The following is a 71534-nucleotide window of genomic DNA, read 5'->3' on the forward strand; positions in this document are numbered from 1 at the left end:
ACTACTGCTGTCTTTGTTACTCTGCTGCTGTTATTTCACTATCGCTCGTTTATAAAACTGTTACTACTGATAAACTCTTGCGAGCAAGTCTGTTTCCAGGTGCAGCTGAATTGACAACTTCGCTGTTAAGGCTTCCAAGTGTTCTTTGTCTCCCCTTGTGTCGAATCAATAAATTGGGTTATACTACCCGCGAAGACTGCTGCGATCCCCTATACTTGTGGGTCATCACTGCCGCCACGCCTCGTGTTGACGGGCGTCGCCGGCTCCTCCTTCACCTCCCGTTTGGGAACGGTGTACGGCGCCGACCGGTAAGACGAGGACGGCGTCGACCGCGCCGGTCCTGAGGAAGAAGAGTGCGAGGAGGACGAGTACGTCGTCCTCCTCGGCTGCCATTGAGGAGACGGCGGCGGCGACGACAGCATCTCTAGCCTTGGAGCGTCGTTGCGGATGCCGCGGATGACGTTGTCGAGGGTGCGCCCCGGAACGCCCAAGAACAGGGCGCGGCCGTCCTTGTTCCAGCTGTTGGGGCCGCCGACGAGGTTCTCGGTGCTGTGCATCTCGACGTCGTACTTCGCCTTGAAGTACGTGGCCCACCAGGCGTCGTTGTCCTTGGCCGCCCACGTTGGATCCAACCGCTCTGCGGGGGTGAGTTGAGCCCGCCGAGCCTTGATGGCGTCCCTCCATTGATCCGTGTCCGGCTTCGGCGGCGGCGGGATGCCAATGCCGTTCACGGCCATCTTCCAGCCGCCGCTGCTTGGCAGCCGCATGTCCGGCGGGACTGGATACCGGGCGTGGTACAACGCCCACGCCTGCGCCACGGTGAGGCTGCCGCGGCCGAAGCCGTTCGCCGCGGCGATCTTGCGGGAGGACGAGGTCGACATTTTTTGGAGCGGCGAGGAGAAGATCTGGGAGGCGGCGGCGACGATAAGGATTGTGATGAGTTGCGAGAACTGCAGGGCGTCTTAAAACAGCGGCGGCAGCGGGTGGTTGCACGCAATAACTCCGGCGCGGACGCCCACGCGGCCATGCACGACGAGACGCGTCCCTGCGTCGCCTGGGAAAACAGGGACGCCATTAACGTCGCTTGACTAAAGGTAGGCGACGGGGTTTTAGCCTTCCGTACCGCTGACGGGTCGGCCCCGCCACTCCTCGCCTCGCTTTTCGTTGTGTCCGGCGTGCCCGGTGCGTCCCCTGTGGGACGGGGACGGACTCGGGGCGCCGGACACCGTATGGGAGTGCGCCGGATAAAAATGGGCCTTGGGGACGCGGCTGGAACGGGTTTTTTGTCCGGCGCGCCCCAATTCTCTTTGGGAACGCTTTGGGGACGCGGCTCGAGATGCTCTCACACACCGGGACACAACACAGGCGGCGAAGCGAGCAGAAGAGGGAGCAGGGGCAGTACGGGCCGTGCCGCAGGCAACAGTGATCCGCCGCGCGCGACCGTGCTTCCTTCTCTCCCCTCGCCGTGCCCGTGCGTGCTAATTAACCCCGTCCTCCTCCTCTCCGTCTCTCTCCTCTTTACTGCACTGCAGCGAGCGCCGTCCCGTCCCGCAAAGTGTGCTGGTGACCCGACCACGCCAACCATCCTGCGCTCTGCTCCGAGCCACTGCCACTGCCACTGCCACTGCCACCTCCATGCCCCAGCCCCACCACCACCACCACCTCGCCACCTCCAGCTCCACGCCCCAACCCTAGCCAGCCCCAATGCCTCCTCGCCGCCTCCTCCTCCTCCTCCTGGCCCTCGCCTCCTGCTCCTGCCACATCGCCGCCGCCCCCGGGAACGCCACATCCCCGCCGCTCGCCTGCTCCGAGCCGTCGCGCGTCTGCACGGCATTCCTCGCCTTCCCAGCCTCCTCCTCCTCCGCCGCCAACGCCACCGTCCTCGCGTCCATGTTCGACGCCGCGCCGGGCGACCTCACGGCCGACGCCGCCGCCAGCCCGGGCTACGCCTTCGTGCGCAAGAACTGCTCCTGCCTCGCCTCCCGCACCTACCTCGCCAACACCACCTACACCCTCCCCTCCGCCGCGCCGCCCCCCAACGCCACCGCCAACGCCACCGCCGCCCAGGTGGCCGTCGCCGCGTACGCCGGCCTCGCCGTCCCGCCGCCGGGCGGGGCGGCCCAGCGCCCGCCGCGCGCCGGCGCCGTCGTGGCGCTCCACCTCATCTGCGGCTGCTCCTCCGGCCCCTGGAACTACCTCCTCAGCTACGTCGGCGCCCAGGGCGACACGGTGGAGTCTCTGTCGAGCCGGTTCGGGGCCAGCATGGACGCCATTGAGGCCGCCAACGGCATGGCCGGCCCTGACCCCGTCACCACGGGGAAGGTCTACTACATCCCGCTCAACTCAGGTGACCAAATCTTTACTGACAACTTGATCAAGCTACAAATCCGTGGTTCGGTTTACTTCCCTCAGCTTGTTGTGTAGTTGCAACTTGCAAGCATGCCTCTCTACTTAATTGATCACCACCAAGTACTGCTGATTCTTTGGACCGTGGGCCTGCGCTTGTGACAGAGGCTGCGAACCAATCACATCTCTATTATTGCAGCTGCACTGAATCGCCAGCTGTTTATGAACAAGTTCCATTGTTCGTGCCAAAATGTACATCTTGCTGGACATAGAGAGAAGTTAAAAATGAGCGTGCGCAGTTGATTTCCTTTTCTCGACGATTAGATCCAATCAAATGGGAAGGTGTAGGAACGCAGTCTGAAACTTGAATTGCAAATTATCCTGTTTTCACAAGTTTGTCAGATCTCGTGGTCGAGTTGATTGCTTTCAGATATAACATACTAAATGTACTACGTAAATTAGTATATATGTTCGAGGATTAGGTAGCATCTCTAGATGTGCAGTTAAGCCTAGTACCAGTGGGGCACCAGCGCCAGCAGATACACTAGTATCACATTTCTCCAGAACTTTAATGCTGAGCTGCTTGAATGAGGCATTGATGACAAAATTTTCTCCGATTTTGTTTTCATGTAACATAATTCGTGCGACAGAAACTTTTTTCTCATTTTTTTTTTTGTAATTCTTCTTTTTATGGCTGTGTGTATTCGTAATGCCGCTAGGGTAATACGTTGTTGCAGAGGCTGGGTGTAATTGGTATCTTCGAGATATTAATATATCTCCACAACTGTAATGCCGAGCTGCTTCAGTGAGGGAGAGGGTGAGGCATTGTTGGCCTTTCAGCCAGCAAACGCCTCTAATTGTTTCTCTTATTTTAGGGACTTACCTTCTTTACTGTCATGTCCATATAATTGTAGTATTGTCCTCTTGACATAATTACAGCCATATTTGGGGCCATCAACTTTCCTACTGCTCTTTTTGTATTTCACTCTACGAAAAAGTAGGGATGTAGGATCAGACTACCATGGAAACATAAAACTCTGCTATCACAACAACTGACATGTGCGGTATGCACATTTAGCGAAGAAAAAAAAAACTGTTTTCTACACATGTACCATTAAAAAAAATGTATGATGACAAACTTTTCTCTGATTTGTTTTCATGTAACAAAATTTGTGCGACATAAACTTTTTTCGGCATGTGATAGATATTTTTTTTGTTCAATAGAAACAAGTCTTACGAAAAGCTAGTATATCAGATTACAAATGTCAAGCAATTATCTGTTTCTCTTCTAAATTGTCATGAAGGTTTATTTTGAAAGGAAACATATCTGCTTTGATCTGTTTTAATGTAACTTTTGAATACCATGTGCAGTTCCTGGTCAGCCTTATGCTATGACATCTCCTGCCCCAATTCCCGCGGCAGCACCCACACAAAATACTTTGCCAGGTACATGCTGCAACCATGGCTGCAACTCACTTCCTAATGTTTGGAGTACGTTTTGTTTTCATATTTCTGCACTAATATTGGTATTCATGCCCAAGGATTATTTGAAATGCATGTGCCGTCATACTATTGATCTTTCCATTTCAAGTTTTGAGCATGTTATTCATGTCATTCTAAGGGTGTTGTAGTTCTGTTCTAGTATTAGTGGTGGGAATGTCAATTTTCTTAGCTTGTAGTAGGTCTAATCAACATGTTTCTTACTGTGATAACCTAACTGAGTATCGTGTGGCATACAACTGCAGAGATATCAGGTCATCATTCAGCAAAATTCCCTTATGGATGGGTTATTGGCAGCATGGGAGTTGCACTTGCTTTGATCGCTATTGCTCTCCTTGCAATTTTGATGTGCAAATCCTTCCAATACAATCACCAAGCTTCCAATAACCAGAGAAAGAGTCCAGATCAGCCTATGTCACATAACTTTCAACTTCTTAAGAGTGGTAGTTTTTGCTATGGTTCTGGAAGATACTTGTGCTGCCAATTTGGTAATGTGAAACAGTCAAGAAAGGGTGGTGAGGATCATTGTATCAATGTTCCAAAAGGTCAGCTCACCTTCTGTTAACCCTCCTCGGATCCTACATCATTATAACACTTGTGGAACATGGTTTTCACAAAGTTCATATCGCGTGTATATATGTTTTATATTTCCTGACATTAAATGGGAGAGCGGTTAAAATATTTACTACTATTGGACATATAGTAATGTGCAACTTAAGTTTATGATGGAGTTTTACAAATCTGAGGGACATTCTATTTCATCCGTGTCAGCATTTTATTTGCATTATTTGTTACATGTCCTACATAGGTTAAGGAAGCGTACAACTTTCATTCACAACCTATTCAGTCAACAGAGTTTGAGTAAAATAAGCATCTGCACACAGGTACTTTGTCTTAATCGGACCCATGAAAACTTGTTGAGATAGAAATTCACAACTAATATCATTCTAATGTGTTCACATAACAAGATGTTGCTAGCACAGGCTAATTCAGATTTCTTTATCTTCATTGTGATCCTGCTCAGATAATCTGTTCTGATTTGCAAGTCTTTCTCTATCGCAGGTATGGTAGTAGATGTGTTTGATAGAGAAAAGCCTATTGTGTTTACGTATGAAGAAATACTCGCATCGACCGATCTATTTTCTGATGCAAATCTGCTGGGTCATGGTACATATGGCACTGTTTACTATGGTGTTCTTCGAGATCAGGTCTGAGATCTAGAGCTGCAAGCTGATCATTTTTCTGGAATACTTGTTCTTTTACATACCTTGCCAATAACAATAGATGTTTACAGGAGGTCGCAATAAAAAGAATGACAACAACTAATACTAAAGAGTTCATAGTTGAGCTGAAAGTTCTTTGTAAGGTTCATCATGCCAGTCTGGTATGTCATTTTACAGTTTTCAACCTCTCACAAAAGCTCAGTTTAAATTATCTAAATCTCCAGTGTATTTGAACTTTAATTTGTGACTCGTGTTTTGTCAAAGGTAGAGTTGATTGGTTATGCAGCAAGTAAGGATGAGTTGTTCCTGGTTTATGAGTACTCTCAAAAAGGTTCACTGAAAAACCATCTTCATGATCCTCAGAGCAAAGGTATACTGTTATCTGGTTCTTGATTTATGGAAGGTTACTTAACCTTAGATTTTGTGACTTTTTGTAATGTATTTATAAATTTATTAATGTGTAACACCTATCTTTGCTGTTTAGCCCTAGAAACTTTCACATGTACTGGTTCTAGCACCTTTAATATTGTATTTTACCATCAAAGAACTCCAGAAAAAAAATGTATTTGACTATTTGTACAGTAACAAGTCCAAAGGTTTGATATAAAACTTCTGCACGCTTTCTGCTTGAGGAATTTTCACGTGATTTGCTAATTTGCTCTTTGGAGCCTTATTTATACCCTTTCCACGTGATTAACGTTATTGAGTGATTTGTTTTCATCTTCCAGGTCACACATCACTTTCTTGGATTTATAGGGTCCAAATTGCACTTGATGCTGCTAGAGGATTGGAGTACATTCATGAGCACACAAAGGATCATTATGTTCATAGAGACATCAAATCGAGCAACATCTTGCTCGATAGTTCTTTCAGAGCGAAGGTTATATGATATGAAATTGTTTATTTCACGTTTTTCCTGAATCAGTTATACCAGTATACAGACTGAGACAGGATTTTTTTTGTAGATTTCGGATTTTGGTCTTGCCAAACTGGCGGTAAGGTCGAATGATGCAGAGGCTTCTGTCACCAAAGTTGTGGGTACTTTCGGTTATTTGGCACCAGAGTAAGTGCATCTTGCCGGTCACCTGGTTCTGATTTAAGAGCAAACTTTTGGCTCTAGTTTTGGTATCTAAGCACTTTTTTTTTGTTCTTGTAGGTACCTGCGGGATGGTCTGGCAACTGCGAAATGTGATGTTTATGCCTTTGGCGTTGTACTTTTTGAGTTAATATCAGGAAAGGAGGCGATTACGAAGACTGGCGCGATCGGTGCAGGTTCAAACTCTGAAAGGCGTTCCTTGGCATCAGTTGTAAGTTTTCTAAGCTCTACACGAGCAACTGAATCTGATAAATTTGACAACTCATGGGTTTAGAATTATGCCGGCGTTCAACTTTTTAGTGTTTTTCCGTCGACTTTATTTGTATACATCAGTATGTTTTAGAGAGAATTGCTTATTTGGCCCTCTCTCAAATTTGGATGCCTTTTTTGGCCCTGGACAAGTTTGTTGTCCCTTTTTGACCTAATTTTTTTGGATGAGTTCCTTATTTGACCTTCTAGTGCAATTTTTAAACTAGTAGCTGTGTGAGAAGACGCTTTTGCCCCTGCTGCAATATGTTACAAATTTGCACTAAAAATGTTGTATATAATTGGTCAAACTTATTGGAATTGTTATAAAATCGAATATTTATCCATATAACTCTTTGAATTGAAAAACTGAGCTCAGATTTGAAAAAATCAATTTTTTTTTTGGATCAAGTCCGCCACACATGTATGTATAGCGCCCCTGGCAGGTACGGTAATCGTGGCCGGCAAATGTTCAAAATGGAAATGGTTAACGTGGCTAGCGCGGAAACAAGGCATCATACGCACAATATATTTTTCCGTTCCATTAATTAATCGACTCCTTGTTGATTACGTGATCAAGCTGGACCATCACCTGGTCTATCGGATACACGTGTCGTGCAAGGAGATGCACCTGTACGTGTGCTTCAACTCCTTGTTGGTTACGATTTTTTTTACTGTAACTAGGGCGGGCGTTAGCCAGCCTGAACATGTATTAAGTCAAGTTGCCTATGAGGCTTTTCAGCCTCTACAAGATGGGTTCAAATGAACCCGAGTATACGAGGGTTACAAGATAGGAGAAGAAAAAGGAAAAAACACAAGCGACATCACCGCCAGCTGCTAGCGCCGGCGAGGCGGAGGACGGGCGAAAAGATCGGGCGCCCTAGGGGAGGCCAGGCCCCATCCGAGCAGCCCAGCGCGAGAACCAGCCAGTCCCGTCGCCGCCAGCCGCCTGAGGGCTTCGCCCATAGACGTATGCCGGCGGCGGCGAGGGAAGGGCCGGCAGGGAGGGGGTAGCGGCGCGGTGGCTAGGGTTTCTGCCCGGGTCGCCTCAAGGGAGACGACACAGGGGCTCCTATTTATCTCTCGCTAAATGAAATGATGCCTTTTGTTGGTTACGATTTCACTCATAAACTTCGTCCAATCATAAGGGAGTAAATTCTGTTTCAAATACTTGTAAAGAATAATAAATTTTCAAGCCACACTTTTGTGGACACTTGTACTGTCACTCATGCGCACTAATTTTGTAAACTTGGCAGCATGTACGTACTTATTTTGTGAACTTGGCAGCATGCATGTGACCATCCCGTGTGGTCTATATGTCCACTGGTTATGATATTTGTATATTTGGGTACTTTTGAAACTTCTACATTATGTGTTATACATTCTACTTATATATAGTTTCACAGGAGGTTTTGTCAAAATTTTGTTTTTTTCAAATATGAGCTAAGTTTTTCAATGCAAACATTTATATGAACAATTATTTGATGGTATAATAATTCCAATAACTTATACCAATTATATTACAACATTTCTACTGCAATTTTGTCACATGTTGCAGCAGGGGCAAAATCGTCTTCTCACACAGCTACTAGTTCAAAAATTGTACTAGAGGGCCAAATAAGGAACTCATCCAAAGAAAATTAGATAAAAAAGGACAGCAAACTTGTCCAGGGCCAAAAAAGGCATCCAAATTTGAGAGAGGGCCAAATAAGGAATTCTCTCTATGTTTTACTTTTTTTACACTTGACTCCCAAAGGTTTGAGCAGCTTTGTTTTATGGGCAGATGTTGACCGCATTAAGGAATTGTCACAATCAAACATGTGTTGAGAGCTTGAAAGAGTGCATTGACCCTAATTTAATGGATCTATATCCTAATGACTGCATGTACCAGGTATGGCCACTTAACTCTTATCTTGCTAGAAATCAGCATTGCACTCTACATCACCTTTTGCTTCAGAGCTAAATCATCACTCTTCACGCTCTGAAATTCTCTTGTTATGAAGATGGCGATCCTAGCAAAACACTGCGTCGATGAAGATCCTGTTCTACGGCCGGACATGAAGCAGGCAGTGATCACCCTGTCGCAGATACTGCTTTCGTCCCTCGAATGGGAAGCGACGCTTGGTGGGAACGATCAAGTATTCAGTGGTCTGGTGGCCGGGAGGTGATCCTGTAAAAAACTGGCTGGCTTGTTGCTGTGTGCTCTTCGGTATTCTTCTTTCCTGGTCAGCTAGAGTATAATCTTGTCCCAAGTTTCACTAGTCCCTTGTCCAGTCGAGCAAGCTTTCCCTAGCATCATCGAGAGTATCGAGCAACGTGCCATATGTTCTTTGGTGGTTGTACAGTATGTAACTATCTATGTATACCGGAATGTGCCTTCTAATGCCAGTCTTGTGTTAGGGTGACTTCTTTTGGGCTCCTGCTTATGCATAAGCCGGCTTGTACGAAACGGTGGGGAGAAACTGTGGTGAGAAGAAGCTCCTAGAAACTGGTTTCTCCTATTCTTTTGGGCTTCTGAAAATTTAGCTTATTGATGTGTTGAGTTGTAAAATGTCTACAACGCCCCTAAATAACTTATGTGTAATATTTTGAGTTCTATGATATTTTTTCATTAAGCTGGAATAGTTATTATGTACCAAATTTTATACCAAACACTCCCATAAACTTGGATTCAAGCTAATTGCAAAGATCTCAAGCTAATGGGATTTTTTTTGAGCTAATTAAGGGGAGCTACTTTTCACAGTTGTGAGCACATCGTGCAGATGAGGAAGGAGTTGAGCGCCTCCTGTGAGTGCTTGGCCGCCGGTGTGGAGTCCTTGGGTCGTCGGCCAAGGTCTCCTGATGCGGATGGATCACGGCCGGAAGAAGGTAGGCCGCGACCGGTGGGGGCGGAGCGGCCAGCTCGTCCTCGACGCGGACGTGCGGGTTCAGTCGCCGGCGCGACTCGCTGCTTCGGCTGGAGATGGGGATGCGTGGAAACAGCAGGGGAGGAGGCGGGGAATTCCCTGCTGCTTCGGCGCGAGTCGCTGCTTCTTCGAAGAAGGCGGGCTGTGCCCTGCTGGAGCGGCGGAGCCGGCGACGGGTCCGGTGGCGGCGACGGGTCCTGCTGGAGCGGCGAAGCCGGCGACGGGTCCGGTGGCGGGGAATTCCCTGCTGCTTCGGCGCGAGTCGCTGCTTCTTCGAAGAAGGCGGGCTGTGCCCTGCTGGAGCGGCGGATCCTGGCTTCGCGGTAGAAAGAAGCCCTGGAGAAACTCTCCCATTCTTTTGGGCTTGAGCGGCCTGGAACCTACTCCCTCCGTTCTTTGTACTAAATCCGAGTCAATTAAAAAAGAACGAAGGGAGTATAAGCTGGGCTAGAAGCCCAAAAGAAGTCACCCTTAGTATGTTGTGATGGTTTGTTTTTTCCTGCTTTTACTGCCTATTTTTTTAGTACTGCTTGTCGTGCTTCGTGTTTAAACAAAAGGTCTTTCTTTGATGGGCGACGCTAGGCCTCGGTCACCTGATATTTGGCCAAAAATCGGTCGTACCAGAACCGTGGGATGCATCGTAAGAACGATTGAAACGTCGCTTTCCTTCCTGCCCACGACGTGTCGACATCGCTTTCCTATAGCTGTCCCCGCGCAGACGTCCCTATCCCGAGCTGTCTTCTCTCTATCCCCGATCAGTTCCGCTCTCTTACTTTTCCATGCTATAGGCAGTACTTTTTCCAATCGATGGTGTACATGGCCTGTGAAGCATGCGCATTGGCTGTTGTGCATTGTGTCGCATGGCCTAGTCCTCCTAGTCAGGCTTGGTGATTTATTGAATTATGTTCTGTTCAGACTAGTGAAGAGGTTTATAATAAAAAAATTACACCTGGTGTACAAAAATATTATACTATTACAACAAATTGTCACTATAAATTTCAAAAAAGTAATGCTACAAAAAATTCATAAGTAACATATTTTTTATGCAAATTGGTTTACAACAAAAATCACCAACTATCTCAATAACAACCACAAACGATTACAACAATAAAACCATGTGTTGGCACAAATAGAACAGGTTAATCAATTGTTCTCTTCATATTCATTTACAATAAAAATCACCAGTTATTTTAACAAAATTTTCTAATAATTACAACAAAAAATTTAGTTGGATACTGGCAATAATAAATACAACAAAAAAATGTTGTCCATTTACAACAATAGTCAGCAACAAATTCCAACAATTTCTTTAGCTATTTACAACAACGGTTAGCAATGAATGCTAGATAACTCCACAAAATCCAACATTAGCATCCTGAGTGCTAACCTCTCACTCGCATCTATTTTACGTGCACTAGTAGTAGTACACAACATCTAGCGGTAGCAGCCAAAATGAGCAATACGGAGAATGGTAATGTGAGTCCCATCACATAAGAAAGCTTTAATTGCATGGTGCCATGGTGGAAGAGAGCAGCCTAGCTATACCCGAACTGCTCGCGTGTCGCTCGAACGAGGCAAACATTTGGGAGCTGTGCAGCGATGCATGCAAGCTCACAGTGAGACAAGAAAAACAGGGGCGCAGGCGCAGTTCAATGAAAACGACATGTGGGCGCGCGAGCCAGAAGGACCGATCGCACGACCGAGATCGGTCGCCCGATGAGAAGCATTTTCCTTATTAGAAGCATCGCAAACAGCAAAAGGGCAGGCGAAGCAGATTAGAGCACCTCTTCATTAGATATTGTTCCTTCACCATACTACTTCTGCACAGATTATTATTATTCCCTGGCTAATATCCATCAATCAATTATTATCTCCACAGCCGAGGAGAACCCATGTGTGAGCAGCTCATTAACCCGATGTTTTGTAGCATCATCTACCAGAAACTTTCTTGGGTACTCAAGGGCATTGCACTTCACACACATGTGTTTATTGCTCAACTCGATTCTCTTCAAGCCCACAGCTCGTTCCATTACAAGCCTTACATAATCCATCACCTTTTTTTCCCCATTGAATCCATTCATCACCATCAACTTCAAGTTCGAGTGCTTAAAATTCTTCGATGGTTCCCACACCACGTTGGTCTTCTCGTCAGTGTCCTCGGACCCATTCACACATGAATGCCGAGATAACTTCCATGGAACCAAAAAAGAAACAACACAGTAAAAATTTGCATCAAACTCGATATTGTTATTGATAATGCAGGACATCGCAGGGACATCAGTACATATTGCAAAGAAACGTCTCTTATTTAAAAACTGGCATCAAGCTCGATGTTAGTATTTAAGGTTAGAAACTTGCCATGGTTTTTTTGGAGGAATTTGCAGGAACAAGATCGTTCGGAAAACAAATGAATACGGAGTAGGTTTCTAAGGTAGTTTTGGTTTTGAGCCGAAGCTGGCTTTACCAAATAATTGGCAAGCCCAAGACCTACGGCTGCTCTTTGGTTGGCATCCAATTTTTTGGCTGGCCCAGTCCGCACAGTACAACTTTTTCTAGCCATCATGTGCGTTCCACGGGCGGCTGATTCCCTCGCCAATAAATTTGTCATGCCACAGATTGCTAGGGCGCGCGAGGGTGTAAACCAAATAGGCCCCTAGAGTTCCTATGAAGTTATAGCTTAATATGTATGGATTTTGAAGAAAACCTAACATGGAGTAAGACCTAACCGGAAAAAACTTTGCTCCTTGGACGGGCATTCACTTTTAAAATTCCGGTGGATAATCCATACAGGTTAAAGAAAAGTTCTGCAAGATTCGACAATCATTCATATACAATTCATGTGAAGTTGGTGTGTACTACTTTTACTAGTTGTGGCAGATTGAGTGATGGAATTATTAGATCGGCTTGATCATAACGTTCATATAAGAACTCATATCCAGAGTAAAGAACTTAAGACTATCATGTGGATTAAAAGAGACAAAGTGACAAACTTACATGAAATTTCTGCAGGGAAGGTGCAGCTTCAAGGATAAATAGGGTCCAATTCAGATCACACTCAACAAAGATATTATAAAAACATACATCTCTCAGGTTGCTGAATATAGGGGTGCGCTGTCCTGGATGCTCCGGCCGAACCCAAATCTGCTTACGAAAGAAGTGAGAAATACATAGCAAGTATAACAGGAAGCATTGAATACATCAAAGTAAATACAGAGTGAATTGTGGAGGAACTTACCGTTTGGCAGCTAAAATTGAGACATAGAATTGACAGGTTGCTAGCTATCCCAGACATAAACTCGCCCAGGGCGACTGGCGTCTGCCAAGCCTTGGCACGAGAAGCAAGGACCACGTCATGAAGCTGAGGAACATAGCCGAACCTCACCGGGGGATTCTCCTTGAGGCAAGAGTGGCATTCTAATCGCCTCAGTTCAGGGACAGAGATCAGCTCGATCCGTGCGCAACGGAAGCCGATGAACTCAAGCGTGTGGAGCCGGGAGCAGGGGGCATCAATCTTGAGCACAGAGTACTTGACCAAATTACAGAACCTGAATGATAGGCGCTCGAGCCTATGGCTAGCGTTGATGAGGCTGGGGATATCAGAGTCTCCGAACGCGAGGCTGTTGAGTGTTAGTCCGGTGAGCCATTCAAAGGTAATGGGGTAAGTTCGGGAAAAGGACATAAGCTGTTGTCCAAACTCTGCTAGCTGGGGCTTGCTTGGACGATCGCAACTCGGGAATATCACGAACTCAAGGCATTTGGTTTTACCGCTGCTTGCGATGTCGTCGACGGCGCAACCAATGGAGCACAGCCAAGGGACTAAAAGGTAGAACACGAGGCGGAGTCTGTTAATGACAAGGTCCCGCGTGCAGTTGCAGGCGTGAGAAATCAACCTCGTAGCAGACTTGTACGGCCCCATAATCTGGCGGCGACTGGCAGTGCTATGGGAGCAGGTGACATTGATGTCAAGGCACGGGAGCTGATGAGGGAGGTGCCTCCATCGAGTTGAGAGCACGCTGGTGCGGACCAACATGCACAAATCAAGGTGTTCGAGGATTTTGAGGAGTACATCAGTCGGTAGTGCACTAATTCTATCTTCTTCGTCTTGGCTCTGCAAAATAAAACAACAGTGAAAGTAGTGTTGCCAAAGAATTGGAGAAATTAGCAAAAACCTAGAAACAACAAGGGATTGGACTAAGAGTAAACTTACAGTCGACGAATTAATGTTAGCAGGTGACTCCATCATTGGCACAACAGAGCATGAGATAGATTCAAAATCAATAATCTATATAGCGGCTGGCCTATTGTAGATCAGTCAATCAATAATAATAATGTAATACTGCGGCCGGCCTTGCTGTAGGCTGCTCGCTACTTATTGAGAACGATCGATATATCAATCAAGAACAACAAAGCGGCTGGTCTCTTTGTAGGTTACTAGCTATACTTATTAGGACCGATTGTTCTATATTAAGAATCTAATAAGAAGGCAGGCATCGCTACTTATCGTGAAGAGGAGGAAGCCTTGTCAAACCGTCTGGAATCCGGAATCCTCCTCCACCACGAAAACCATGTAGAACACGGACCACAGAAGAATCTTATACTCACCGAACCCCAATTTGGAAATTATTGTGCATGATTCAGATGGCTCATCTTCAGCAAGTCCAGGTTGAATCCTGTAATCACTGAGATGCACATGCACCAGAGTGGAGAAGGTGGGAGGGGTTGACTGCTCGAGATATCGGATCTGCAGGAGGAAGAATGGATCCAAATCTTTCTCTATGTGGTTGCAATTAGAAGAGGAACAATCGGTGCCAACGGCGGGGGCCGGCCGGAGGCAAGAAGATGAGTGATCCTCGGCAAGATCTATCCTAGCCTTGCGCCGCCCGTTTGGAAAAGCAAATAAAATCTGGCTACCGTCGCGGTGGGTGGGGGTACTGGTCTCTTGCAAGCCGAAACGGCTCTTCTAAACGGTGGGGTACTGGTCTTTTACGATCACTAGTACAAATGCCCGTGCGTTGCCACGGGTTTTCAAATTTTATTTGAGAATGCACATATATAATCGCACATTTCTTGAAATGGATGAACTTTTTTTTGGAATTGGTGAACCTTTGGAAATAGAACATTTCTGTAAAATAATGAACATTTTTTGAATGTTCGTGAATAATTGTTGAACAACATGAACATTTTTTTCTAATGCACCATTTATTTTTGTTACGAGAGAGCATTTTTTAGCATGCAACCTTTTTTCAAAATTAGTTAAATATTAAAATTTTGAAATTCACCGTAACTGGTAATTGAAAGCTTACTTTTAAAAATTTATTTATTTTAGACAGACAAACATAATGCATCAACTTAAATTGTGACTGGCCAAGGCGGTTCCTCGGGCGCGGCGGAAATCAAATGCAGGAGGCCTTGCCGCCGCAGCAAAGCAGAAGAGGAAGGCAGCCACCCCCTCCCCCGTAGAAACCCTTTGTCGCGCGATTCCTCTACCTCCTCATCTGCGCTGTTACCCTCTTCGACAGCGGCGGCCGCACCTGACGAATCTAGGTACATAATTTTGCCCCAGCCTTGGTTTTTAGGCGTGCGATTTTCGTTATTAAAACCTCCGTTGGGTTGCGTCTGTAATTCGTTGTAGTCGTGTGTTGTCGATGTCAAGACGTCTTCTCTGCCCCCACTTCAATGATGTACAAAAAAGAGGCAAAAGAGGAGGGAGACGAGGTAGAAGTGGTGCAGGAGGGAGGCCTCGGCTGCTGCTGCGTCGATCAATGTTGGTGCCGGTGGAGACGATGGTGACGGGAGTGTCCCTTCCTCTCCTGTTTGAATCATTGTCTGTCTGGAATCTATCATCTATGCTATGCTACCTAGTAGTGACTATGTTTTTATGTCAACATTATTGTTATTTCAAACTAATTGTGCTTTAATTTCGCATATCTATGATAAACACGGTTTAATTGTGATCGACAAAGAAACCACGATTTGCGGGAGAAATGTGTCACGGCAGAACAGACCCCACATAACTGTACCACAAGAAAAATGTCGATGCGGTGAACTCCATACACGTTTTGTGGTACGGTGGGATGGGGGTATGCTAGAGTTGCTGTTATGTCGAGGCACATTTCTTGCCCAAAAGTACCGATCCGGTGAAATCCATCCGCGTTTTGCGGTACGGCGGGATAGGGGGCCTGCTAGAGTTGCTCTTATGCATGCATATGAAAAGTGACAAGAGAACTAAGAACAGTGGTCGAACAAATGGGCTGATTTCTACCGGCCCGCGTGGGCGAGGCGAGTATATAACTCGCGAGAAGCGATACATAGGGGTTACCTAATGGTTGTTTCTGGGACAACATCTCTTTTACGAGTACTTGCTCTCACCCCTTCCCCTCACACTATTATCTTTTTGTCACTGGCTCACTCGTTCCCCTCACTCAACCCACACAGGGCTTTCCTATGACCTCAAACCTACACCAAGATGGCGGTGCTGACCAATCCAACCACGTTTCTCCTATGACCACCTCACATCCAAGCTCTTTCTCACAACACAGCCGCATCACTTCAATTACTTCACGATTCACACGGCAGCACCCGGGCACAGGAGACAGTGGTGTTGTAGGTGGATGCGGTGGGGCGGTCACAGCGAGGGCACTGAATCAGTGGCTGAAGATCACCATCCTCGGCGTCATGATAGGGGTGTTTCTGCCCTGGCACCCTGGGTCTCATCGAGCTCGTCATCCTCTGCTCCGCGACAAGTAATTAGGGTCAACCATCTGAATTTCCACCCACTTTAGATTGACATGGTAAAGATGCAAGTATTTCAGTGGCTGTTATTTTAAATTTGACATCACGGGCATTACACCCTGTGATATGAAATTGGCGGTTGGAGCAAAATACCTCTATTTTTCATTATGTTGTAGCGCATGTTCAACTGAGGTTCCTTGTTGCCATCTAAATTCATGGTACGTTCGTAACTCAGTGTTTTTTAAACCAGTATTGAAATACCAGTCTGATGTGCCTTGGATCTACATACAATATCACTGTTTTCGAAAAGACATTTATTTTTACAGTATTGCTAAAACTACTTGGTGTTTGGCTCTTCCAGTATTCAACAAAGTATTTAAGTCACTTTCTAAATGATAATTAGTCAGCTTAAAGTTGCAGCAAAATATCAACACAATTATATAATCAAGATGCCCTCAATGCAATTGAACTGATTGAAATTTAAAACCGCAAGCCTTTAGGTTGGCCAAAGGTAGCCGTTAGTTGTTAATCGATCAGCTAGCACATCATTCAGTACTCCGCCTGTCTACTATGTCCGAGCTCTACTCCCTGCACTCTTCCACTTCCATGGAAGCCAGCTGCCAACATATAGTCTTCGCTACCGCATATCACTGTCATAGCTAGTACAGGTTCCCTGCATATCACAGTGATAGGTTAAGTTCCTTATGTCAACTCATCTTGTCTTTCCATAACGTAGCAGGATCCTGCTATTTATTCATTGTGTTTTACTGTGTATGAAACATACAATTCCCCATGAAAGATTTTTTCTGCTGATTACTTAGATCAACAACAATAATTAAGTCTCCAATATGTACTAACTAATTTAGATGAAATGAAATAAGGAAAAAATTTCAGTTAGTATCCAATATCCCCTGAACATATACATGTCCATGCTTCGAAATAAGCACTAAAAAAATGTCTGAAATAAGAAACTGGATTGAGCACGAATGATATATATTACTGTAAAGAACAGCCTGAGCTTCCGTTACAATGACAAAAAAAATAACAGGAGGTCAACAATGCGTCTCATTACTATACAGAAGAACGGCCATCAATTCTTAATCACCACTTTGGTCAATAAATTGAAGACTTTGATGCACTCAACTTCTTCAGTTGTGAGAAAATGATATTGCAAGATCATCTCAACAGGATGTACTGCTCCAATATCTAGGCCCGCATTTCTCAACGAAATCACCTTTTTTTTTTGGCAGACTTGCTTCTGTGGTGACACTTTGCAAATTCTTTTGCTGGGAGGAACATATGCTTCAAGTGGTACATACTTTTTTATCATCAAGGTTGTCACTGGTCCGCATATGCTTTAAGTTCCACAACAGGGAAAAAGCGCCACAACTTGCTGGGAGGCATATGGATCTGTGGCTAGATTGTAATTAGTTTCATCTGGTCAGGCCATTTCTAGCACTACAGAACCTAATATGAACACAACTAATTTGATTTATCTCAATGTTTTATACATTGTTCAGTTAACTCGATCAAACAAAGATAACATGGAAGTATTGTTTTTCGTACTATCGCGTAACAAAACTATTAACATGTTGTTGCCACTCATTTTTTCTATATGCCATGACCCTATCATATACAAACCAGGAGCTCTTTCCATATTAACAATAAGTAATAGGGGCTGGAGGAAATACATAAGTTTCGATGGAGTCAAATGTTGTGATTATGGTGGTTGATGATGGTGATAACTAAGAGTACCGGTAGTGGCTAATTGATGTTGGAAGGAGGGGAAACGGTGATTAATGGTGATTAAGATCGTTAACTGAGGGAGGTACGAGAGGCACTACTGTGAGATTCTTTTTTAGACAGTAGTGATTACTCAGTTTGTGATGAGTTAGTTTTAACCTGTAAAATATCTATATGTTTGATACTCCTAAGATAGCAAGGCCAATGTCACTCTCAAAACACTTCGTTTCTACGTTAACATTTATTCAGTTTTCACAAGTAACATCAGTTTACTACAACAGAACATCAACTATAACTTAAGAAGAGGACAAAATGGACATACTTACTTACTTAGCATGGATATGGTAGGTTGCCTGGGGAATCATCCAAGGCAACCTTTGTGTAAGAAATTGGGAATAATGAAGATACAAGTATTAGCTAACAATGTCGTATTTAAAATTCTAACCCTGTATGAGTTATTGGATTAATCGGCAGCCAACACACCTAAAAAGCAACATTCCCTTTCAGATTAATAACCGAGAGATCTTGCTCAACATACTCCCCTAGATATATTGGTATAATTAGGAACATTGGTTGCTTCAGCAAAGTGGCCCAATTGTTTAAGCGTCGCATCAGTCGCAATGTGTGAGAATAGCTTTTTAGAAATATATAGAGTTGGTAAGTAAATAATTCGTTAGATCAAACATGATTCTGACAATTATCATGAGGTTATCAAACATATTATGAGAATTGAGAGTACATACTATTGACGAGACCCTCCACAGGGCTTTGATTCTCTTTAGCTACTTGGTCACTGCATTCCAGCTACTCGCCACCGGTAAGTCACTCCAGCTGTACAAATGGAACACATCAAAAATACTGAGAGTTGTATCCTTTTCATGTATTTTTGTATTTTGTTTTACATCCTTACACACAGTTGCTTTTAAAAGAAAAACTCGGATATTAGAGCTTGATTTATATGATGACGAGATCAACTATGTTATGAAAATCAGCACTTGTAAGTCAGAAAAAAAATATTGAAAATTGTACCATAATTAATATCCATAGCTGTGACCTTTACAACTAATATGAACAAGCATATCCTTCCATCAGCCCGAGTGTAGATCAATTCAGTATCCAGAAAAAATGGCAAGGCTAACCTGTATTACTTGTAGTACTGAAAATACTGAGACTTTGCATTACTTTAAGAACATGTATATCAGAAAATTTTACAACAAGCTGTAGAGAACTAAAACACTAACTCCTTCATCAAAGAGGTAAACACATCCTTTGACAAAGCCAAATCAAATCGCAGCCATTACAGAAATCGAACGAGGCTCTCCTACCGTCGAGGGAATACTTGGAGAGAAGCTTAAACCACAAGAAGCTTAAATCGCAGCCATCTTCAGCAACAACCTACAGAATAGTAAGAGGAACAAACTTCTGAAAATCGTATCACACAGAGTTTTCATATATAAACCACAAGAAACATCAATTTAGAAGAAGCTTGTGCATTGTATGTGTACCTCAATTGCATAAATCATTTTTGCACCCCAGGAATTGTCTGTTTCCATTTCGGTAAGATAATAGGCTCTGAGTTCAGTATGTGACACTGATAAATGGTGAGGTCTGATCCATGCAATCCATTCAGACTTCACATTCCACTAAAGGGATCATGTGAAATGACAACCTTGAAGTGGATGTTTGACGGGAGAGGGCCAACACTCCATATGTAACACCATTTAGGGTGAAGCCCCTTAGGGGTGGCTGGCTGAAACTCTTCTGGCATACTCTCCCTGTCGACAAGGCTGCGAGGTACCTCCACACCACCTGGTGTCAACCAGAATCACAATTCATTAGCAATAAAAATGGGTCAAACTAAGGCACCACAAATTCAACGCAATTGCGAAGGATTATATAAGAGCAGGTCGAACTTGAGTTTTTTTTGTTTACAAATTGTACACTCTGATCCTCTCGTGATATTCACCCTACAAAATAAGACCAGAAAAGCTTTATAACTAATATGAGCATTTTGTACTTGAAACAAAATGAAACCTAGCTAGCACAAGATGACAAGAAAAGGCTTATAGAAAACCATCACTAAGTATTTGAAATCTGAATAAGCGGAAGGATCATTAATTTGATCATTCTCTTCAGTTGAACCGGACAATATATGTATCAAAAAAAAGTGCTAAGCATGTATGATCACTCTTAACTCTTGAGGTTCAACGAGAGGGAGCACTGTGGAGGCGGCGGTGCGAGATACAGATAATCCATTCAGAATCTTATGGCGCAGAGGAAGAAGTTGCGCGACCCCAGATCCAACACCTTCTCGTCAGGGTTCAGCGCTGCAAGAGACGAAGAATCCATCATTAGCGATGAGCGATTGATACAGTGGACAGTTTCAGAAATCGAACGATGTTCTATTACCATCGTGGAATACTTGGAGAGATGCAGCTCGAACCATGCGGCCGCGTCGACGTTGTTCGCGTCGGCGGGGAGCGGCGACCTGCGTCCCTGGGCGATGGAGGCGGGGAGCGGCGGCCTGCGTCCCTTGGCGATGGAGGCGGGGAGCGGCGGCCTGCGTCCCAGGGCGATGGAGGCGGGGAGCGGCGGCCTGCGTCCCTGGGCGATGGAGGCGGCGACGGCGGCGCGCGCGATGTTGGCCATGGTGGCATCGGCGCCCAGCACGACGTGCACCGGCCAAGGCTCCGATCGGCCATCAAGTTCACCAGCAGCGCCGCCACCATCGCACGGGATTGGGGTCGCGTGGAGAAGGAGGAATCAGATCGTGTGGGGGGAGGCAGAGACGGCTAGGGTTGGACGGGATGGGGTCCGTGAAGGTAGAGAAGAGCGAGGGGGCGCGACCTACGCGATAGGTGGGCCTGGCCCATGTACGCGCATGCGGGCGAGCGGAAGGTCGACGAGCAGGACGACGAAGGATTTGACGTATTGGCAGAAAACGGAGGAAGTTCCTCCTTTTTAAGTAGTGTAGATGGTATTACTTACCATACCCGTTAAGTCATCGATAGGGTATGGGTATAGCTTTGTATTCGTAGGTATACCCAGACCTTACCCGTTTATTATGAAATTCTTATGTGACACGTTTACTTATGAGTTACTATAAGAGAATGGAAAACTGCTGGGCGTCCCTCGAGGGATCTGATTCCCCAGCCCCCGGGTCCCCAGCCGTCGGATCAACCATTTTGACGGTTAGATTTGCATGTAGGAAAAAAACACCTCCGGCAGCAAAAAATCACCCACGGCAGCAAATGACTGAAGCAAAAAACGGTTCGTCCATGAATCAAAAGAAAAAGTCTAAGCTCGCCGGAGTCTCGCCGGAGACCTCGTCGGAGACCCCGTAGCAAACATCTTACGCAGATGTAGCAAAATCGCATATAAATTGTAGCAAATTTTTTTATTCATATGTTGCAAATCCTCTAAGACATCAACGGAAACCTCGCCCTGCAGCTGGCAATAGAGCCGTTCGAGGTTGCAGAAACTCCGTCCGTCTAGGACAGCAACGCCAGAAGCCGCTAGTAGCAACACCCTGTGCCTATGGTAGCAAAAAATCCACCCTCCACCGATAGCAATCTCGTACACCTTAAATAGCAAAATCGGCCTTCGCAGGTAGCAACGCCGCATGCCTAAAGGCAGCAAACCTCCTAATGAAGCAGAGGAGCGCGAGATGGAGGCGACACTGGTAGCATCGGCGGCGACCGCCTGTAGCATTGACACCCTCGGCTGGTAGCACCAGTGAAAGCCACTAGTAGCATCCCAAATTGGGTTACATAGCAGCGTCGTCGACCGCCGGTAGCAAGGGTGCCCACGGCAGGCAGCACCTCCGCCGACGGGAGGCAGCAACGGCGCCCTCAGTAGGCAGCACCTACGCCCACGGCGCGCAGCAACGACGGCCATCAGTAGTGGCTGCAGGGGAGGAGGTCGGCGAAGAGGGCGACCACAGAGGAGGCGGAGCTTGACGTAGCGACGGAGCAGGCCATGGGGGCGAGCTCCCGTCGGTGAGACGTGCGAGCTCGCGGCGTCAAGGCGGCCGAGCTCCCGTCGGCGAGACGTGCGAGCTCGCAGCGTCAAGGCGGCCGAGCTCCCGGCATCACGGCGGTCGAGCTCCCGGCGTCGAGGCGGGCCGTGGGCGAGCTCCCGGGATCAAGGTGGCCGAGCTCCCGGCGTCGAGGCGGGCGAGCTGCTCCCGGCGTCAAGGCGGCCGAGCTCCCGGCGTCGAGGCAGCGAAGGAGCAGGAGAGGATCCTCTCCGGCGAGGCCACGCCAGCATCCACATCCACATATATGCGGCGGAAGAAAAGAAGGTGGAGGTTGGGGATCGGAAGAGATAAGAACGTGGGTGGGACCCATCACGTGCGGCCACGCAGAGGAAAAGGCAGGCGTGTGCAAGCCGTAGGATCGACCTCAGCGTGCGGCTAGGCACCAGGAGGCTGAGACGCGCCAAATCCCCCGGGGGAGATGAATCATTTTCCTTTTTTTAATTGTTATGTAATAAACTACTTGTTATCGAGTTAAGATAATTATTTTTTAATCGAATTTGTTATTGATAAATATAAAATTGCGAGTGACTTGTGTACAATTTAACCTACCCACCGGGTACCCAATGGGTACTGATACCCGCCGGGTATGGGTATGGATAAACTTTTATACCCATGGACACGGATATGGGTAGAAGTTTATACCCATCGACTATACAGGTATGGGTATGATATTTCTCTATCCTGCCCACACCCTGCCCATTGCCATCCTTGGGCTCTCCTACATCACCTAGCTAGGAGCCTCCACAAGGATTTAGAGTCCTGAGCCGTCCGTTTTGTTCGTCCAACGATCGAGATCAACCCTGTTTCTCCCGCATAGTCTCTAAATCGGTTTACTCCGTCAAATCATGATTAGTGGGCCGGCGAAACGTTTTCTGGGATGCTACTCCACAGATTAAGTTGGACGTCATGTGGTTTACTGGGCCGAATAAGTGAGAAGCCCTCAAAGAAGGCCCATAGTGGAGGTGTGTTCCTTCTCCTTTCGTCTTCCTCTTCCTCCCTGTCAACCTACATCGTTTTTTGTCCGTCCCCCTCCACCTTTGGCGACGCAGATCGGCCCCAAGGCAGCACAACCCTATCGCGATCAGCATGAGTCGACGACCGGAGGGTTGCGTTGGGTACTCTAGATAATCTGAGGAGGAGGAGGAGGAGGAGGATGCGCACGTTGACATCTCGGCGACCTCCCAACCGCACTAAAGTATATCCAGCATCACCTCCAGTAGTGCCTAGAGAGTAGCCCGCGAGGGTAGAGGAGTGGAAAGTAGAGATAGGGTGCAATACCCCGGGAGTAGCTGCTCCAAGGAGCACTAAATATATGGTGGCTGCTCGCCCGTTGGAGCTCATGATGGAGCAGGTGGTCTGTTCTCAGGAATTAATCCCTCCCTCTCGACCCGGTGGTGGAGTCACCTCGGAGGTGGCGGCCCTCCGTCGTGGCTGGCTGTTTCGATGGGTGGCCTGGGTTTGGTGAAGCTAGATGTTTGGTTAATGGCCCCTGGGAACCAAACGTTGGTTCCAATTGGTCTCCCTGTGGGAGGCGTTGCTTTGGCTACGAATCTGGATGCTAATCATCTTGTTGAGCAGGCACGAAGACCTTCAACGTGCCATCAATTCAGTTCCAAGTCATGAAATAAGGTGCTCATGTGCTTCCATCTATTTTTGTTTCTTGAATTGAAATACTATGAGTGACTTCAAGCTCTTCCAAAATGTTGGCAATCTTAATCTACAAGAATAGCCTATAGCTTTCCTAGGCCTCGTCCTCTGGCGCCGGTTGTGGTGGGGCGCTGACCTCTGGCGCCGCTAGCTGTTGCGGTGGGACGCTGATGTCTACGGGTGCTTCTATTCTTGTAGACAGTGTTGGGCCTCCAAGAGCAGAGGTTTGTAGAACAGCAGCAAGTTTCCCTTAAGTGGATCACCCAAGGTTTATCGAACTCAGGGAGGAAGAGGTCAAATATATCCCTCTCAAGCAACCCTGCAACCACAAAGCAAGAAGTCTCTTGTTTCCCCAACACACCTAATACACTTGTCAGATGTATAGGTGCACTAGTTCGGCGAAGAGATAGTGAAATACAAGTGGTATGAATATATATTAGCAGTAGTAACGGCACCAGAAAATAGCTTGATGCTACAACTGGCGTGTGGTTGATGGTGGTAATATTGCAGGCAGTACAGATGCAGTAAAACAGTAAACAAGCAGCGATGATTGCAGTATTTAGGAACAAGGCCTAGGGATTATACTTTCACTAGTGGATACTCTCAACATTGATCACATAACAGAATAGATAAATGCTATACTCTACACTCTCTTGTTGGATGATGAACACCACTAATTGTGTAGGATTACACGAACCCTCAATGCCGGAGTTAACAAGCTCCACAATATTCGATATTCATGTTTAAATAACCTTAGAGTGCATGATAGATCAACACAACTACACCAAGTATTAACATAGCATGCACACTGTCACCATCACACTATGAAGGAGGCATAGATCACATCAATACTATCATAGCAATAATTAACTTCATAATCTACAAGAGATTACAATCATAACCTACGCCAAGTACTACACGATGCACACACTGTCACCATTACACCGTGCAGGAGGAATAGAGTACTTTAATAACATCACTAGAGTAGCACATAGATGAATAGTGATACAAAACACATTGCAATCATAAAGGGATATAAATAAGCACTTCACTATGCAATCCATAACAGTGAATAAGTATTCTGTGAAATATAGCCTAAGAGACCCACACGGTGCACACACTGTCACCTTTACACACGTGGGACAAGGAGTCTCCGGAGATCACATAAGTAAAATCCACTTGACTAGCATAATGACATCTAGATTACAAGCATCATCATATGAATCTCAATCATGTAAGGCAGCTCATGAGATTATTGTATTGAAGTACATAGGGAGAGAGATTAACCACATAGCTACCGGTACAGCCCTTAGCCTCGATGGAGAACTACTCCCTCCTCATGGGAGACAGCAGCGGTGATGAAGATGGCGGTGGTGTCGATGGAGATGCCTTCCGGGGGCACTTCCCCGTCCCGGCGGCGTGCCGGAACAGAGACTCCTGTCCCCCAGATCTTGGCTTCGCGATGGCGGCGGCTCTGGAAGGTTTCTCGTACCGTGGCTTTTCCGTATCGATGTTTTAGGTCAGGGACCTTTATATAGGCGAAGAGGCGGAGTCGGAAGGTCGACGCGGCGGCGACACAATAGGGGGGCGCGGCCCACCCCCTGGCCGCGCCGGCCTATCATCTGGGGCCCACAGGACCCTCCTCTGGTGGCTCTCGGGTGTTCTGGAAGCTTCGTGGGATTCTAAGATGCTGGACGTTGATTTCGTCCAATTCCGAGAATATTTCCTTACCAGGATTTCTGAAACCAAAAACAGCAGAAAACAGGAACTGGCACTTCGGCATCTCGTCAATAGGTTAGTTCCGGAAAATGCATAAAATCATCATAAAGTGTGAACAAAACATGTAGGTATTGTCATAAAACAAGCATGGAACATAAGAAATTATCGATACGTCGGAGACGTATCAGGCGCTAACCTCTGGCGCCGCTGGCTGTTGTGGTGGGGCGCTGACCACCGACGCCGCTGACTGTTGTGGTGGGGCGCGGACCACCGGCGCCGCTGACAGTTGTGGAGGGACGCTGACCTGTGACACCGCAAGGTGCTTTCCTTTGCTTGTCGTCGACCTCGAGTAGGTGTTGATCCTAATTAGGGTCTTCGGCCATAGCAGTACCCAACCCTTTAGTGAGGCCAGCTTCAACAGGCTATCCTCATCGGTACCATGAGGTTGATTAGGAGGAAACAAAACCTCATAGCCCGGTAACACCCGATCCACTTCAACCCGGTAAACGTAATCATCCATATCTCGTGTGTGCTACTTCTTATCCAGAGAGCGAAGGATGGACCCCCCTCGGGACGTCTTTGAGTTTGTCGTTCACTTTCATCAGGAAGGTGCATGGCGTTGAGAGCGCCTGCGAGAACATGTGTACGGCGTTAGAGAGAGGGCAAGGATGACGAAACTAATATATTAACTTGATGTACACTAGCTTAATTACTGTGAGGGCGTTGAGCTCGGCTAATGTCGATGGGCCAACACATGCGGCGGCGGGCGTGCAAGTGACGGAGGGGCTGCTACCCGGCATGACCGGTGAATCCCTAGCACCTGCGACATTGCCGGCGGCCGGAGGAGTCTCCATTATAGCATCGGCATTGCCGGCGGCGCCATCGAGTTGCTGCCGCCGAAGCTAACCACTTGCATTTGCGGGGGGGGGGGGGGGGGGGGGGTTGTTTGCCACCCTCATACCACGCGACGACAACGTCGAAATCAGCTTGGATTGAAGCGACGATTTCAGCTGTGATATTAGGTACGAGTGAAGCTTTCAGTTGCGGTACCAGTTGCGGTACTAACCTAGCTTGGACTTGGGCTAGTAGTGAGTCCCTCATTTCCTCCGCCTCCCGCTGCTTCCTCTCATTGCGCTCATTTTTATCGGTCGCAGACGACAAGCCGTAGTGACCATGCTTGTAGCCTGTACCGGCGCCAGCCACACGGCCTCTATGCGGCCTTCTCGTAGTCGAATGCTCATTAACGACGTTTAGCGCCCGTACGAGAGGCTTGTCCCAGGCTACCCTGCCCGTTGACGCCTGGGACGAGGAGCCTTCGTCACATTGAGAAAGTCTTTGTCTTTCTTCTTTCTGCGGAAGAAACGTGAACCATTTAGAAATGTTGCTACTATTATTTGAACGATACTTGATCTAATTAAACCGGTAAATTGCTTACCAATTTTTTCTCCAACACCAGGACCTTCTTGTCGTTCATGAACCAAATTATGTCGGTTACCACCTTGGGGTCCGTGACAAGTTCCCCGGTTAGTTTCTTCTTATGGTAGCGGGGCCTGATGAATCTTCTTTCAAGCGGGTCCTTGTACTTGAGCCAAGGGTTCTCAATGCCGGCATTTATATACGCCTCGTCCTTCTTCGCCCAATAGGGCTCCTTTCCCTCGTACCCACGGCTCCCAAGGTTGTGGTTGCCAATGTTAAGCTTCCGCATTTCCTTCCCCCACACCTTGTGATTCTTGGTCGCTTGTAGATCTTCATTGGCCACAAAAGCATCAAAATCCGCTTGCGTAACATGCGGAAAGGCAGAGTGGACCTTTTCGAAACCTTTGCCGTCAGCAATCAGCTTCCGCACCATGTACTTATAGCTGCTGAGGTGTTTGGTGAACTTCAGGAGGGCTTGTGAGTTCACAATGTTTTTGCTTTCATGAGTGGAGGCGTAGTCGCCTAGGAACTTGTATCGTGAGTGCAACCTCGCAATGAGCTGGACTCGCAAATGCGCTTTGTTCTCAGCTCGGAGGTCCGTCTCGTTGAGATTGATGACCTCTCGAAGGATACATGTCAGTTGGTTGTCGTACCCCTTGGCAACATCCTTAGGCTCCACCGGCAAACCACTGGCGGGGTCCACCTCTAAGATTGTGTCTCTGCCGGTGGCGACCGTGTTTTGGCGCCTTGCCTTTCGCGGCCTCTTGGAGCCACTTGTCCCGGTGCCACTACTCCCGGCGGCGCCGCTAGAATCGTCGCCGCTTGTCTCGCCGCCACCCCCGGCGGCGCCGCTTGCCTCGCCGCCACTTGTTTCGCCGCCACCCCTGGCGGCGGCACTTGGCTCGTCGGCACTACCCCCAGCGGCATCCTCCATCTCATGGTCCTCGTCGCCGCCACCCCCAGCGGCCTCGGCATCCTCCTCAGTCCTAAAGAAGTACTTATTGTAGTGCACCTCTAACTGTTCTTGAGACGCCATGGTGGCGTGCACTAATAGAAGATGAAAAAGAGTTAGAATTCACGAAAAAATTCGGCATGACCTTTGCTAAAAATTGGTCATGCGGAGTGCTAGAATTGCCGAAACGGAAATGAATCAGCATTCCGGCACTCAATAGCAACTCAATCCCTGTAACAGAAATGCAAACATATATATAGCCATGAACACCATAACCATCACCATAAACCAGAGACAATAGAACTTGACCATTACAGTTGGGGAGCAGCTTCATTTTCATTTTCATTTCACCATAACCATCACCATAAACCATCAGTAATAGCACTTACAGTAGCATTTCACCATAACCATCACCATAAACCATCATTTTCATTTGCAACAACTTAGCATTATCATTTGCAACAACTTAACCAGAGACAACATTTGCAACAACACATGCATCATATATAACCGGAGACAACTTTTTTCATTTTCATTTGCAACATTTGCAACCAGAGACAACATTTCCAACCAGAGACAAATATATTTGCAACAGCACATCAAATATAACCAGCAACAACTTAGCATTACTGCTAGCATTTTTCATTTTAGCATTCAAAAAATTAAACCACTTTATCAACTAAACCAGAGAACCAATTTTAGCATTCAAATGAACTATTTCATGAACTAAACCTTTCCAACTTAGCATTAATGCTAGCATTTTCATAGCATAGCAGTAGCTAGCAACTTAGCATTACTCCTTATTTACCTAAACAAATGAAATATTTGCAACTTAGCATTTTAAATCCCTGGCTCCTACTGAGAACATGTGTAGTACAATAATTAGGCAACCTGAGAACTAATTCACTTTATTATTTTGCTTTCATGTAGATTTAACTGGTCGAGGCATATAAAATACACCAATTTTAATATTTCATCTCAATTCAGAGACGGAAAATCATCTTTAGTAGCAACAGCATTGCATTCCAATTTTTTATGTACCCCTGGATCAGTAGCATGCATTTTCCTTGCACAGTAGCTACTGCTAGCAAATTAACAAATTAAGTAAACCCCTGGATCAGTAACATGCACAAGGAAAGCTGACAAGTGAAAAATGAACTAAATGAACTAAATTTAAAACCAGATACCAAATTCATTTTCTTTTATTTTTTAAAATCAGAGAACACTTGTTCTTTTTATGAACTAAATGAACCTAGCTACTGCAAGTTTATATGGAAAAACCAGTTTAGCTACTGCAACTAAATCAATTTTCATTTTAGCTACTGCAAGTAAACCAATTTTCATTTTAGCTACTGCAACTAAACCTTTTTAGCTATTGCAACAAAACTAATTTAGCTCAATGAACTAGAGAATTGCTAACATCATTTCATCATTTCATTTAACCTTGCTACTGCATTTTCATTACAGTCGCAGATTCGTTTTATCATTTCATTTAACCTCTACTGCATTCATTTTGAACCAAACCTCTATTTCATTTTCTTTTTTTGGCAGTAGGTAATGATGCATTTTCATTTTGGACCAAATTTATTTACAACCAGTGAGCATGAGCATTTTGAACCAAACAACTGAGCATTTTGAACCAAATCTCTATTCATTTTCTTTTTTCCTACTGCAACATGCAACTAAATCAACAAGCTAGCAATAATGAACTAAAATCATTTAATACACATGTATATAGGTTATCATTCTTGCAATGTTAACCACATCAGTGAGATAGATTTAGGGTATTAAACACGAATTAATTTTTCTGGCCAAAGATAATCATCCATGATATACTGATGCCATTCTTTAACAATGATAGGCTCAAAACCTAGCAATTAGCCGGAGACGAGGAAGAACCCTAGCAGGAGGGGAGAGGGAAGGGGGAGGGAAGGGGAGAGGGAAGGGGAGAGGGAAGCTCACTGTGGTTGGCGACTTCTTCTCCAACGGCGGCACCGATGTCCCCTGGTACGCGTGCCGGCCAACTTCTTCTCCAATGGCGCGCGGCTCCTCTTTCTCCACGGGTCTTCCGCGGCGGCGTACGGGGCAGGTGGTGGGGGCTGGTGGAGGGGATGGTGGAGGACGGTGGCGGGGCAGAACGGCGGCGCTCGAGAGGGGAGTTGGGGCGGCGCTCGAACTCTGGCCGGCGGCGCTCGATAGGCAGAGAGGGGGTCGATTGGGATGTGGCTGTGGGGAGAAGGAAGGGAGAAAACGGTTAAGTCCTAATTACAGCTGTGCCAGGCTTATTGCCGGCGCACCAGGTCCCTGGTTTGCCGGGGACAAGTATACCCCCGGCGAATCAAGGATGTGGTGCGCCGGCAATAAGCCTGGAACAGCTGTAACCTGGGACATGGGTTTAGCAGTATGCAATAAGGATGTGGGACATGTTTATTTATTTATTTATATTCTCTTTATTGTATGTTTCTTTTCTTTTACCCCAAATGCTATACTATTTTATTTTTCTTATCATTTAAAGATAATAACAAAGCAATATGCATGAGTTATGTAAAAACATGAAGATATGAGTTATATATACATACACAAAATATTAATTAGTTATACATAAAATATTGGCCATGACCATATGAGTTATGTATTGCACAAAATATGAGTTATACATTGCAAATAAAGTTTTACATCATCGATCAAGAAGAGTGTTTCACTTTCTTCTTGCTTTTCTTGCTCGTCGTTGAATAATTTAGCCCCTTGTCGTGACTTCTTCTTTTGAATGGTCGACCTGACCTCGGTAGTGTGGTCCTGCTTCTTCTTGTGGTGTATGTTGTGTCTTCTTCCTCGGATTATTCCATCATTGGGTCTCCAACCTGTCTTTCGAAGTCTTCCTCGTTGGCGACTCCATCCATTCTGACGATGGTCCTCTTGCCTCTCCTCACGATAACACGGCTAGGCCTGGATGGGTCGGTTATGAAGAAGCATTTGTGCACGTGTTCTGCCAGTACCCATGGCTCATTCTGCGCGGTGGCGTTCGTGGACTTTGATTTGTTGGCTTCGGGTGGAAACATGGTGGTGATATACCGGTCTTCTTTTCTGATGTTCTTAGCACATCTGATACAGAACATCGACACTTTCTCCCCAGCGTAGCTAAGCTCCCAGATTTCCTCGATCCTTCTGTAGTATCTAGTCTTTACCTCAACCGTCCAGGAATCCATCGTTACCCCTGAGTTCTGGTAAACACTGTTCTTGCCTTTTTCTTCCGTGTAGAATGTGTACCCGTTGATATCGTACGCTTGGTAAGTCATGATGGTGGGGGATTAGCATCAATGTGGTCTTTGAACCAGCGCGCGAAAAAGGAGTTGTGCTCTCTGAATATTTCTGCTTCCGTCATCATCGGCTTGCCACTGTTCTCTATCATGGTTTTGTGCTCTTTCAACCAAGGATCGATCAAGTCAATGTATTTTAGCGCTACTAAGTTGGCCCAGTCAAAGTCAGAATTCCGACCAGACATGTGCACGTGTAGTTCCTTCCTTCCATTTTGTGGCCTACCTCCTCGAACCTGCAGAGGTGCTTGTTTTGAGGCAAATCAACAGGGTCCTCGATGTATAGATAATTCATGTAGAAAGAGATGCACTCTTCAGTGAGCCAGCCCTGGACGATGCTTCCATCCGGATGTGACCTGTTATGAATGTATCCTTTAATGACCTCATTCATTCTTTCAAACGGCATCATGTTGTGTAGGAATGCCGACCCTAGATTGGTGATATCATCCATGATATGGACCAACAGATGGACCATCACGTCAAAGAATGCAGGCGGGAAGTACATCTCAAGCTCACATAGGATCACCACGATCTCTTCCTGGAGCCTTGCGAGTTTCTTCACGCTTATCGACTTCCGAGTTATGACGTCGAAGAAGTTACAGAGCCCAGTCAGCGTTGCACGGACATGGTCATCCATTATACCTCGGATTGCAACCAGAATAATATGCATCATCATCACGTGAAAGACATGAGACTTCATGCCGCTGAAATTTCGTTTCTTGGGGTCCATGTATCTGCTTATTAGCCCGGAGTAACCGAAGGGCACTCTGACTCCTAGAAGGCAATTGAAAAACTGATCGACCTCAGCCGGACTAAAAGTGAAGCAAGAGGGGGGCAGTAATAGTCTGGCTGCTTAATCCTTTTGCGCTTCTGACCGCCGTCCGTCTCCACCTCCGATTGTCCGTCTTGGGTCGACGGGATCTGAAGCTCTTCCCTAATGCCCAAAACTTTCAGGTCGTGTCTTGCTTTCGGCCCATCTTTGGTCTTGTCCGGCATGTTGAGAAGAGTGCCAAGCAAGCTCTCGCACACGTTCTTTGTGATATGCATGACATCAAGGCAGTGATGTGTATCGAGAATTTTCCAGTACGACAAGTCCCAAAACACGGACATCCTTTTCCATACACCAATGAGCGGTGTCGTTGCATTTTTCTTCTTCTCTCCAGGCTCATGATGAATCTTTCCCGGCGCAGGGCACTCCTTCCAACCTTTCAGTAATGTATCGATCTCTTCGCCGCTCTTCTTACGTGGAGGTCCTCGGGGTTCATTTTTACCATCGAAAAGATCTCCACGCTTTCTCCACGGGTCAGTCTTGTGTAGCCACCTTCGATGCCCCATGTAAACGGTTTTCGAAGAGCCGGGATCCTTACCAAGCTGCAAAAACACCGTCTCTTCCATGCACCTGACACATGCCTTGTGTCCATGGCACATCTGGCACAAAATATAACCGTATCCGAGGTAGTCCTGCACCGTCGTGATCAACGCGGCTCTCAAAGGGAAATATTCTTCCTCAACAGCTTCCCATGTATCTACCCCTTCCTTCGCCCACAATGTTTCAAGCTCCTCCTTTAATAGTTCGAGATACATGTTGATATCGTTTCTGGTTGTGTCGGCCCTTGAATTAGCATACTTATCTGTATGTACTTTCTCTTCATGCACAACGAAGGGCGGGAGGTTGTAGATCCATACAACCACGGGTCATGTGCTATGTGTGTTGCTCTGGTTTCCGAACAGATTGAATCCGTCCGTGCTCGCACCCAACCTGATGTTTCTGGGATCTGCCCCAAAACTTCCGAATTCATTGTCTAATGCTTTCCACTGGCTTGCATCAGAAGGGTGTGTCAGCACTGGGTGCTCAATCCGCTCTACATCATTCAACACTGCCTCCTTTCTTTCAGCGTGTCAGCGCATGAGTTTTGCTTCCTTGCGGTCCGCGTAGAACCGTTGCAGCGGGGGGGGGGGGGGAGCGGGAAGTACCACATAACTTTCCGAGGAGCTTTCTTCTTCCCTTTCTTGTACCGTCCAGCGTCACACACAGGACATTTGGTCTTGTCCAGGTGCTCCTTGCGATACATGATACAGTCGTTGATGCAGGCGTGATACTTTTCGTGGGGTAAGTCGAGAGGGCACGTGATTCTCTTGGCCTCGGCTAGACTACCAGGACACGTGTTCCCGGCAGGAAGGAGATCTTTCACGTATTCCAGAATGTCGTCGACGCTTGTGTCCGTCCATCCGTGTTTCGCCTTCATATGCAACACATCGAGCGCTACTCTCAAGCGGGACTCCTCCAACCCGCGACCTGAGTCGTACAACAGAGTATTCGAGTCGATCTGCCGTCAACTCCACCGCCTCACGCTGTTGGCGGGCCCGCTGCTCGAGTGCCTCCCACCGCTGCCAACGATCTCCACACCAAAGCTCTGCTCACGCCGCCACCGCCCAAAATGGGCGGCGGCGGCGATGTCGAACTGCGAATCCGGTGGTGGAGGTGGTGGTGGAGGAGACGGCGGTGGAGGGAACTGGCCATCGCCGGGGCGGTTCATCATTGCGCACTGGTGGTGGAGGAGACGGCGGTGGAGCGACGAGAGCTGTGCTTGTGGCGAAGAAAGGGGTGCCGGCGACTGTGGTGGCTGCCATTGAGCCGGAAGGGCCTTTTATAGACGTCAGTGTCGGGAAGAAAGCGCGAGAAGAGGCAGGAAAAAAGCGCGGGAACACGTGGTGGCGTGCGAACGTCGACGATGCGTGGAGGCTGCGCAGCACCGACGAGACGTCTCGTCTGCCCCTCCGTCGCCATTAAGGCCAAGCTGCGACGCTTAGGTCGTGTGTCACTGCGCGTGAATAACTTACGTCGCGAGGTATGCGATGGTTAGGTTAAAATTTAATGTGCCACTGACGGGTCGGTCCGCCACTCTGCCTCGATTTTCGTTGCGTCCGGCGTGTCCGGAGCGTCCCTGTGGACGACTCGGGACAGAGAATATTTTTTTATCCGGCTGCGTGGGGAGCCGACTGCTTGTTTGGACTGCCGTTCAACATGGTTGCTACCGCGGTGCCGTTGCCGTCATGGCGTGATGGAGTCATTGACACGACGGCACATATAGGTTCATAGTCAATATACTAGATCAACTTTTATGGTAACATTTCAGTGAAGCAAACACTGAACATGTCTGGCCGTAGCAAGCAGCAGCAGCCGCTCCTCCTCTCCCCGGCCCTCGCCGCCGGCAGCGGCATGGGGAGACGCAGGTACCTCACCTTCCTAGCCATCGCCATGGCCTTGGTCGCCTCGTACCACCTCCTCCAGGCACCCACCCCGCCGTCGCGCTACCACGCGCTCTTCCTCACCCTCGGCTCCAACAGCAGCGCCTCCGCGCACCTCCGCGCGCTCACCCTCCGCCCGCACGTCGCCGGCACCGAGGCCAACGCCGCCGCCGCCGAGTACGTCCGCGCCGCGCTCGCCTCCCTCTCCTTCCCCACCCGCGTCACGCCCTACTCCGTCCTCCTCTCCTACCCCGCCCACCGCTCCCTCTCCCTCTCCGCGGGGCCCGGCCTCCCCAACAACGTCTTCCCCCTGGTCCAGGAGACCTACCCCGGCGACCCCTACGCCGCGGCCGCCGCGGAGGTCATCCCCACCTACTTCGCCTACTCCGGCTCCGGCTCCGTCGCCGCCGAGGTCGTGTACGCCAACTACGGGGAGAAGAGCGACTACGCCTACCTCGCCTCCCAGGGCGTGGACGTCGCCGGGAAGGTCGTGCTCGCGCGCTATGGGGACATCCACTGCGAGGACATGGTGCGGAACGCCCGCGCCGCCGGCGCCGCTGCGGCGCTCATCTACACCGACGCCAAGGACTTCGGCGGCCCCGGGGCGAAGGGGAAGCGGAAGTGGTTCCCCGACACGCGCTGGCTGCCGCCGAGCGGGGTGCAGGTGGGGACTCTCTACTACGGTAACGGCGACCCCACCACGCCGATGTGGCCGTCGTGCGCGGCGGGGGAGGACTGCGAGCGTCTGAGCATGGACGAGCTGGACGGGAGCGAGGCGATGCCCGGCATCCCCGCGCTGCCGATCTCGGGAAGGGACGGCGAGACAATCCAGAAGGCGATGGGCGGCGGCGTGGCTCCGCCGGAGTGGCAGGGCGCCGAGGGCGCGCCCGTGTACCGGATCGGCCCCGGCCCAGCCGTGCTAAACCTCACCTACATCGTGAGTGTTCCTAGAGTCATGGACAATTTTTTTTTGTTGAGAAAGCACTACTGATTATTACTCTTGTGGCCTGCAGGGAAATGAGACCTTAGCGACCATCGAAAATGTCTTTGCTGTAATCGAAGGAAGAGAAGAGCCTGACAGGTATCTCCCATAGATTTCGAGAGTCAACTTGAATTAATCAACTATGGCAGTCAACCGAAAATCGACCTATAGGAGCAAGCATGGGATTCGCCTTGTCATATAACTAAGCCAAAGCCAACAATTTAAATCTATCTCTGTGTTTTTTTGCAGATATGTGATCATAGGCAACCATCGTGATGCGTGGACATTTGGGGCAGTTGATCCCAACAGTGGAACCGCAGCTATGCTCGAGGTAATCTACTGCGCTTCTCATAGGTGTTCTGAATGCAAGACATTTTTGATAAATGAGGATAATGTCGGTACCTTAATTTTGTTTATAGATTGCGGAGAGGCTGTCCAAGCTAGAAAAGAAAGGGTGGAGGCCAAGGCGAACAATCATCGTGTGCAGCTGGGATGCAGAGGAGTTTGCTCTGGTATGTTCTTGCTGGCATGCTCTCAAATTCTCGCTTACTCGCGGAAGTGCTAAAATGTAGGAACTTCCAATGTCACAGATAGGATCTACGGAATGGGCCGAGGAGAACATGGATATCCTTGGTTCAAGAGCTATTGCTTACCTAAATGTGGACATATCAGTGTTTGGGCCTGGAGGTCTTATGCCCCGTGCAACCCCTCAGCTAGATGAATTGATCAAAGAAGCGAGCAAAATGGTATTTAAGCTCTACACCTATTTTTTCTTCTTCTGTAAACTGGGCCCAATCTATAAATGGCTCCATGCAATTGCATAACCACAATGCCATTTTCAAATTCATAAGCAGCGCCATTATAATAAGTATATACTGGAGACATGTCTATATATATTCCAAATTTATTTATTTATTCTTTTTTCTCTTTTGAAGGTACCAGATCCCGATGATCCATCTCACACATTGTATGACGCTCTGATTCGCAATGACCCTCCGGTGTGTACAATGATTGAATGGTCTAATAGTTATAATTCTGCCATTATCCAAATAAGTGACCATTAGAACTTCGCTTCATTTGTTTTGAAAAGACTTGTCCATTCAGTTTTTAATGTACTGAAGTGATAAGCTCCTACTTTCAGATTACAAGAGTGGCCGGTGCGGGAACGGATTTTGCAGCTTTTGTCCAGTATATTGGAATCCCTTCACTTGACATGTCATATGGACTATGTAAGAGAATATTCTTCATGGCACATAAATCTCATTAACTTCCCTCCTTTTTATGTCATTGTTCTGGTTCAGCAGGCTACAAAGCTATATTCAGTTTGTGTTATTATTATATACTTCTAGATCTGCTCTAAATATGGTTGCTCTTGCAGTTTCTGAGTATCCTGTTTACCACTCGCTGTACGATGATTATGTTTGGATGGAGCGTTTTGGAGATCCTTTGTTCCACAGACATGTTGCATGTACTGAACCAGCCATCTATCAAATTCAAAAAGTATAATCTTGTTGCATCAGAGCGCTGACTAATCCATTTTACTGTGTAATCGTGCAGTGGCAAGCGTTTGGGGTCTGATTGCTTTGAGACTTGCGGATGATGAGATCATACCCTTCAACTATGTCTCTTACGCGTCCGAACTAGTGGTATGGTATCTTTTGTTTTGGCAACTGAGATATGCAACTTTTAGAAGAGCAGGGTAAAACCCTGAATTTATTTTTATTAAGGAAGCTGAAACAGAATCTTGATATAAAGTTCTCTTTTTATTGATCGGTAAATATGTTGGTAAAAATTATCAGCACGCTGGTAGAATTAGCTCCAAAAACTACTTGACATATAGACTATGTGCCTTCTTGTCTATTGTAGGAGAGCTCAAAAGTTGTGGAAGACGGATGCCCTGGATGCCCCGTCAGTTTCACTCCCCTACACAAGTCAATCAAGCAGCTTGAGAAGGCAGCCACGAAAATTCTCACAGAAAAGAAGGTAACACGGTAACACCAATCAGTTCCACCGAAAACATTTTCTTGGCAGGAATTCCACTGAAAGCATAGTTGCATGAGCGTGTAGCTTTCAGCTTTCCATCTAAAACATCACAACTTGCTTCGTGATAGGTGTTGCAATCACAAAAGTGGGACCTAAACACTAGGGAACGCACACTAAAAGCCAGGGAGATCAACGATCGGCTGATGATGGCAGAGCGAGCCTTCACCAACCGAGAAGGGCTCGCCGGGAGGCCGTGGTACAAACACATGGTGAGTATCAGACCTGGAGGCTTTCACACCTGTCTGAAGGCGACCACAGTGACAAAATATGTGCTGTTTTGACAGATTTACGCATCGTCGGACCAGGACGACTGGGGCACCAAAGCGTTCCCTGGCATTGTCTCGGCCATCGCCAACGCGAACAAGCTCAACACGTCCGAATCTTGGCGGCTCTTGCAGCATGAGATTTACAGGGGTGCAAGGGCCGTTTCCAAGGCCTCAGCGGTTCTAGATGGTAGGCTTACATGATACACAGGCTAAAACATCACCACATGAACTTCGCTTTTTGCAAGTCTATGTAGTTCAGACTCAGGAGATGTACTCCAGTGCAATTACCGAGGGACAAAGATCCACACTGGCTCATGGTTGATGAATCACAACCCCTTGTTGATTCTGTTGAGAGTATAAAAAAATACCAATAAAGTTGTTTATGAGTTGTGTAGTTATCCTTCCCTTTAGCCGTCGGAGTATAATACAGCAGCACAGTCGTATCTGCTTAAAAAATGTCTTAATGATGCCATGAATCTGGCAGTTTATTGGCCATGGATACCCTGATTCGGTAGCATCACCCTCCACGCAAGAACATCTTCTGGTCGCGTTTTACTTTCTTTTTTGAGTGAATCTCGCAGCTGGTTTGTTGGCTGCTACAAGGTCATTGTCTGCGTAGAAATAGAATATGCATGTGATCCCCACGGAAATAGAAGAATAGATGAAGAAACAGGATGCACGCGAAAGATTCCCTGAGGGCGATGTCTGCAGTTTGATTCAATAACCGTGGATCGTGTCCCGTTTTTAATCTGTACATACGTGATCTGATTGGATTGTGCATACACAAATATACAGAAGGTTCCATGTAAGCTGATCGACACAATTAATCTCCACCTAGAGTACAAGTGAGCCATCCTTGACCCAACGGAGCGGGCATCTTCAGCGGCGCGACGCAAACGAATGCTGAGCGACCGTTTTTGTCCGCCGTGATCGAAAATCCGTATGGGCCCGCCTTCAACGGGACGACGCAAAGTGACCGGACCGTCCGCGACGACGCAAACCTGGTCCAAATATGCGCCTCGGATAAGTCGGACGCCGAAAGTGTCCGCTCGCGTCTGGCGGATGTTTCGTCGGGCCCGCCTGGCAGCGACTGTGCGTCGATGCGTCTTCTCAGTTGCGCCAGCGACTGGCGCCACTGCGTCGCTTCGGCAGTCTGCACCACGTTAATGATGATACCTCGGCTGCCGAGCGGCCACCTCCCACCTCCGCCAATGAAACTAATGGCGACGCCATGCGTCCCACAGCCGTCTCCTACCTCCGGTCTATATAAAGAGGACGCGCGTTCTTCTTCCTCATCCACTCCTCCAAGCAAACCCTAGACGCCACAAGCTCCGCCGTAGCGCCACCTAGCTCTTCCTGCGACACAGCCAGGCCCGCGAGACCGCGGCCCTGGGTGCCTGTAATGTCCCAGGTTTAGAGACGATCGAGGGGTAGATTTTAGAAAGGGATGTGCATTGCATTGTAATTTACGGGGAAATTTCGCGCTTTTAAAACAAAACTGCATCGAAGGGGGACAGGTTTCTCTCTCGACACCTTACAGGGTTAGGGTTTCGAGAGTGCGATGAACTTGTTCCTACTTAACTAAATTAGGGTTTTGAGAAGAGAGAAGTGATAATTGCATTTGAATCTTAAGTTGTATGATTGAATTACAAGTTAAGTGATATGTTTGAATTCAAACCAAATTTGAATTTGAATTTCAAATTCAAACATTAAATGATCATCACATAATTCAAATATAAGATAATTTAATAAACAAATATCATTAATCAAGATTATAAGTAATACAACAATTATGTAAAGCTCATTAAGGAAAATGGGAGCTTTATTGATAATCACACATAATACAATGTCATTTACAATATCCAGAATAGATATATGATAAATTACAACACATTACACAAATTGGGAAAAATAGAAAAGAATATAAAAAGAAAAGTACAAGGATAGATTCTATCCTAAATACTACAAGATCATTTTCATTTGATCTTGGACTTGATCATCTTCTGGATCATCTTGATCATCTCACTTATACCCTGCACACAAGCACAACAAAGCAAAGAATTATGCCAAGTGGCATTGCCACTTGGCAGGTTAAAAGAAAATAGAACTTGAGCAGATATGGATCAGCTCTGCCGAGCTGATCATCTCACAGCCAAGGATCAAGCCAGATACCAAGTACTGGTACACACACACAACCTAGTAGCTCACAAGGCACTGTGCATGCACAACAGCAACACACACACAGGGAGAGTCACCAAGTAGTGACAGGCACTGCTGTCGACCAAGAGAGCCATGAGAGGTTCATATATAACCTTTTCCACCGCCAGAACTCCAGCAGTTCATCAGCAGCAATTCACCAGGGTAAGTTCACCAAGAACACAAGAACAGGAAGAACAGCCACTGCTGTTCAACCTGCTCAAATAGCCACATAAATTAATCAAGCACCACCAGCTTGCAAGGAGGAGCAGGGCAAGCAAATCAAGTAGCACAGAAGCAATCCTCTACACCAACACCAAATCTAGGAGCTGGAGTGAGGTATAAACAAGAAATCATGGGTAAACATCTGTTTTGCTCATAAATAAGCATGTGCACAACATATACACAAGCCAGAGGGTGTGATTACCCTGTGTGCATCATCATTTGGTGATCAAACCATTTGATGCTGGCAAAAAAGGGAATTAAGCCAGAAGAAATCATCCCAGGGAAGAAATGGTCAAACCCATTGTGTTAACACTGAGGTAAACCAAAGAATCCAGCAAGGGAAAGATTCACAGCTAGCCTACCCAACTCACCTAGCACTACATGGTTTGCTAACCATCAGACAAATAGGCAACTTGTGCCTATTCTAGTTTGTCAACAGCAAAGAGCACTGGAAATCCAACAAGGATTGCCCAGTGATACATCCACAAAGCCACAACAAGCCACAGAAAGGAGGAGCTACCCATGACAGCATCAAAGGGCTGCCAGGGCCACCTCAACCCATAACCAACACCTTAAGCCACCACATCATCACCCAGTAGGGTTCAGTAGTGGGCTAGGGTACCCAACCAGTGGTTGGCATCCATCTAGCCCTAATAAATTCATTGAAATGATCATCACTGCAAGCAGTTCACATCATTTATCCATCTAATAAAGCAAGCTAATACAGATAAATGAACTACACAAGTAATCAAAGCACCAGAGTCTTGCAGATGATCCAATGGATCATTGCAAGCATCAATTGATGCTTGAACAAGCACCATCACACACCAGGCCAAGCCTGTGTGATGCACACACAACACACAGAGAGCAACAGTGAGGCACAGACATGAAACAACATCTCTCACAAGCAATTGATGATCATATGATCATCAGAGCTTGCTAGCACTGGTTACAGATGGCTATAACCAAGCATATTAACAGTAATTAGCCAGCTACTGAAGAATTACAACCAAGCTATAACTGAATAAATAGATACAGAATTAATGACTTCATGATTGTATCCAGAAGCACATCAAAGGCATGATGTACCACTGGATCAAGTTACACAAGAAGAGCACACATCACTCATCACTGGATAGTGCTGTTAAGCCAACAACAATGCTCAATTGAGCATGTTCATGAAATTAAGCACAAGATATAGCACACCAGGGCACTGGCACTTGCCAAAGGCAAGGATCATGCATCAGGATCAAGCCAGAGACAAGTGGATGTATCCACAGGAGAGGCAGGAGCAAGATAGCAGCAGCAGTAACAATTAAAAATTGAGCACAACACCACAGTAAGCTCATGAGCTAGGGCTCATGAATTACAACAGCAACTGATAAAGAAGAACAGCACAGCGCAGAAGCTAGGAATAATGGCAGCAGCATACACAGAGCAGCATCACAGCAGCAGCACACTCGCATCCATGGCTAGCACAGCAGTAAGAGCGCAGCAGCAGCACAACAACACAGCACAGCAGCATATGCGCATGCTAGCAAGGCGCATCAGCACGGCAGGCATCTCTACGAGGAGGGGCAGGCCAGTGACCAAGCTAGACGAAGAGGAGAAGGAGGAGAAGAGGTAGAGCAGGTAGAAAAGAGAAGGAGAAGCACATACCAGGGAGGAGGTAGCCGACGGGGTCATGGCGGCCAAGGCGGCGCGCGCCGGAGCACGGTGGCACCAGGCCCGGCCAAGCCAAGCCTGGCGACCACCACCGCACCCTAGCGCTGCACCACGCGCAGGGGAGGCGCCTGGAGGAAGGGCCACGGCCTCTCCAACGCGCGGCGGTGGCGGACGCCAACGACCTGGCGCACTGGAGCGACGATGGCGAGCGAACGGCGACGCCCGTGACAGATCGGCGCGGACCATCTGGTTCGCCGTCGAACGGCGACCCAGATCCACTGCATCTCGTCGCCGGCGACGGCCTGAGGCGGCGGAAATAAATCGGCGATGGCGGAGGCGATTTCGGTCGCAGGAGCCGAAGGGGATTAGGGTTCGAGAGCGAGGGAGGACGACGAAGCGACTGGGTCGGTTGGACCGAGCCCACTGGGCTGGTCCAACCTAACCAGCTCGGTCGCATGACAGGTGGGCCCGAGGGGTATTTTGGACATTTCCAAAATACCCATTTAAATGAGAATTTCCAAGAATTTTATAAAATAAAATACAGCCCTAAAAAAATAAGTAAAAATATGAAAATTAATCAGCATAAAATTCTCTATCTAAATAAAATATCAAAGAGAATTGTTGAAAACAATTAAGAATAAGTCCTAATTTGAGGATTTAAATAATGATTTAAATCACACATATTATTTTCAATAATGAAAATAAGTCCATTAATACAATTGGACTTTAAAAACACCTTGACAATATTTCAAGGTTGTATTTACCCTAAATCAAGTATCTCTAAGATGTTCTTAGTATTTAACCTCTCACATGAAATTACAACGACATCGGAAGGGGGGAAATAAAACCTAAAACTGGAATCATGCATAATTGCTTCTTTAACCATTGCCCTTATCGGACAATGATGCTATTTTTCAGAAACAGAGGACAAGGGTCAGTCCACACCTTCCAACTGCAAAACTTTGCAGTGTTCAGGCAAGTTCATCACTTGCTCATGTCATTTGAGTATCTTTATCAAATTACTTGCAAAGTACTATGGTTATCACTATTGCATAAAAACCAAAACCACTATTTTCATAACTATGAATATGACTATGTGGTGGGCAATGGAACCATGGATTGTGTTGATATGGTGGAGGTTCCATTGCAAGGGTTTATATCCATCTAGGATTAAACAACAAATGTCGCCAGTGATTCTTGTGCCGTAATACCCGTGTTAACCATAAGATCCGGAGTGGGACGGAGTAGTCAAAAGTGTTTCCACCTCTCGTTCATCAACGGATGCGCTTTACCGTAGACACTTGTATCTGTCAGGGCAAGCGGTTGGCTGGGGAAGCCTTAAGTCCCCACGGCATAGTCCGTAGACACTTGTCGCTCGAAGTGCAAGCGGTTGGCTGGGGAAGCCTTAAGTCCCCACGGTATTGCGATCTATGATGGGTTGCAGCTACCGGCGAAGGAGTTTGGTTCGATCCCAAACTGTCGTCGTGGTCGGGGTCCACCCGTGAGTGGGAATAATGGGACCAGCGAGGACCCAGGGTCGGGGCATGCAACAAAGGGTGGGTGTTCGAGGTAGCGGAGGAACATGATTGGCTAGACCTTATACCGGGCCTCACACCGAAGGAAGTGTGGACGGGAAAGCTGCCCGGTTGGCACCAAGGTTAAGATCTCTTATGGGTAAAGCAACACACCTCTGCAGAGTGTAAAGAACTGTGACCTGTCACTCCCTGTTCCGGGATAAGGAACTGCGAACGCGGCCGGAAAGGAGCTCCATGAAGTTCTAGTAAACCGGTGAAGGTTGACGGACATAGCTCTTTGGTATAAAAGCAATCTCTTGAAGAAATGTTTATCAAAACTTGCATTGGTATTAGACTTTCTGGTCTAATATCGTAGCTAGTGCATTAAACACCTCTTATCTATAATGAACTTGTTGAGTACGCTCGTACTCATACCACTCTTAAATCCCATGCTTAGATTGTCTAAATCGTCTGGAGGAGGACTACGACAACAATGAAGGAGCCGAGATCATCGGCTATGAAGAACCAGACCTCTCTGGAGGTATATAAGGCGTAGATTACCTCATCGTCTACGGATCCGGGGAGGCTTCCGGAGGAGATCAAGCCTAGAGACATCCAGTAGTAGTAGTAACCGAGCAGCCCGAACTCTTAGTATTTAGCTGCTCGAGGAAATAAATGTATAACTTAATGAGACTCTTATATTGTAAGCTAAGTTGGGTTCGCCTCGAACCCAGGAGTATTCCTCTTAGGACCCAAGAGGAGCTCCAAGACGACATGTGTATGATATTTGTAATAATAAATGGATAAGTTATGGACCTGCTATGTTCTGTTGTACTACTTTGAGGGATGTAATATTTGCGGAATGGTACTTCGTGAATGTTATATCAACGACTGGCATACTACAACATGCAGTGGTATGCAGGGTCACCACAGTTGGTATCAGAGCAAAAGCTTTGACCTTAGGTTGGAACCTAGTAAATGGGACCAAACGTTAGGAGTCAAATAGGATTAGTAAAGAATTCTCTAAAAATATGGTGTATATTCAATTGAGAATACAACAGTCATATCTTTTAGTGCGATAATTCTTTATTATCTCTATTATGATGCATTATTACTAATCTTATAATCTTTCTATTTCTACAGCCAACATGGCAAGTTCACGTCCCGGACGAAACGTGAAAGTGATGGATTCCACACTGACTGAATATGAAGGAGGACTTGCAGATATTCTACGAGCCATGTTACTTGAATTTGGGTGCGATCCCCAGATCCAAGTAAAGAAATACATGTACTATGATGGTACTGTATTGGCCAAGTGTAGGGTAGGACTGCGACTTCCCGAATCTCTGGGAATGAGCATAGTAATGCCAGCAGGGGAAGCCAGAACTATCAATACAGCCTACCACATAGCCATTATGAGAGCCATCACAGATATTCGGGAGCATAAGACGAAAGAGCTTATGGGTTCCGAATTTACCCACATTCCTCATATGCAGGAGGAAGAAGATCCCATGCTTAACCACTACAAATATGCAAAACGCAAACCTATAGCAGCTGCAAAATACATGGACAATAGTCGTAACTTCATATCATTACTCTTTCAGTTGAACCATCATCTGACGGGAGCAATTGATACGATGCTAGAGGAGTTTACTGAACCCAAGGAGGAGATTAGGGGGAAAGAACCTATGGAGAATGTGGTGCACACACCAGCTTACTCAGCTGGTGACTACATTAGTCTTGACCCTCTTGAGCGTGAAACTACACCTGTTACACCTGGGAACTATCTGGGAAGTTCCTATGGGGGATATGAGGGCGGAGAGGAATCCGGAAACAATCAGCGTTCCGAGACTCCTATAGAAAATTCCACGGGTTGGCGTTGGGGATCTGATACTGGAACTCATAGTACTTCTGTGTATTATGATGGGGAGATGAATGAAGACGCCACAACCCAGAACCAGAGTTATCCTAGTGATACGTCTCCGACGTATCCATAATTTCTGTCGTTCCATGCTTGTTTTATGACAATACTTACATGTTTTGCTTGCACTTTACGATGATTTCATGCGTTTTCCGGAACTAACCTATTAACAAGATGCCACAGTGCCAGTTCCTGTTTTCTGCTGTTTTTGGTTCCAGAAAGGCTGTTCGGGCAATATTCTCGGAATTGGACGAAATCAACGCCAAACCTCCTATTTTTCCCGGAAGGCTCCAGAACACCGAAGAAGAGTCGGAGAGGGGCCAGAGGGCCACCACACCCTAAGGCGGCGCGGCCAAGCCTGGGCCCGCGCCAGCCTAGGGTGAGGCGCCCCCAGGTGCCCCCCTGCGCCGCCTCTTCGCCTATAAAATCCCTTTCGACCTAAAAACAGCGTACCAATTGACGAAACTCCAGAAAGACTCCAAGGGCGCCGCCACCGTCGCGAAACTCCAATTCGGGGGACAGAACTCTGTTCCGGTACCCTGCCGGGACGGGGAAGTGCCCCCGGAAGCCATCTCCAACAACCTACTTGGAGCTTATAGAATGTTATAATAATTATAGAAAATCAAGAGCGGGTGAAGTAATGAGTTCTATGATAGAAAAAGTGAATACAATTGCTAAAATCTTGCTTAAACACCATGATATAAACTGTTGCTCTCAACAGGATACTAAACATCTTAAATTTCAATGTGGCTTTAGTGAGGAATTTTTAATTAAGAACTATAATCGGAATTGCTATATTCATTATGGGTTCGAAGAGGTAGAACAATTTGTCGTATTTATGGGAGCTTCTGAGATCGAATCCTTCATGGTTGAGAATTATGAAACTTGCGTTGTTTGTAAGGACCTTAAAGATTATGTCTCTTCCATCCTTAATTGTTGCATAGAATGCTTCAGTGATAATCCTTATATCATTGATTATAAAGAGAGACTCATTAATGCACAAGAATGCACTCACAATTTGCAGGAACCTGTGGAAGAAGAAATTGATGAACCTGAAAGCTCATTGGATGAAAAAGAGGAGGAAATTGATGAACTTGAAAGCTCATTGGATGAAAAAGAAGAGGAGAGCGATGAACAAAAGGAGGAAGAATGGATTAGCTACCCATGCCAACCTTCTAATGAGAGTAACTCTTCATCTCTTACACTATTTGATTGTCCTCCATGCTTACCGGAAGAGGTTGAATGTTATGTTCCTGTGGATTCTCTTGAAATAGTCCCTATGAGTAAAACTTGTGAAAATAATTATGCTACTGTTATTTATGATAATCCATGCTACTTTGATAAATCTTATGATAATGCTTTGTTTGTGTCTGATGTCGAAATGCATGGTACTAAAGAATTTTGCTTAGCAAATGTTTATGATAAAGCTCTAGATGATGGTCCTATGTTACTTGATACTATTAATTGTACTACTAATGAAAATGGGATTGGAGAGTCCTTGACTTATTCTATGAGTCCCATATCTCTTGAGATTGATCAACTACCTTGTTATATTATTAATAAAAGTAAGTTTGAAAGTTTTAATTCCACTATTCTTGAACTTGATAAAAATTATGTGTTTGGAAATCATGAGAAGCATGCTGCATGTGATAGTTATATTGTTGAGTTTGTTCATGAAGCTACTGAAAATTATTATGAGAGAGGAAAATATGGTAGTAGAAATTTTCATGGTACTAATACACCTCTCTATATGCTAAAATTGTTGAAGTTACACTTGTTCTATCTTCTTATGCTTGTCACTTTGTTCTTCATGAATTTATTTGTGTACAAGATTCCTTTGCATAGGAAGCATGTTAGACTTAAATGTGTTTTGAATTTGCCTCTTGATGCTCTCTTTTGCTTCAAATACTATTTCTTGCGAGTGCATCATTAAAACTGCTGAGCCCATCTTAATGGCTATAAAGAAAGCAACTTCTTGGGAGATAACCCATGTGTTATTTTGCTACAGTACTTTGTTTTATATTTGTGTCTTGGAAGTTGTTTACTACTGTAGCAACCTCTCCTTATCTTAGTTTTGTGTTTTGTTGTGCCAAGTGAAGCCTCTAATCGAAGGTTGATACTAGATTTGGATTTCTGCGCAGAAACAGATTTCTATCTGTCACGAATCTGGGCTGTTTTCCCTGTAGGTAACTCAGAAAAATATGCCAATTTACATGCGTGTTCCTCAGATATGTACGCAACTTTAGTTAGTTTTGAGTTTTCTGATTTGAGCAACAGAAGTATTTATTTAAAATTCATCTTTACTGGCTGTTCTGTTTTGGCAGATTCTGTCTCTGTTTTTTGCATTGTCTCTTGTGGACTTTAAGCGAGCTTTTCTAGACATAGAGAGCTGTAGCTAATGTTTTATTGAGTTCTTGCAATGTGCCACTACAGGACCAAGGTGGATTCAAATTTTTTTTTGAGTACTAACCCCTCTAATGAAGTTTATGAGAAGTTTGTTGTGAAGGAAGTTTTCAAGGGTCAAGAGAGGAGGATGATATATGATCAAGAAGAGTGAAAAGTCTAAGCTTGGGGATGCCCCCGTGGTTCATCCCTGCATATTTTAAGAAGATTCAAGCGTCTAAGCTTGGGCATCCCCTTCTTCATCAACTTATCAGGTTCCTCCCCTGAAACTATATTTTTATTCGGTCACATCATATGTGCTTTACTTGGAGCGTCTGTGTGATTTTATTTTTGTTTGTGTTTGAATAAATTCGGATCCTAGCAATCCTTGTTTGGGAGAGAGACACGCTCCGCTTTTTCATATGAACACTTGTTCTTCGTTTTATTTTTAATGTTCAATGATAAAAGTTGGAAGCTACAACACTTATGGTTATTTGGTTGGAAAAAGAAAATGTCTCATATGTCTTGGATAATTTGACACTTGACAATTGTTTTGAGCTCTCAAATAGATTAAGTTTTTTTTCATGTGGTTTAAACCTATTAGTGGAGAACTACCGTAAAGCTTGTTGAAATTGGTTTGCATAATTGATCTCTCTTAAGGTCTAGATATTTTCTGGTAAAGTGTTTGAGCAACAAGGAAGACAGTGTAGAGTATTATAATGCTTGCGATATGTTCTTATGTAAGTTTTGCTGTACCGGTTCATACTTGTGTTTGCTTCAAACAACCTTGCTAGCCTAAGCCTTGTATCGAGAGGGAATACTTCTCATGCATCCAAAATCCTTGAGCCAACCACTATACCATTTGTGTCCACCATACCTACCTACTATGTGGTATTTCCTGCCATTCCAAAGTAAATTGCTTGAGTGCTACCTTTAAACAATTCAAAATGCTTCTCAATTTGTGTCAATGTTTTATAGCTCATGAGGAAGTATGTGGTGTTTATCTTTCATTCTTGTTGGGCAACTTTCACCAATGGACTAGTGGCTTCATCCGCTTATCCAATAATTTTGCAAAAAGAGCTGGCAATGGGATTCCCAATCCCAAATTAATTAAACTAAATAGACACTCCTCCATGGTATGTGATTGTTGGACGGCACCCGAAGGATTCGGTTAGCCATGGCTTGTGTAAGCAAAGGTTGGGGGGAGTGTCATCATAATAAAACTAAAATAAAAAGGCACTCCTTCATGGTATGAGATTGTTGGCAGGCACCCGAGGATTCGGTTAGCCATGGTTTGTGAAAGAAAGGTTGGAAGGAGTGCCACCCAAAAATAAAATAAAATGGGAGCCGCTCTTTGAAGGTTTGTCTGGCAAGGGGGTTAGAGTGCCCACTACCATTCGTTGACAACAACAAACACCTCTCAAAATTTTACTTTTATGCACTCTTTATGTTTTCAAAACCAAAGCTCTAGCACAAATATAGCAATCAATGCTTCCCTCTGCGAAGGGCCATTCTTTTACTTTATGTTGAGTCAGTTTACCTACTTCCTTCCACCTTAGAAGCAAACACTTGTGTTAACTGTGCATTGATTCTTACATACTTGCTTATTTGCATTCATCATATTACTTTATGTTGACAATTATCCATGAGATATGCATGTTGAAAGTTGAAAGCAACTGCTGAAACTTATATCTTCCTTTGTGTTGCTTCGATACCTTTACTTTGAATTTATTGCTTTATGAGTTAACTCTTGTGCAAGACTTTTGATGCTTGTCTTGAAAGTACTATTCATGAAAAGTTTTGCTATATGTTATCTACTTGTTAGCAACTATAGATCATTGCCTTGAGTCACTTCATTCATTTCATATGCTTTGTAATAGTATGATCAAGGTTATGTAAGTAGCATGTCACTACAGAAATTATTCTTTTTATCGTTTACCTGCTCGGGACGAGCAGGAACTAAGCTTGGGGATGCTGATACGTCTCCGACGTATCCATAATTTCTGTCGTTCCATGCTTGTTTTATGACAATACTTACATGTTTTGCTTGCACTTTATGATGATTTCATGCGTTTTCCGGAACTAACCTATTAACAAGATGCCACAGTGCCAGTTCCTGTTTTCTGCTGTTTTTGGTTCCAGAAAGGCTGTTCGGGCAATATTCTCGAAATTGGACGAAATCAACGCCAAACCTCCTATTTTTCCCGGAAGGCTCCAGAACACCGAAGAAGAGTCGGAGAGGGGCCAGAGGGCCACCACACCCTAAGGCGGCGCGGCCAAGCCTGGGCCCGCGCCAGCCTAGGGTGAGGCGCCCCCAGGTGCCACCCTGCGCCGCCTCTTCGCCTATAAAATCCCTTTCGACCTAAAAACACCGTACCAATTGATGAAACTCCAGAAAGACTCCAGGGGCGCCGCCACCGTCGCGAAACTCCAATTCGGGGGACAGAACTCTGTTCCGGCACCCTGCCGGGACGGGGAAGTGCCCCCGAAAGCCATCTCCATCGACGCCACCGCCTCCATCATGCTCCGTGAGTAGTTCCCCCATGGACTACGGGTTCTAGCAGTAGCTATGTCGGTATACTCTCCCCCATGTACTTCAATACAATGGTCTCATGAGCTGCCTTACATGATTGAGATTCATCTGATGTAATCGGTGTTGTGTTTGTTGGGATCCGATGGATGATACATTATGATTAGTCTATCTATAAAGTTTGTGAAGTTATTGTTGCTGCAATCTTGTTATGCTTAATGCTTGTCACTAGGGCCCGAGTAGCATGATCTTAGATTTGAGCTCTATATTGTTGCTTAGATTGTATCTACAAGTTGTATGCACATGTCACTGTCCGGAACCAATGGCCCCGAAGTGACAGAAATCGGGACAACCGGAGGGGATGGTAGTGATGTGAGGATCACATGTTTTCACGGAGTGTTAATGCTTTGCTCCGGTACTCTATTAAAAGGAGTACCTTAATATCCAGTAGTTTCCCTTGAGGCCCAGCTGCCACCGGCTGGTAGGACAAAAGATGTTGTGCAAGTTTCTCATTGCGAGCACGTACGACTATAATTGGAAAACATGCCTACATAATTAATAATCTGGATGTTCTTTCTTAATGCTTTGATTCCTATCAATTGCCCAACTGTAATTTGTTCACCCAACACTTGTTACTTGTTATTGGAGAGTTACCACTAGTGTAGATCGCTGGGAACCCCGGTCCATCTCTCATCATCATATACTTGTTCTACATGTCATTGGAAGTAGTATCAACTATCTTCTGGTGCCATTGCTCTCATACTGCTATTACTGCTGCTGTGTTACTATTACTACTGCTCTCATATCACTGCTACTTTCACATCACCCCTGTTACTAGTGCTTTTCCAGGTGCAGCTGAATTGACAACTCAGTTGTTAAGGCTTATAAGTATTCTTTACCTCCCCTTGTGTCGAATCAATAAATTTGGGTTTTACTTCCCTCGAAGACTATCGCGATCCCCTATACTTGTGGGTCATCACCTAGTAATGAAGGAGTTGATGGAGGGTATCCGACACAGGTTGAGTCGGGTACGAGTGTTGGAAACACATATGGTGGAGCTACAGGGGAGTACACCCGATGGGTGGACTATGATGCACTTAACGATCAGTTTGTGAACACTGATTTCTCCCTAGGATCATCATCTGATTCGGACTACCAGCCGACGGGGAGACCTTATGTTCCAGGGTCTATCAGGAGGACGACACATTCGACCGGATGGAAGCCTGGGATGTACCGGGAGTGAAGATCGATTAGAGTCCACCAAGGGATGCGAGGCTATAATACACAAGTACCACGTGTATTATAGTATGTAATATTTGTATAAATTTGTACATATACTTTAATAAGTGAGTTTGCATACTCACATCGACTTGAGTATTGTAATAAGACCACTTAAGTATGTATATACATGGTATATGTTTTGTATGATTTAGATTTGCTTCTTGATTTCCATTGCGTGACTAGTTTTGTGCACAAAGTTGAGCTCAGAAAACTTGCGCATGGAGTAATTATGAGTATCATCTTGTGTTGCAGAACTAGGGGGTTATGTCGGGAGCGTTAGGAGAGGAGACCGAAGCGCAGTGCATGGAGCGCGAGGCAAAGCAAAAGGAAGAGGCTGAGGGAGCAGCCAGAGATCAGTTTCCACCACCACCACCACCCATGACGCAGCAGAATTTCGTCCAGTACATGCAGCTGGTAGAGGAGAGACAGCGTGTAACACTGGAGCAGCAAAACAAATTCTTCCAAGAATTGCTGCAACAAAACAGGGTAGAGAGACCCGAGAATCCGAGAGTCACTCTAGCAGACTTCCAGAACACCAAGCCTATATCTTTCGCATACGCGCCCGAGCCAATGGACGCGGAAGATTGGCTTATGGATACTGAGCGAAAGCTCAATACCGTTGGATGTAACGACCAAGAGAAGGTTCGTTATGCTACCCACCTGCTGTGTGGACCTGCCGCATCCTGGTGGGATAATATCGTAGCCATTTATCCTGCTGGAAAGGTATTTACCTGGGAGGAGTTCACAAGGAAGTTCAGGGAATCCAATGTCCCTGAAAGTATTGTGGAACTGAAGCGTCGAGAATTCGAAAGTCTCGAGCAGAAGGACAAGGCCATCCTGACTTATGTCAGGGAATTCTCAAAACTGTCCCGGTATGCGGTTGAAGAAGTCAACACCGAGGACAAGAAGAAGAAGAGGTTTCTGAGGGGGTTAAGTCCCCAGTTCAAAGTACAGCTCCGTATGATGAGGGCAACAGAGTTCCAAGAGTTGGTGGATGCAACCATCACTCTGGAATATGATTTCAAGCAACTGCAAGAGGAAAAGAGGAAGAAGGCCAAGTTTGAGCCTAAGAGGTTTGTTAGTAACAAGCCCAATACCAGCTTGAGTTTCAAGCCCAGATACAACAACAACAACAACAACAACACCAACAGTAACTACTACGGTAGTAGGAGGAACCAAGCTTTCCAGACTGCCAATCCAATGGTCTGTCGAAGCTGTGGACTTCCAGGGCATTTTGCCAAGGACTGTAGAAAGCCAAGGATAATATGCTTTGGTTGTCGTCAAGAGGGGCACATGCTGAAGGACTGCCCCAAGAAAAATAGTGGAGGAGGTCAGTCAGGAGGAGGAGGAAATCGAGGAGGAAACACCGGAGGGAACTGGAAGAATAAGAAGCCCTTCGGCAAGCTGAACTGCACCAGTCTGGAGGAGGTGGTCAACTCCGATCAGGCGGTGATAGGTACGCTCCAGATACTCACTCATCCTGGCAAAGTACTTTTTGATACTGGTGCAACTACCTCATTCATTTCTCAACAATTCATCATCAAACATGGGATTAGTTGCACTAAGCTAGACACACCCATAACCATACTTTCTGCGGGGGGAACGATAGTAGTAACCCATGCCAAACAAAAACAAGTCATCATGATCAATAAGTGCGCGTTTGACGCGGACCTGTTCATTTTACCGATGAAGGACATTGATGTCATTCTTGGTATGAACTGGTTGGAAGCTAATGGAGCATTGATCGACTGTGTGAACAAGACGATATCTTTGAAAAGCCCCGATGGAAGTAGAATGATTTACCAAGGCGACAAACATACACAGATTGAAGTGGAGCTACAGCTGAACAGCATGAAGGAAGTGAAATTGGAAGATATACCTGTAGTGAATGAATTCCAGGATGTGTTTCCTGCGGAATTACCTGGTATGCCACCAGATAGGGAGATAGAATTCACTATCGACCTAATTCCAGGAACATCTCCGATTGCTAAGGCACCATATAAGATGGGGCCCAAGGAGTTGAAAGAACTTAAGGAGCAACTGGATGACTTAGAACAAAAGGGATTCATACAAGAGAGTGTTTCACCATGGGGATCACCTGTGATCTTCGTGGATAAAAGAGATGGATGAAGAAGGATGTGCGGAGACTACAGGAATCTGAACAACGTCACAATCAAGAACAAGTATCCACTTCCAAGAATACAAGATCTATTTGATCAAGTTAGAGGCGCGGGAGTCTTTTCCAAGATTGACCTAAGATCCGGTTATCACCAGATAAAGATCAAGAAGGAAGACGTTCCGAAAACTGCCTTTGTCTCAAGGTATGGACATCATGAATACCTTGTAGTGCCTTTTGGATTAACCAATGCCCCAGCAATATTCATGAATCTCATGAATAAGATTTTCATGCCATATCTAGACAAGTTTGTCATCGTATTCATCGATGATATCTTGATATATTCCAGAACAAGGTCGAACATGCTGAACATCTGAGACTAGTGTTGCAAACACTAAGGGAACATCAACTCTATGCCAAATTCAGCAAGTGTGAATTTTGGCTAGATCAAGTGGAATTTCTTGGTCATGTCATTAGCAAAGATGGAATTGCTGTTAACCCGAGCAAGGTAGCAGCAGTTTTAGAATGGGAAGCACCCAAGACTGTCAAGGAAATCCGAGGATTCCTAGGAATGGCAGGATATTATCGGAGATTCATAGAAGGATTCTCCAAGATAGGAGGACCTATGACGAAACTGTTAAGAAAGAACACACCATTCGTGTGGTCAGAGGAGTGTGAGAAGAGTTTTCAAACTCTGAAGGAGAAACTCACCACGGCACCGGTGTTAGCAGTTCCGGAAGTTGGCAAGGACTACACCGTGTACTGTGACGCATCCAAGCATGGATTGGGTTGCGTACTCATGCAAGATCGGAAAGTGATATCTTATGGATCGAGGCAACTCAGACCTCATGAAGTGAACTATCCAACACATGATTTAGAATTAGCAGCAGTTGTATTTGCACTCAAAACTTGGAGACATTTTCTTTATGGAGCCAAGTGTGAGCTCTATACAGATCATAAGAGTCTCAAATATTTCTTCACCCAGAAGGAACTCAACATGAGGCAGAAAAGATGGCTTGAACTGATCAAGGATTATGATCTGACAATCAATTACACTCCAGGGAAGGCCAATGTTGTAGCAGATGCCTTGAGTAGGAAGAGCACCGGAGGAGTGGAACAAGAAATCTCACCGGAGTTGAGAAAGGAAATAAGTCAAGCCCAAATACAACTTTGGGAGAAGGAAGCCCATGAAGGATTATCGGCATTGCAAGTAGCCGATGAGTTAAATGTTAACCTGAAGAATGAGATCATGATGGGTCAGCTGGACGATCCATTCATCGTGGAGGAGATGAGAAGAATAGATGAGGGAAGACCATCAGAATTTCATCGTGGAGAATCTGGATCATTATGGTTCCAGAAGAGAATTTGTGTTCCGGATATTGCTGAAATCAAAGAAGTAATACTCCGGGAAGCCCATCAAACACCATACTCCATTCATCCGGGAAGTACAAAGATGTACATGGATCTAAAGGAGTTATTCTGGTGGAATAATATGAAGAGAGAGATAGCACAATATGTGGCGGAATGCCATACCTGCCAGAGAGTGAAGGCTGAACACCAGAGTCCGGCAGGAAAGTTACAACCTTTACCTATTCCAGAGTGGAAATGGGAGGAAATAGGGATGGATTTCATCACCGGGCTACCCATGACTAATAAAAAGAAGGACATGATATGGGTAATCGTGGACCGGTTGACGAAGAGTGCACACTTCTTAGCGGTAAATCAGCAGGATAAAGGAGAGAAACTCATCGATCTTTACATCAAAGAGATCGTGAGTAAGCATGGAGTGCCTAAGAAGACAGTGTCGGATCGAGGATCCGTGTTCACATCAGCATTCTGGAAGCAACTACACGAAGCTTTAGGATCCAAGTTGGACTATAGTACCGCTTATCATCCCCAGACAGGTGGACAAACCGAGAGAACCAACCAGATCTTAGAGGATATGCTTAGGGCTTGTGCCCTAGATTTCGGAGGATCATGGGAGGAGCACTTGCCACTAGCAGAGTTTTCATACAATAATAGCTATCAAAGTAGCATCAAGATGGCACCATTTGAAGCTCTGTATGGAAGGAAGTGTAGATCACCGATATGTTGGTATGAAGCCGGAGCAAGCAAAGAGTTCAACCCTGATTATGTCAAGGAAAATCAACAAATCATTGACATCATCAGAGATAGGCTTAAAATATCCCAGAGCCGACAGAAGAGTTATGCCGATCAAAAGAGGAGAACATGGGAGCCACGAGTTGGAGACATGGTTTACCTTAAGGTGAGCCCGATGAAAGGACTTCAGAGGTTTGGAGTAAAAGGAAAGCTCAGCCCCAGATACATCGGACCTTTCAAGATTTTGAGTCAAAACCGAGGGTTAGCCTTTGAATTGGAATTACCAGGAAGGTTATCTCAAGTTCACAATGTATTCCATGTGTCGCAACTCCGAAAGTGTCTGAAGACCCCCGATGAACCAGTATCACATGAAGAGCTCGAGTTGCAACCAGACTTGACCTACATCGAGAAGCCAGCAAAGATTCTCGAGGAGAACTGGAAACAACTCAGGAATCGAGCCATAAAATACTGCAAGATACAATGGAAGCATCATCCCGAGAGGGAAGCTACCTGGGAAAAGGAGGAAGACCTGAGGAAAACATACCCCGAACTCTTCAGGTATTACAACCACAACTTCGGGACGAAGTTTTCTTTAAGGGGGAAAGGCTGTAATGTCCCAGGTTTAGAGACGATCGAGGGGTAGATTTTAGAAAGGGATGTGCATTGCATTGTAATTTACGGGGAAATTTCGCGCTTTTAAAACAAAACTGCATCGAAGGGGGACAGGTTTCTCTCTCGACACCTTACAGGGTTAGGGTTTCGAGAGTGCGATGAACTTGTTCCTACTTAACTAAATTAGGGTTTTGAGAAGAGAGAAGTGATAATTGCATTTGAATCTTAAGTTGTATGATTGAATTACAAGTTGAGTGATATGTTTGAATTCAAACCAAATTTGAATTTGAATTTCAAATTCAAACATTAAATGATCATCACATAATTCAAATATAAGATAATTTAATAAACAAATATCATTAATCAAGATTATAAGTAATACAACAATTATGTAAAGCTCATTAAGGAAAATGGGAGCTTTATTGATAATCACACATAATACAATGTCATTTACAATATCCAGAATAGATATATGATAAATTACAACACATTACACAAATTGGGAAAAATAGAAAAGAATATAAAAAGAAAAGTACAAGGATAGATTCTATCCTAAATACTACAAGATCATTTTCATTTGATCTTGGACTTGATCATCTTCTGGATCATCTTGATCAGCTCACTTATACCCTGCACACAAGCACAACAAAGCAAAGAATTATGCCAAGTGGCATTGCCACTTGGCAGGTTAAAAGAAAATAGAACTTGAGCAGATATGGATCAGCTCTGCCGAGCTGATCATCTCACAACCAAGGATCAAGCCAGATACCAAGTACTGGTACACACATCCTAGTAGCTCACAAGGCACTGTGCATGCACAACAGCAACACACACACAGGGAGAGTCACCAAGTAGTGACAGGCACTGCTGTCGACCAAGAGAGCCATGAGAGGTTCATATATAACCTTTTCCACCGCCAGAACTCCAGCAGTTCATCAGCAGCAATTCACCAGGGTAAGTTCACCAAGAACACAAGAACAGGAAGAACAGCCACTGCTGTTCAACCTGCTCAAATAGCCACATAAATTAATCAAGCACCACCATCTTGCAAGGAGGAGCAGGGCAAGCAAATCAAGTAGCACAGAAGCAATCCTCTACACCAACACCAAATCTAGGAGCTGGAGTGAGGTATAAACAAGAAATCATGGGCAAACATCTGTTTTGCTCATAAATAAGCATGTGCACAACATATACACAAGCCAGAGGGTGTGATTACCCTGTGTGCATCATCATTTGGTGATCAAACCATTTGATGCTGGCAAAAAAGGGAATTAAGCCAGAAGAAATCATCCCAGGGAAGAAATGGTCAAACCCATTGTGTTAACACTGAGGTAAACCAAAGAATCCAGCAAGGGAAAGATTCACAGCTAGCCTACCCAACTCACCTAGCACTACATGGTTTGCTAACCATCAGACAAATAGGAAACTTGTGCCTATTCTAGTTTGTCAACAGCAAAGAGCACTGGAAATCCAACAAGGATTGCCCAGTGATACATCCACAAAGCCACAACAAGCCACAGAAAGGGGGAGCTACCCATGACAGCATCAAAGGGCTGCCAGGGCCACCTCAACCCATAACCAACACCTTAAGCCACCACATCATCACCCAGTAGGGTTCAGTAGTGGGCTAGGGTACCCAACCAGTGGTTGGCATCCATCTAGCCCTAACAAATTCATTGAAATGATCATCACTGCAAGCAGTTCACATCATTTATCCATCTAATAAAGCAAGCTAATACAGATAAATGAACTACACAAGTAATCAAAGCACCAGAGTCTTGCAGATGATCCAATGGATCATTGCAAGCATCAATTGATGCTTGAACAAGCACCATCACACACCAGGCCAAGCCTGTGTGATGCACACACAACACACAGAGAGCAACAGTGAGGCACAGACATGAAACAACATCTCTCACAAGCAATTGATGATCATATGATCATCAGAGCTTGCTAGCACTGGTTACAGATGGCTATAACCAAGCATATTAACAGTAATTAGCCAGCTACTGAAGAATTACAACCAAGCTATAACTGAATAAACAGATACAGAATTAATGACTTCATGATTGTATCCAGAAGCACATCAAAGGCATGATGTACCACTGGATCAAGTTACACAAGAAGAGCACACATCACTCATCACTGGATAGTGCTGTTAAGCCAACAACAATGCTCAATTGAGCATGTTCATGAAATTAAGCACAAGATATAGCACACCAGGGCACTGGCACTTGCCAAAGGCAAGGATCATGCATCAGGATCAAGCCAGAGACAAGTGGATGTATCCACAGGAGAGGCAGGAGCAAGATAGCAGCAGCAGTAACAATTAAAAATTGAGCACAACACCACAGTAAGCTCATGAGCTAGGGCTCATGAATTGCAACAGCAACTGATAAAGAAGAACAGCACAGCGCAGAAGTTAGGAATAATGGCAGCAGCATACACAGAGCAGCATCACAGCAGCAGCACACGCGCATCCATGGCTAGCACAAAGAAGCGCGGCGAAGAAGACAAAGAACACGGCGGCATATGCGCGAGGCTAGCAAGGCGCAACGACGGCGCATCAAGACGGCGAGCATCTCTACGAGGAGGGGCAGGCCAGTGACCAAGCTAGACGAAGAGGAGAAGGAGGAGAAGAGGTAGAGCAGGTAGAAAAGAGAAGGAGAAGCACATACCAGGGAGGAGGTAGCCGACGGGGTCATGGCGGCCAAGGCGGCGCGCGCCGGAGCACGGCGGCACCAGGCCCGGCCAAGCCAAGCCTGGCGACCACCACCGCACCCTAGCGCTGCACCACGCGCAGGGGAGGCGCCTGGAGGAAGGGCCACGGCCTCTCCAACGCGCGGCGGCGGCGGACGCCAACGACCTGGCGCACTGGAGCGACGATGGCGAGCGAACAGCGACGCCCGCGACAGATCGGCGCGGACCATCTGGTTCACCGTCGAACGGCGACCCAGATCCACAGCATCTCGTCGCCGGCGACGGCCTGAGGCGGCGGAAATAAATCGGCGACGGCGGAGGCGATTTCGGTCGCAGGAGCCGAAGGGGATTAGGGTTCGAGAGCGAGGAGGACGAAAGCGGCGGGTCGGTTGGACCGAGCCCACTGGGCTGGTCCAACCTAACCAGCTCGGCCGCATGACAGGTGGGCCCGAGGGGTATTTTGGACATTTCCAAAATACCCATTTAAATGAAAATTTCTAAGAATTTTATAAAATAAAATACAGCCCTAAAAAAATAAGTAAAAATATGAAAATTAATCAGCATAAAATTCTCTATCTAAATAAAATATCAAAGAGAATTGTTGAAAATAATTAAGAATAAGTCCTAATTTGAGGATTTAAATAATGATTTAAATCACACATATTATTTTCAATAATGAAAATAAGTCCATTAATACAATTGGACTTTAAAAACACCTTGACAATATTTCAAGGTTGTATTTACCCTAAATCAAGTATCTCTAAGATGTTCTTAGTATTTAACCTCTCACATGAAATTACAACGACATCGGAAGGGGGGAAATAAAACCTAAAACTGGAATCATGCATAATTGCTTCTTTAACCATTGCCCTTATCGGACAATGATGCTATTTTTCAGAAACAGAGGACAAGGGTCAGTCCACACCTTCCAACTGCAAAACTTTGCAGTGTTCAGGCAAGTTCATCACTTGCTCATGTCATTTGAGTATCTTTATCAAATTACTTGCAAAGTACTATGATTATCACTATTGCATAAAAACCAAAACCACTATTTTCATAACTATGAATATGACTATGTGGTGGGCAATGGAACCATGGATTGTGTTGATATGGTGGAGGTTCCATTGCAAGGGTTTATATCCATCTAGGATTAAACAACAAATGTCGCCAGTGATTCTTGTGCCGTAATACCCGTGTTAACCATAAGATCCGGAGTGGGATGGAGTAGTCAAAAGTGTTTCCACCTCTCGTTCATCAACGGATGCGCTTTACCGTAGACACTTGTATCTGTCAGGGCAAGCGGTTGGCTGGGGAAGCCTTAAGTCCCCACGGCATAGTCCGTAGACACCTGTCGCTCGAAGTGCAAGCGGTTGGCTGGGGAAGCCTTAAGTCCCCACGGTATTGCGATCTATGATGGGTTGCAGCTACCGGCGAAGGAGTTTGGTTCGATCCCAAACTGTCGTCGTGGTCGGGGTCCACCCGTGAGTGGGAATAATGGGACCGGCGAGGACCCAGGGTCGGGGCATGCAACAAAGGGTGGGTGTTCGAGGTAGCGGAGGAACATGATTGGCTAGACCTTATACCGGGCCTCACACCGAAGGAAGTGTGGACGGGAAAGCTGCCCGGTTGGCACCAAGGTTAAGATCTCTTATGGGTAAAGCAACACACCTCTGCAGAGTGTAAAGAAGCGTGACTGTCACTCCTGTTCCGGGATAAGGAGCTGACGCGGCCGGAAAGGAGCTCCATGAAGTTCTAGTAAACCGGTGAAGGCTGACGGACATAGCTCTTTGGTATAAAAGCAATCTCTTGAAGAAATGTTTATCAAAACTTGCATTGGTATTAGACTTTCTGGTCTAATATCGTAGCTAGTGCATTAAACACCTCTTATCTATAATGAACTTGTTGAGTACGCTCGTACTCATACCACTCTTAAATCCCATGCTTAGATTGTCTAAATCGTCTGGAGGAGGACTACGACAACAATGAAGGAGCCGAGATCATCGGCTATGAAGAACCAGACCTCTCTAGAGGTATAGAAGGCGTAGATTACCTCATCGTCTACGGATCCGGGGAGGCTTCCGGAGGAGATCAAGCCTAGAGACATCCAGTAGTAGTAGTAACCGAGCAGCCCGAACTCTTAGTATTTAGCTGCTCGAGGAAATAAATGTATAACTTAATGAGACTCTTATATTGTAAGCTAAGTTGGGTTCGCCTCGAACCCAAGAGTATTCCTCTTAGGACCCAAGAGGAGCTCCAAGACGACATGTGTATGATATTTGTAATAATAAATGGATGAGTTATGAACCTGCTATGTTCTGTTGTACTACTCTGAGGGATGTAATATTTGCGGAATGGTACTTCGTGAATGTTATATCAACGACTGGCATACTACAACATGCAGTGGTATGCAGGGTCACCACAGTGCCCCCGGGGCCGTGGTCGGGGCAGGGGCCACCGTGGTGGAGGAGCTACGACACCACGGTCGTCGTCGCCTGTGCCCTCCTCGTCTTCGCAGGAGGACCGCTGCTTCGAGTTCCTCCTCCGCATCGACGACGATCCACTCGGCATCAAGCGGCTCCCGGACAAGTTCGCCGAGTTCGTCGATGGCGTCGAGCCGGCACAGTTGCAGCTACGGGAGGCCAGCTGCAACTTCTGCCGGTGGAATGTCGAGGTCTTGTTCGACGGGCAGGGCAAGATGTACCTGCACACGGGGTGGGACAAGTTCGCCCACGACCTCGAGCTCGAGCCCGGCTGCCAGCTCACCTTCCTCTACGAGGGTGATGGCGAGATGATCGTCAAGGTGTTCGACGATACAGCGTGCCGCAGGCACTACCACACCGGCGAATCCGGCTCGGACACCGATAGTTAGAACTTAGAGCGTTCTTTCTTTGCAGCGAATATGGCTAGGAGCCAATTGAAGCCGCTAGTGGAGATTTCTGGATGTTCTTCCTCGAAAGAACCAACAGGGCCACCGTTACCAGCTGGATTTTTCAGTTTGGGTGACTGGGTATGGGTGTGCCCTCGATCGTTCTTTCTTGGCAGCGAACATACGGAAATCAACACAACTGGTTTCTTTTTTATTTTATTTTTTTATTTGTGTTAACCATGGTACAAACTATGTATTAGTTTGTGTAAACCATGTTCCAAACTATGTATTAGCTTGCGTAAAATCATGTTCCAATATATAATATTTGGAACTATGTTTAAATGGAGAAGAGGGAAAAAAATGCGTCGTCCCGATGGAGCCACCCCAAGACGCAAACGGACACGCGGACAATAACGGTCATTTTAGTGTCCACGACGCGACGCGAACGGACGCGCGCGGACAATAAAATCCGTCGCACCGCTGGAGATGCCCTTAGGATTTGGTTTGAAATTTTAAGAAGTATACTTAGACTAGCCCCAGTGGGAGTATCATAAGTAGTATCATGCATGCCATGTTGGCAAAAATCTGATGTGTCACATCAATTAATGAGGTGAGAGATGAGAGTAGTATCATAATATGATACCGTATCATGACACATAAACCTAGAAAACTTCCTGACAAATACATCATATACACACATTTGCATTGAGATTCTACAAAACATTAAATATGACATACGTATGATACCATATTATGATACTATGCATTGTGGAGGTGGTATCATGTGCATAATACTATTATATGATACTTCTCATTATGACTAGTCTTATGTTCCATGATTCTTGTCGCAGATTTAAATGTATCTATTAACAATAATATGTGAAGATACACTCAAATTTGCGACACGAATTTTGAAACGGAGGAAGGAGTAAGCATTGATTCAAGTGAAACACACGCCTAGACATATTCACAACCGCTCCTGCTCAAATCGACTGCACATCCTGGAAGTGGACGTGCAAATCCAGCTAGCACTCCAATTTGCACTAGAATCCTTTTATCACTGCGAAATGTAAACGCTGGAAGCCTCAAGCCTGGCACGGAAGAGACGACCCAGAAGTGACGAGATCACAACTGGGGGTGCCAAAGCCGCCGCAATTGTTGTCCTTTTGGTCGTATCGACATTTCTGTTGGCCAGTCCAGCTAGCACTCCACAGAAATTTTATCTTATTTTTCTTTGTCCGCCTTCAAAATTATATCATGAAAAAAAGGAGTTTGAAGATTTCTAAGATTTACTTATTTTTTAGATTTTATTTTATAATAATTATTGGAGACAGTTTATGTATGTTTATCATGTATTATTTGCTACTACAAATATATGATGGTAGTGATTGTCAAAAGAATAATTAGGATGTGTGTTCAGTGGACATGAGTTGTTGTATTGTGGCTGCTAACTCGTTGGGCCCAATCTGATAAACTACTACTATCAAGTACTCCGTACTAGTAGTAGTAGTGAACAAAGGAGATATGATGCTCACGTAATCGTATCGCATTTTTTGGCGTGCAAGCATGTGTATACTATATAACTTCATAAGACGTGGGTTCGTATTATTTATTCCACAAACTCCTCTTTATGTCACGTAGTTTAAGTTGTTCATCTGACTAGCTAGAAAGTCTAATTTATAGCACACCTAAAGAAATTATTAAGGAGATGATCACATAGTGTCGACACCCCTATAGTTGGACCTGTATAATGCAACCGTGCCCATGGGCCTGCAAACTTTTGTTGCCTTCTTACACATCCGGTCGCTATCACACGATATACTTTTTTTTGCGAGAAAAAACTGCATATATTAAAGCAAGGTTCTTACAGAAAGATCCAGAACAAAGATAAATAACACATAAGTGCTTCTGGATCCCGACGGCGAGGACGACAAGGACGTGCTGATGGCGCGCCGCCGCTGCTACTCCCCACAAGTCTTGGATCAGGAGCAGTCCCTTTGCGGACGGGAAGTTGTCGGACCTCGAACTCGAAGAGCCTCCACCTAGCGCCGCCAGACGCTGTCGCCTTGCTCAACATCAGCAACTTCTTCAGCTTCAACACACCGCCGAAACCGCCGCTCCTCGGAATCCGGCCAGGGAACACCACACACAGCAGCTCCGCAACCTGCCGGCGCGGAGAAGGCGGATGATCTGCAGCGAAGCTCCACGGAGCCCCACCACCAGAGAAGCCGATCTCCGCCGCAAAACTCCATTCCGGCTGCGCCGCCACTCCTCAACGCTGCCGGTTGTAGACCTACTCGACCCTACACTATGTACACGACGAGATCCGTGGTTCCCCCACCCTCTCGTCGCCAGAGCGGCCACCGGAGGGAGAGGAAACCAACGAATCTTCGACGACGAGGTGGATCGAACGGCGAGTTTCAGAAATTCGCCCTTCTGCACTATAGCGGGGAAGGGGATAAGGTCCAGGCTCCTTTTCGAAGTGCAATAATACAAATTCAAACATGACTGATTGTCTTATTTATTGCTAGTCTCCTGAAACTTTGTCATGTCTAAGTCGATATTCTAAACCACTCGATGTCTCTTTCTTTGAATATTTAAAAGAAAAGATCTACGAGGGGCAAAAGTTGTCCTGAATCGTTTCCAACTTTAACCAGAAATGCACAGTCATTTTTTTGCAAATAGGACACTGGCATTAAAAGAAACTTCGAACAATATAAAGCAATTCAAGAAAACGGAAATTACAACAAAATCCTTGAGAAATCCTTCATCTTCAACCTCCAGACCGTGTCGACGGCGTGCCGCCACTGCTGCTCCTCCCTGAGTCGGCTTGACATTGTTGGTTGCGGACGGGAAGTCGCCGAACGGGTCGAAAAGACCACACCCGTCCCGGAGACGAAGAAGTAGGATGAACTGCCGATGAAGCTCCTTGACGATCCGAAGATCCCCACAGGCAGACGAAATCCTCGAAGACCACACCACACCCACAAGGTTTTGGACATCGCCGTCGAGATGGGGTTGAAACCGGGGAGACGTTATTGCACGAGGCGCCACCACCACCAACTGAGTGCCACCCCTACAAACAAAAACCCTAAAAATAGGGAACGAAGCCCCCGGAACTAGGAAAAGAGCCCTCCCGCCGACGAGAGCCGCGATCCGCCGCACCTCCATGACCCTAAGGCCACAGAGACGGCCAGATCAGAAGCGGCCACCGACGGGAGGCCGAGGAAACCTAAACGTGTGAGGACCTCACGAGCGAACACGAGGACAACCAGAAACGAAACTAAAGTACAAAAATACAAAGCATAAATAAAATTTACAACTTTGAACGAAACTTTTGTGGGTGTCCTTTGAAAACGATAACAAAGACCAAAGTGTCAAAGCCATGGGCACAACGGCGGAAGACCATTGGATAGCTTCATTCTTGTTGATGAAAATGTTGGTGCTTCAACGATTCCACATGTTCTACATGCCGACGATGAGGATAGGATAACAGACTTTGAAAACAGGGAGAGCGCTGCCCCATATCTCACACTCTGGCTGTTGACATCATTTGATTGAAGTAGCTACAACCGGGCATGCGGGAATGGTTAGGCCAGGTGAAGAAGATTTGTGAATAGTCTCCCACGATTGTAAGCCATAGAAACACACGCCATATGCAAGTTCCCTCTGCTGTCACGGCGGTGGATTCTCTTTGCAAGTTCTTCCTCCAGATTCTCCCCGGGGATGAGGTTTATCTGTTCTGTGGCGGTTCTGTAACTCCGTTCTCTTATTTAATTACACGGGGTGACATTATTTAACGAGACAAAGCCACCGACACATGATACGCCAGTACGAGTGAGGATGACCGTACCGTGGTTGTTAAATGTTATGTGAACATCTCTTTGCCAATTTGACCTTTAGCTCGAACATCAGCTATGTGGGTAAATGATTAAAAGGTATTCATTGCCTCTAACAAGCGTGTTTCCGCCAAAAAAATATCTTTAAGTGATTTTTTATTAATTTCTTGATTTTCGAGATGCCGGTGAAACAAGCAGAAAAGGTGGACACGAGCGCAGTAAAATACCAAAATCCTATTACTACTAATGCAAAAAAAATTTAAAGAAAAACAATACACAATTTTTACTCATCAATGAACATATGCTTATCTAGTTTGAACTTGGTGCATCGCTATGAATCGGATGACATCTGCTAGTTTGCATATGGTAGTCATGTACTAGTAGCGAACTGGATGACATGCTCTCTATATTGTTTTGCACTTGTTTATGCATGCTTAGTTGTAGGTGTAATTTCTGGATTTAATTATTACCTTACATGCATCTCTTCTACAGTGTTAATGACAAGGTATCAACTTGTCAATGCCTATGGATTGTAGGCTAGGGTTTAGTTGGAAGTAGAGGGTAAGTAGATCTCGAAGGTTTCAGCCGGAAAGTACTCGACGAATATGAAAACTAGGGTTTGCAAATAATGATTCGATTGATTCTTCGTCCCTCGACTCCCCCTTTATATAGGAGGTGGAGCCGAGGGATTCGTGCTATACAAATTTACAGAGTCCGGGACGGTTTCTAACTCATCCCGCCAGATTACAAACAACACTTCCTATTACAACTCTATCTTTCCTTAGTAAATCTTGGGTTCCCGAATCTTCTTATTCTTCGGGTATTAGGCCTCCAGTAAACCCCGGGTACCATCTTCGGCAGGCCCATTTGGGATGCCTATGTCAGTAGCCCCCGAGATTTTGCTTGAATCGTAGAGTCAGGGAAAATCTCCACTGTTTATTTTTATTCGGAAGCTTTAACTTTTTTTATACTTCTTCACATAAAATTCTATATTGTACAGGGATAATGGTAGTTGGGGCTAGTTCATCTGACGGATCAGGTACTAGTTAACTGCTCTAGTGGCAATCCGCAAAAACCTACTTCAAAATCACGTCCCTGGACATGATCTCGGGATACTGGTGTAAACTTCGACAGGTGCCGCTTAAGGTCTTACCATTCTGTCGAGTCCCAGTCGAATTTATCGGGTACCTAACGCGTCCGTTAGGATTTTTCTTCGTATCTGTTGATACGGATAAAAATGTGAGCGCAGTCTTTGGCGATGCCACGCCCAATGAACGGATCTGGGGTCTTACCTTCGCAAATTTGCGGCATTCAGAAATTGATCGCAACTTCGGCGTTCTGAGAATATATTGTCGAGTGCTTTTCCGGCTGTTGGAATGGCACATTTTATCGAGTCAAATATGACTTATATTGCTCTCCCGATGGGAGTATATGTAGAGTTAATTATAACTCGAAATATACTCTCTTGCTTTTCTATTTTTTCCTTTGTTAATTTCATCGGGCACGCGAACAGCGTTCCCGATGGGAGTAGCCCCCGAGGCTACAACCAAGAACTTGTGCTTGGTTGTAGGCTCAACATTTTAATCCACCTTGTCGCTATATTTTCATTACTTCCCAATATGATCTCTTTCTTCTTCTCTCTCTTTTTTTTATCTCTCGGGTGCGCGAACAGCGCTCCCGATGGGAGTAGCCCCCGAGGCTACAGCCAAGAACTTGTGCTTGGTTGTAGGCTCCCGCAATTTCTATATTGCCATAGTCGAAATTTTATTTTTTGTCGAAGTAGCCCCCGAGCATTTGGGGAAAAACTTGTTTTTGATCAAAGGCTCCCGAAGTATTGAATAATTCTTCCTGTCGCCAATCTTTTTTAACTTTTCTTGTCGACATGCTTCCCTTAACCAAATTTACTTCATCCTTCTCGAATAGTCGTGATTTTTCTGCCCTGTGGGTCCATTGCTTCCACCATGTTGACACGTCGTGCAAGTGGGGGACACACGTCCTCCGCTTTTTCTGGCGCACGTACAGTAACGCCTATCTCAGTAAAAATACCTTTTTACCCTTGTATCTAGAAGATCTATTCTCACCACACGATCTCTTCATCCAACGGCACACTGCTTCACCCGATTCTTATATAAACCTTTCTTCAACCTCCGTTCATCCCCTTGCTTGCGCCGCTCACCTGTTCCTCTTCGCAAAACCTCTCCTGCGCCCAATCTTTCTCTGATCTTCCGCACGCACACACATTACTCTGCCATTGCCGTTGATGCCACCGCGCACGCGTCTGACTCGCCACAGCACTCCGGAATCCAAGATGGCCGCCGAGGATCTTGAGTGGGAGAGATCCAAAATCTCCAACCAAGACACCAACATGCTGAAGAGGCTTGGCCTCATGAAGAAGGAGGACGCCATCCGCTTTCCTAGCGAAGAAAGCTACCCCAAGCCTCCAATGGAGTATCGGGTTAGTTTTGTTGATCATCTCATCCGCGGCCTCTCGACCCCAATCCACGATTTCCTCCGCGGTCTTCTTTTTGTTTATGGGATTCAACTGCACCAGTTGACCCCCAATTCCATCCTTCACATTTCCATCTTCATCACTCTTTGCGAATGTTTCCTCGGAATCCCTCCCAATTGGGCTCTGTGGAAACGTATTTTCTGCCTCCGCCGCAATGGCTCCCACAACGTCACTTATAACATAGGTGGCGTTGTTATCTGTGTTCGTACTGACGTCGACTATTTCGACGTCAAATTTCCTGATTCTGTCCAAGGATGGCGCAAAAAGTGGCTCTATATTCACGAAGAAAGCGCCAACTCCGTTGAGCACAACATAGTTCCTTTTGACGGAAGTGCCAGAATTCAGCGCCGCCGCTCCTGGGATGCCGAAGCTTCCGAGGAAGAGAAAAAGGCGACAGAGGCACTCATGTCTCGTATTCGCCAACTTCAAAACACTCGAGGCAAAGAGCTGTCTGGTGTTCAAATCACTGCCTACTTCCTTAGGATTAGAGTGCAGCCTCTTCAGGCTCGCAAAAATCCCCTTTGGACGTATTGTGGTAAAAATGACGCCAACAGAATCTCCGGTGATCTTTCCACCAAGGACTTGGAGAAGTTGATTCGAAGACTTTCTCGCCTGGGTAAAGACCCAATTCCTTCTTCTTGTCGCGTGGAACCGTACAGCGCCGCCAATCCACTCCCCGAGGTATTTTGTCTTGCCGAGTTTTTTCCTTGTTTTGCACTTTCTCTGCATCTCATTGTATTGTCATCTCTTTTAATTTTCCTTGTGGTCACTATTTTTACAGAACCATCCTACTATGACTTCCCTTCCTCCTCTTCCGGAGGGTGGAGAAGTCGAAGAACAGGCCATCGTTGCCGAAGATACTCAAGGTTCTTTTATTCGTGAAAGTGAAGTCGCGGGTTCTCACAAATCTGCGGCTTCTCATGAAAAAGAAGTTGAGTCTGAAGCCAGTGAATCGACACAATCCCTTCCTCCTGCTGTTTCTCCAAAGAACAAAAGGAAAAGGGCTGATGTTGACGATTCTGGCACCTCTAAGGCTGAAGAAGTTGTTCCTTCGCATCCGAAGGCAGCTTACGATCCTTATGTTGAATCCCTCGTCAGCTCGTAAGTCGTCTTTATGTTTCTCTATTTTTGTACTCGAAATATTTATCTTGTCTTGCTTTTTATGCTGCCGATTTTTTGATTAATAGTGATGACGAGGAAGAAGTTCCAACGACTGACGTGGCTCCTCGGACAAGCACGTCACGTACTGCACTTGTCTCAGACACGTTAGTTGAAGGAGAAGAAACCTCGCCTCCTCAACAAAACGTCGTCACCACTACTCCGCCATCAAGCCCCCTTGCTCCTTCACCAAAAAGGGCAAGGGTTGAAAAGATTGTTGAACCTGCCCCTCAGTTGGGCAGTTCGTCGACTCTGCTCCTAGATGATGTAAGCTTGTCGACATCTATATTTTCCTTTTTTTTTTTTTTTTTTTTTTATTACCCCTTTTCTCTTTTTCATGCCGATGTTTTTCTTTCTGTGTTCACGTTGAACAGCCTATGATCAAGGATCTTCTCCGCATTGGTTCCCAATTTATTGGGTACCGTGAATATGCTAATAAAGCCGAAGGTAACGACTTTTGTACTTGCCGTGTTTCCTTGACTTTTTACTCCTGTTGCTTGTCGCGATTTTTGATTTGTCTTCTCTCTTTTTTTCATATCTCGACAGAGAAACTTGCAGAGGCTAACGAACGCGCCGACGCACTTTCTCGAAAACTTGAGCAAAGTGAGGCGGCTCGCAAGAAAGCGGACCTCGCTGCTAGCAAAGCCAAAGCCGAAGCTGATGAAGCCAAAGCGAAAGCTGCTGGTGTCGAGGAACTGCAGAAAAAGCTTAAGGATGCCACAGCTGCTTTAGATGAGCACAAAGCTGCGCAAGCTTCTCGTGAAGAAGGAATCCTCAAGCGCCTGAAGACTCAGAGTCGCCGTACTTTCGGTAATTTTACTGCTCCCTTCTATTTTTATGAGAATCTTTGTTTCTTGTCTTTTCACTAATACTTTGTTTCCTTGACAGTCCAAACAAACCAGGATTTTGATCTGACGAATCCTGTCGATGATCCGGTCCTTGACGCACTTTCCTATCTGGAGCTTCATGGGTCCGAGATTCGTGAAGGTGTATCGAACGCTAACGCAGTATTGTCGGCATTGTTCCCCTACTTCTTCCCGAAGAAGGAGGAGCCTGCGACTTTCCTCAACCTTGCCAAGATGTTCAATACACCGGAAGACCTTGGACTAAAGATGCGCCAAGAGAATATGAAGGTTGCCATTGAAAACACTGTCGCCTTGGTTGCTGACAGTCGACAGACTATCGACTGGATGAAAGTTGGCGACACCGAGCAAATAGAACAATCAAGGTGGAAGTCGCTGATCAAGGCAGCCAAGCCCAATACGAAGAAGATCTTGGCCTATCTCGGGATTAAGCCAGCGTCGACTCCTAGCTCGTCAAGGCCGGAGGTCTAGTTGCATGCCTCTGTTTTTCTTTGTTTCTTTTGCTTTTGTCGCCAAAGTAGTCGTTTGGCGACACGTATTTCCTTAGCTCCACTGTAATGCCCTTGTAATTATTCCAAGAGATTAATGAAAAACTCTATCTTTGCTTATCGTTTGATTTTATCCTGTTTATATTTCAGTTGATATTTGATAACTATACTCCAACTTCCGCTCCTTCCAATGTGTCGCCTTCTTCTTCTCGCGCGAGGAGAGCTTTTACTGATACTACACCTGTCGACGATACCTTGTCGCAAGAACTGGACGAACTTCGACAGCAGCTTCAGTATGCGAAGAAGCAAACACTTGTGATGATGGAACAATCCCGCAAGTCATCTGAAGCCGAAAAAGTTGCTCTCCAGCAAGCTCGCGAGGCCGTGGCTGCTAAGGAAATTGCTGATTCCGAGGTTGAAAAGGCGACTACTCGAGAAAATTTCATGCTCGAATTAATGAATGAAGCTAGTGCAGATATGTCGGGTATGCCTGTTTCGTCCTCTGATATCTTTCATCTTCATGCTATTGTCTCTTAAAGGTTTCCCCTTCTTTGTTTTGATAGGTGCTTTTACAGACGCTGCTGCCGAGGAAGAGAGGGTAAGTGCTAGGACAAACCTCCTTGTTAATCTTTCCCTGGACCATGGTTCTTTGTTTTGGGCTACCCCGGAGAGGACCCGCCAAATTGTCAGATTTCAAGATCGCACCTCTCAAACTCGCGATTTCCTTGACTTCTGTACCAAGACCTTGTCCATGGTTTACAACTCCATGTTTCCTCGGAACGTCCAACCAAAAACTCTTCCTGAATTGATGGAAAGGTTCAAGGATGCTCGCAGTATCCATGATTTTGTCAAAGCTCAACTAGTGGCTGGCGCCAGATTTGCTCTTATCATGCTCCAAATCTGCCACTCGAAGCTTGACCTTACCCAGGTTGTCGAGAAGGTTCACCAAAAGGTAAAACGTTGGAGAGTTGGTGTTGACAGGATTAACACGAAGGTTACGCCCATAGCCGAAGAAATGATTGAGGACCTGCTTCGGATGGATGCCGACTTTTTTGCCGATGGCCATTATGCCGATTTTCTTGGTGCTGCTCCTGAGGAAAACAGAATTACTCTTGATGACATACTGAATCAAGACTAGTTATTTTCTTCT

The 71534-nt window shown here is 45.9% G+C and overlaps 3 protein-coding genes and 1 long non-coding RNA gene across 11 annotated transcripts; 2 read left to right on the plus strand and 2 right to left on the minus strand.

The window, feature by feature from the left end:
- The first annotated feature begins 1593 nt into the window (after window positions 1-1593).
- LOC127343796 (lysM domain receptor-like kinase 3) lies at window positions 1594-9033 on the plus strand. Its single transcript, XM_051369983.2, has 11 exons — window positions 1594-2347; window positions 3718-3792; window positions 4092-4391; window positions 4909-5054; window positions 5141-5230; window positions 5334-5439; window positions 5798-5949; window positions 6035-6132; window positions 6226-6376; window positions 8195-8302; window positions 8415-9033. Exons 1-11 carry the CDS (start codon window positions 1705-1707, stop codon window positions 8577-8579), a joined length of 2034 nt encoding a protein of 677 aa, XP_051225943.1. The 5' UTR covers window positions 1594-1704; the 3' UTR covers window positions 8580-9033.
- A 1969-nt stretch (window positions 9034-11002) lies between these two features.
- On the minus strand, window positions 11003-14283 carry LOC127343795 (putative F-box/FBD/LRR-repeat protein At3g49030). Of its 2 annotated transcripts, XM_051369982.1 has the most exons (4): window positions 13525-14283; window positions 12553-13425; window positions 12312-12458; window positions 11003-11506 (listed from the first exon to the last, which is right to left on the minus strand). In XM_051369982.1, exons 1-4 carry the CDS (start codon window positions 13558-13560, stop codon window positions 11174-11176), a joined length of 1389 nt encoding a protein of 462 aa, XP_051225942.1. In that variant the 5' UTR covers window positions 13561-14283; the 3' UTR covers window positions 11003-11173. The 2 variants fall into 2 exon arrangements, with proteins under 2 accessions (XP_051225942.1, XP_051225941.1); XM_051369981.1 differs by having other exon boundaries at window positions 12553-14282.
- A 2002-nt stretch (window positions 14284-16285) lies between these two features.
- LOC127343794 (uncharacterized) lies at window positions 16286-20085 on the minus strand. Of its 7 annotated transcripts, none has more exons than XR_011755867.1 (4): window positions 19298-20085; window positions 19118-19187; window positions 18536-18623; window positions 16286-16722 (listed from the first exon to the last, which is right to left on the minus strand). It is a non-coding gene; the product is annotated as an uncharacterized lncRNA (long non-coding RNA). The 7 variants fall into 7 exon arrangements; XR_011755868.1 differs by lacking the exon at window positions 16286-16722 and adding an exon at window positions 16736-17459; XR_011755869.1 differs by lacking the exon at window positions 16286-16722 and adding an exon at window positions 16736-17465.
- Window positions 20086-33980: 13895 nt separating this feature from the next.
- Window positions 33981-37813, plus strand: LOC127343793 (probable glutamate carboxypeptidase LAMP1). Its single transcript, XM_051369980.2, has 12 exons — window positions 33981-35065; window positions 35142-35209; window positions 35360-35441; window positions 35530-35622; window positions 35701-35856; window positions 36046-36108; window positions 36252-36339; window positions 36489-36578; window positions 36668-36756; window positions 36977-37093; window positions 37222-37362; window positions 37438-37813. The coding sequence occupies exons 1-12, from the start codon at window positions 34034-34036 to the stop codon at window positions 37618-37620; spliced, it is 2202 nt and encodes a 733-aa protein (XP_051225940.1). The 5' UTR covers window positions 33981-34033; the 3' UTR covers window positions 37621-37813.
- Window positions 37814-71534: the final 33721 nt, after the last annotated feature.

The sequence above is a fragment of the Lolium perenne genome, chromosome 3 (genome assembly GCF_019359855.2).
Source record: "Lolium perenne isolate Kyuss_39 chromosome 3, Kyuss_2.0, whole genome shotgun sequence".
In the NCBI taxonomy this organism is placed as follows: domain Eukaryota; kingdom Viridiplantae; phylum Streptophyta; class Magnoliopsida; order Poales; family Poaceae; genus Lolium; species Lolium perenne.

Coding starts and splice junctions, on each gene's coding strand:
- LOC127343796 (XM_051369983.2), top strand. CDS start 1,705: ATGCCTCCTCGCCGCCTCCTCCTCCTCCTCCTGGCCCTCGCCTCCTGC. Junction 5,950..6,034: donor ATAGTTCTTTCAGAGCGAAG/GTTATATGATAT, acceptor TTTTTTTTGTAG/ATTTCGGATTTTGGTCTTGC. Junction 6,133..6,225: donor TTCGGTTATTTGGCACCAGA/GTAAGTGCATCT, acceptor TTGTTCTTGTAG/GTACCTGCGGGATGGTCTGG.
- LOC127343795 (XM_051369981.1), bottom strand. CDS start 13,560: ATGATGGAGTCACCTGCTAACATTAATTCGTCGACTGTAAGTTTACTC. Junction 12,459..12,552: donor TCAATTTTAGCTGCCAAACG/GTAAGTTCCTCC, acceptor TTTCGTAAGCAG/ATTTGGGTTCGGCCGGAGCA. Junction 11,507..12,311: donor CTTCCCTGCAGAAATTTCAT/GTAAGTTTGTCA, acceptor GTTCCATGGAAG/TTATCTCGGCATTCATGTGT.
- LOC127343793 (XM_051369980.2), top strand. CDS start 34,034: ATGTCTGGCCGTAGCAAGCAGCAGCAGCCGCTCCTCCTCTCCCCGGCC. Junction 35,442..35,529: donor GAACCGCAGCTATGCTCGAG/GTAATCTACTGC, acceptor TTTTGTTTATAG/ATTGCGGAGAGGCTGTCCAA. Junction 35,623..35,700: donor ATGCAGAGGAGTTTGCTCTG/GTATGTTCTTGC, acceptor CCAATGTCACAG/ATAGGATCTACGGAATGGGC.